Raw genomic sequence first — 72,089 nt, 5'->3', positions numbered from 1 at the left:
GAACTAATGCCCATATTTTCAAAAAGCTCAATAAGCATGTCATTCTGCATAATTGTACCATTTACCGTACTTTTAACACATATTTGACTTCAAATTACAGGCAAATGTTGTTTCCACCAATGTATGGACACAAATTCCCTTCAAAATCTATGTTAGTACAGAGAGCAAAGCCGACGATATTCTGATATTAGCTTTTTAGAGTATATATTTACAGAGAAATGGTTATTCGAAACAACCTTGGCAAAGAGCAGAAGAAAGCAATTGATTGTTCTTGTTCTTAAAGGAAATTTATTCAAGAATGCAGATAAATTCCTTTCTAAAGAAGGAATATACACGTACACTGCATTATCCATCAATGGAATTAAAAGCGTACTTTTTCGTTGGTAAGCTAGGGTTAAAAATAAAAAAATAAAATGAAAAGTCATGACATGTAAATTTGTATTAAAACGTGCAGTAATGAATTAATGCTATTAAGGAGAGAATGAGGGAAAATCTTAGAGGTCCTATCCGTTTTATCCAGGTTAACTTTGTAGTGTTGAGGTGGGTAGTTTAACCCTATAAAGCCCAAGGGGGGGGGGGCACATTGTGCCCCCTACCATATCTTCATTTGCCGCTCCTAAACCCTTTACCCGATTTCAACCAAATTTGGTGGCTTTTCCTAAAATCTTATTACAAACATTTTGATATATAATTTAGGTATGTCCGATATTCCTGTTTGCTATGGCAACCGTAAACTGACAACCATGTTAGTCAGATTTTGTATGATTTTCTGTTTCAATTTCAGTTAACAATATAATTATGGATGAAATTGGGGTTTTCTTGGCTATAGTTTGCTAAAGGAAAGAAATGTGAAGTAATTATGGTTGAGAATTACCCTGAAATGGTCTTCTTTTTATTTCCTTTATTTTCTATATAACATAGGCATCAAACAATAGATATAATAGAAATAATCGAAAATACAGCATTTTTCAAAGATTACCTTTTTATTTTGTGTTATCTTCACACAAGCTTTGCCTGGAATATCATTTGTTTATCATAATATCAATCTGTAAACTTAAAATTTCAGTATTTTGGAAATATGAAATGTGATACAAATATATGCACCCATTCCAAGCAATACGTAATAGGTTTCATATATTTCTTTATATTGTAATGAATTACGCCCCCACATGTTGACCTTGAGAAATTTCAACCATAACAAATAGTGAACGTTGACTTGCTCTTCCTTTGTAGTAAATATGAAAATGATTTATATAAAATAACAACATATTTACTGGGGATAAAGAAATAGAAAGAAAAAACATGATTTTAGCATATTTTCTATGTATTTTTTATATTTTGGGAAATAGTGCCCTCAGTGGGTAACCTTGAGAAATGTTGGGTCATGTAGAGCATGAGTTGCTCTACCCATGTGCCAAATATGACGGTCATACATCATATAATAAAGAAGTTATGTAGGGGGCACAATGTGCCGCCCCCCCCCCCCCCTTGGGCCTGAAAGGGGTCAAAATAGCTTGGGCTTTACAGGGTTAAGACCCGACCTACAATGGGTGATCATGAGCACGTAAGGCAAAATAAACAAACGTGTCTGGATTCCAGATATTTTTTTTCACTTTATCCTACTTTGTTGTGGCAAACTTATAAATGACTGTGGAAAATAGAAAGTTATCTGAGCCCGAAATGTCCTTAAAATACCCTGATCCACAAATAAAATTGTTGAACAAAAAAGTTACAAAACTTGTACTGTAATGTATAACAAAGTACTGAAAGTCAGTCACACTGTGAGCTCTAGTAACAGGCATAACAAGAAATTCATATCTAACAAAGAACTAACGATTCGAACTTGGTTATGAAATATCACCATAAGTTGTCCAAATAATGATACCCTATATCGACAGAATGAATCAAATTTCGTGCACTTACAGTCCACGAAAAGCACAAAAAATGTATCTACACTTTAGATATAGCCTATAACAAACAGAATGATTCAAATTTCGTGCACTTACAGTCCACGAAAAGCACGAAAAAGTATTTACACTCGAGATATTTTTTTTCCACTTTTATTGCACGCTGGTGTGGTATTAACATAAATGCTGATGGTATATTTGAGACAGAAAGTTGTCTGATTGTCTGAATTGTCTGACCCTGAGACGTCCTTAAAATACCCTGATTCACAAATACCTCGATCCACAAATAAACTTGTTGAAAATAAAGCTAAAATACTTGTATATATATATATATATATATATATACATATATATAACAAAGTACTGAAAGTCAATCCATCACACTGTGAGCTCTAGTAACAGGCTTAACAAGAAATGAAAAATTGAATTCATATTTAACAAAGAATTGGTAATTCGAACTTGATTATGAAATATCACCACAAGTTGTCCAAATATATATAGCTTACCAACGAAAAGTACGCTTTTAATTCCATTGATGGATAGCTTACCAACGAAAAGTACGCTTTTAATTCCATTGATGGATACCAGTGTACGTGTATATTCCTTCTTTAGAAAGGAATTTATCTGCATTCTTGAATGAATTTCCTTTAAGAACAAGAACAATCAATTGCTTTCTTCTGCTCTTTTCCAAGGTTGTTTCGAATAACCATTACTCTGTAAATATATACTCTAAAAAGCTAATATCAGAATATCGTCGGCTTTGCTCTCTGTATTAACATAGATTTTGAAGGGAATTTTGTGTCCATACATTGGTGGAAACAACATTTGCCTGTAATTTGAAGTCAAATATTTGTTAAAAGTACGGTAAATGGTACAATTATGCAGAATGACATGCTTATTGAGCTTTTTGAAAATATGGGCATTAGTTCTTAAGTATTGACAGCTGAATCCTGATTGGATATTACTGGTTGCCATGGCAACAGGAAAAAAACTTTTTTGAACAATAATCAATAGAAATTTTTGTTTTTAATTCACCTATCTACAAAAAAAAAACTGAACAAAAAATACCAAAGTTTGCAGCAGTTCGAGCATTTTTTGGATTATCAATCACCTGTATACATGTGGTTACCATGGTAACCATGCACAATATTTTAACTTACAATGTATCCCATTGTTTTGCTTACATCTCTAGCAACATATATATATATATATATATATGGTTTTACGGTGTTTTGAGGAATTATTCATGAAATAACTGCAAAAAACTGTGATTATGTTGTAATTTTCAGTGCCAGCCGTAACCGACCCCAGTCTAGTTTCTAGTCGTTTTTATTTCGTTTTCATCTCTCCGAGTTGCAGCTTGCGCATGTGTAGAAGCCCACTTTATTGTGCTAAGCCGAGCGAAGGCGCATACCAAGTGATTGCGACGCCCGAACGGTTTGGGGTCACAATCACTGGGTATGCAACCTCACTCGGCTTGCTGCAACTCGGAAAAAATATACACGAAATAAAAACGGCTAGAAACTAAACTACACTGACCTCAGCTAGTGAGTTTGCTGGCAAAAACCCTTGTTTGCCGAGGAAAAAGTCTGCGAGTGCTAGTGGTGCGTGTAGTAGTCTTGGCGTGCGCAGACTCTTTTTTGAACAATAAGGTCTTGTCGCAACTAAAATGGCCTGTAAAATTTTATTGATACCACAATTTCGAATCACATACTACCTAGGGGTGTTCCAGAGAGTCCAACCGACCACCCTATGCAGTCAAAACCTTTTCTGCGGGGTGGGTTGAACGAAGTCATTTTTTCTGGGTCCCTGCGCCTGGACTACAATGCTCATTAGCATCTTATGCTCTACAACGGAAGCGGAGTCTCGATCGGGCCAGCCTTTTGTCAAGGCCCTCTTGCTGTATGGTGAAGAAAGCCCAAATGCAGCTGAGTGGGGTTGCGCGCTGGCGCGGTCGGCTGAGCTCGCTTCGCTTGCCCATTACAGCGAGAGGGCCTTGACAAAAGGCTACGATCGGGCAAGAACAATAGGTGCAAAGCGCACCGTAAAGTCGATGGTTGGAAAAAAAAATTGTAACGGAAAGAAAATGTCTCAAAGCAACCGTGATTTGGGACACTTTTACTAATTTTTTCACACTGAAATTTTCTGAACAGATAAATAAAACACAAGGAATCATTATCCGTCATAAAATAACTTCCCTATTTGACCCGAGTAGTGCATCCCCTTCATCTCTGGCTCATTACAGGAAAACTCCACGTGCGACATAGTACTCATTTTGAGAGAGCGCCACACCGAATAGACGTCACCTAGTAGGTTGCAGCGTGAAAAGCTTAAACTTCTTTAGACGAGCATGGGGTCATTTTCTTTCTTTCTTTCTTTCTTTCTTTCTTTCTTTCTTTCTCTACATATGTAAAATAAAGAGAATATGTGCGGAATCAAACACAAAATCCTTACGTTTTGTTTTCCCGTTACCCGACTATTGCAATAATGTCGAAAGATAACTTTACAACGAGAAATGACAGTGTTTGAGACGGAAAAAACAACAACAACAAACGGGAAATAAAGATTTGTTGGATTTTTTTTCATCACTGGGTAATACTGTTCCGTAGAATCTTTGGTTAGAGTGATTTAGCATTGCGTGCCGGCCAACGCGGCTCTAGCTGAAAGTCGGGGGATCGCGGTGATCGAACAGCAATTACTCGTTTACCTTCCTGTATATCAAAACATCCTTTGAACTACTGCGTATTGAAAGTAACTTGTAAAGGATGGAGAAAAAGACAGTTTGTTTTGAACAAAACAAGCACAAGTGTGATGATGGCACAATACCAATATACACACTGTCTCGAATAAAGAGAAACAGGCGCTAGTGTAGGGCCTATTTTCAAACCCATGGGGACTTATCAAATTAAACAATGTACCAACTTGCACCAAAATGACGAGAACGCTAAATATAGAATTTCCGATCACCTTCGTAAATTTGAACCGAACCCGTTATCGCGAATTACGGCAAATTGCATGGCATCGGTCAAAACGACTCGTGACTAGCTGTTCGATCTGAAATTGAAATTAGCCTCCTACACTCTTAAAAAGAAAAGGGTAAATCAACATTTAAAGGGGCTGAGGAGTGACAGCGTTTTTAAAGGGAAGCAGTCCTGAGATTTTTACTGTACTGATAATTAAGAAGAGTAAAAAATATAAACTTTCACCAATTTATACGCTTGGACATCAAAAATTGTCTCCGTACGCGATTTTTGAAAAATAATTTCTGCAAGCGATCGTGAAAGAGCCGGCAAAAGATGCTACGTAGTGCATGCCCTACTCACCAAGTTGACAGCCGTGCCTCTAAAAACCAATTTAAGTGTTCAAATGATTAGTTGCAATTTTATCATATAATGTGAAAGTTTGTGGTTTTATAATTTCAAACAAAATATTTCAAGCTTAGATATATATAATTTACGAAAAATTAATATTGTAAACATAAATTTATATGTATTTTTAAACCAAATATACCATGAACTTGACATCAAATAGGCACGGTCGTTTTCTAGCTTCCGTCCGTGTTGCATACTTCTTAGCGTAGAAACCACTCTCGCGCGCAAATCCTTACCATACCAATACACAGTACACTCGACTCCGTCCAGTCGATTTTGGCATTCAAACCGAAGATAACCTGTGCATGAGAGAGTCGAATTCTTCAAAGAAAATATTGTTTGTATCTCAATATTTCTGTAAGTAGTCAGATAATCGCCTTTCCTCGAAAAAAAAAAATATGACGTGAGCCGGGAAGGGTAAACACAGGGGGTCGTAGGGATATGATTTCGCTCCACTTTGCCGTGCATGTCCAGTCGGCACTGGCAGCAGCTAGCTCAGTGGCACTGTACTGCAGTCCAACCCCGGCTGCAGGCCCACGGTAAATTAAACATAGCTAGCCACTTTCCTTACCTCGCTCCGCTTTTTTCCCTCGGTTCTCTTCGAAGTCGATGCTCGAGGTGTTTCTGTTTTATAACTCATGTGAGCAAATGGTCAGGATTGCATCTGGTTTCAGGATTTTTCTCGGTTTATAACCGAGGGCCACAGCCTGCCGGTCCACGTAAAAACATCGCTTCACAAACTGTCCACGCACAGGTAGGTCACAACACGATTTCGAGATTTTCTAGGCCCTAAGTTTCTTATGTTCGGCATCGTTGTACCGATATTTCCCAGCCATACAGCTCACCTTTCACGATACTTTTGTTGGTCTGGGACGGAAAAAAGGATTTTCCTGGGAAATTTTCTGCACGATTCGAGCAAAACTACTGATGTAAGATAGCCTGACCAGACGACGCTGAATGCGGTCGCCCCTGTAGTGTACTAGCAGGTCTGTGTAGAATCGTTTCTACCTACAAATATGTACACTCTGTACGTACTATAGAACATGCATACCAGCGAAATTGACATTTGAAAGTGTCGTGTAAATTTTGAGAGGAATCCTTGTCTAGTGCTGACCGTTGTGCTTTGAGAGTTTTCCCTGAATTGTCGATTGGGTTTCACGGCATTCATTATGAAGAGATATCTTTGCATTAACTAGAACTAAAATATACCACCGACAAATGTTTAGATTAACTTTGTTGTTTGATTAACCGAAGGAGATGTGCAGTACTTTAAAGGGATCATTCAGTTTGGTTGAGACCTAATTTCAGGTTTCTAACATTTTTTTAGGTGAGATAATGAGAAACCTCTTATATGAATTTATGAAAGAGCATGTAATTCTATGAGGAATTCAACGTTTATTTGATGAAAATTGGTTTTGAAATGGCTAAGATATCCAAAAAAGAGCGATTCTAATAAAGTGTGGGACCCACACTTTATTGCGATCGCTTTGTTTTACTTTGTTTTTGGATGTTTCAGTCATGCCAAACCCAATTTTCATCAAATAAACTTCGGATTCCTCTTGAAATGGTATGCTCTGTACAATATCATAAGTGTTTTCTTGGTATCTCGCAAAAAGTGAAAAGCCCAATTCTCATCTCCACCATCAATACTGTACCATCCCTTTAATATCCATCACGTCCGTATGTTGTGGATGTGATTCCTATAGTGGTTTAAGATGCAATGGTATGTTTGGCAATGACCATAAAAAAAAAAAACACACACACACAGTGGTCCATTTTAACCCAAGCCAATTATTACAGCTTCGCAAAGGTAAAAGTTACATGCAACATCATTACACTCGCGTTCAAACTTGTACAAGGAAATAAACACAGTCAGTGGACGGGTTAGGTTTGTAATTATGGAGGCGCTTCTCGAGAGGTAACTTTTATAGGGTCAACCACGTTACCATACACCTGTAAATTCCTCTAGAGGATGCCCACAAAAGCAAAACAGTTTTGATAGTCACTGATGCTGCACGCATCGTATGAATACGAAAACAAAACGGAATCATTCATTAAGATAAGATGCCACACTTTTTCCTCAACCCGTCGGTTGCTTCCTCTTTGGGGATAAAAAAGTGGCCCAAGTGGATTTAGGAAGATGGCGTCAACCGCCAGGTTATCGAGCATAATATTATTAAGAACGGATTCCTATCGGAGTGCATCTTTAAGTGATGCAGTAGCTACACCACTACGCTCCAACCCCCACCCCACATTCTCTCACCCCAGCTATTTTCCCGGTCGAATCTTGCTTGTATATAAACAGTAAACTGTTGATTGACCACGGTACGGAAGTGAGTTGATCCTTCGTGGACAGTCAGAAAAAGTCTGCTTTCTTGCTTCTTTTCCTTCTTCCTTCTTTCCTTCCTTCTTTCTTTCTTACCTTCTTCCATTCCTTGTCAGTACGACATTTTCTCTCTCATTGTTCTGCTTATGACCAATATGTGGGGGGTTTCCATGTTTTTTTAAACGTCTTCCATGTAGATGGTTGGGTTATTAATTTCTCTTCATCTCGTCGACAAACTCTTGCGATGAGACAGAAATTATGATTGTCTCCGCCCAATTTTGAATCACGAGAAACATGAAGACAGCTGGGCATGTGAAGCTGACATTAAAACAACATCTAAAGGATCAATTAACTGTACTAAACTAGCCGTGTGGGGAGAGACGTTGGGGAGAACTGAATTCATCAACATCGCCCATAGATGATTGTCAAAAAGATGGGTGCTCTAAAGTACTATCTCCGCCAGGCCTCCCCTCTCCCTCCTTCCCCTGTCTCCCTGCCTTCTCCACGTCCCCTTCCACCCCTCCCCTCCACCCCCTCTCTGCATTTAGGCAGCCATGCAACAAGTTGCATTTCCTGTGTCCCACATCACAGTTTCTGGTGTCCCCGATAATTCCATTTTTCCCCTCACATCCTCCCAAATTCTTCTGAGGCCAGTAATGTTAATATTATTAATATTTTTTTGTCCGCTCTCATGCTTCTGCTGCAAAAACAAAACATATGACCTCTCTTTCGCATTTACATCTCCTACTTGTATATCGGGTTTTACCAATGAAACGGAGACCAATTCAGATACTTCAACGTCCATTACTTTTAACATCCTAAAACACCTAAATACACCTCGCTCTCTATATACCTGTCTCTTTTTCTTCTCTCCTCTCTCGCGTTATCTCATCCCTCTCTCTCTCTCTCTCTCTCTCTCTCTCTCTCTCTCTCTATCTCTTTCTCTGTCCCTCCCTCTTTGTCTCTTGTAATATTATTAGACAAATATCAATAATACTAGCGCTCCTGTTACCACGGCGTCTTCTCGTCGACCCCATTCCACGGTACATTAGCAGATGGCTTCCCCATATCGTAAGGTGTATCCTCTTTCTCCTCATATAACCTCGATTCCTCCCAAACCGTCTTCCTCCTCCTCTTCTATATACCTCCTCCTCCTCCTCCTCCTCCTTATTCTCTTCCTCCTGCTGTTGTTGCTATCATCATTACTTTATTTCATCATCTGCCTCTTCCACCTCCTTGTCCTCGTCCGCCCTCCTCCTCCTCCTCCTCCTCCTCCTCCTCCTCTTCTTTGGTCTGGTAATAATAGCAGACGGTTTCCCCCCTATCGCAAATCTTGTATTCCAGGACTCAAATGTGTCTGCATCTGGCAGGTGACTCTCCCGTTTATTGCTCAAATGGAAAGTGCTCTGAGCCAAAAAAGTGCAGATGCATTATTCAGGAGTGGAGGGCCCTGCATCTCGAATGGACTCCGTTGCCATTGATTCTTTTTCCCCGTATCTTCTCTTTCCTTTTCGTGACACCAGAGAAGGGGATCGACCCTATACCCAACTATAGAGACTCACGCTGTCAGTCTGATTGGTGTTAACGAAACTCGTTGTTGCATCTATCAACGGGAATTAGAGTGCACTTTATAGACGCAACGGTCAACACGCAAACACGAGCGGTTTTTGTTCAATGTACTATTCTTGTCATGCCCTTGGTTTGTTTGTTTGTTTTTTCTCCGAGGTCAGTAACAACTTCAAGGGATAAAGGTTTGCTTCAAAATGAATCGATTTCTCAAGCAATTCGTGTGATGGTGCCGGAGTATTGGCATGACCCATACACCGTGCCAGCTTGATGTATCCTTTGAAAGCGGCAGTAACTCTATAGAGACATCAGTTTATTTACCCAGGAAGAATTTATCGTGATAGCTTCCGAACGTGAAAACCTGTGTGCTGTATGTCTTTACATTATGCTATTTTTGCGCAACCTATAAAAAGAATACCAGTCAAGGGTAACTTATATAAGATTATAATTGGAAGTACTTCACTGCTTGGTTTCTGGAGGTGAAGCGGAAGGGAATGCGAACAGAAAAAAAAATGCAGTACAGAACGAACAAGCTGCTACTTATAAAGTGGAGAAGAGAGGAGGGAAGAGAACGGGTGTGATATGACTAAACAGACAAATAAATGCATTTGTAAGCAGATACTGAAACTAATCAATGAAAGAAAATTTAAGGGATACACAATAATGAGTACAAATCGAGGAAAATAAGAAACAACTGCTTAACCGAGCAAACAGCAATAAGTTTGTTTTTTTTTTTTTTCATCTGCGTGCATTTTTTTAAGGACAAGAAGGTAATGATAGGACTTGCTTTGAAACTTGTTTTGGACACGAAGGCAAATTATCGTCTGGGTGGGGTCCAATTATTCTCACTCTTCCTCCTATAAAAGCATGTAAAGGCGTGGGTAAGTTTGTAACATGTTGGCAATCTAGTTCTGAGCAAGGTGCGCGCGCATGGTTGAAATGAAGCCGTCTCGCTTTCTTGTCTTAAACAAGGCGCTAAAACGAGTTGGAATAGGCCGTTTTCTCACACTTCTTCGTCTGAAACAAAGTACATGAAGTTTTAAATCACGATAAACTGCCTTCTTGTCCTGGAGGAAACGCCGAAACGATGTTGACAAGTTGCCTTCGCATCGAAAACCACATGACAGATCTTACCATCCTGTCAGTCTCAAACTGCGTTAGATATGGAAATGTGTCATGTTTCACTTTGTGAAAATCGAGATGAGATTGAATGATAAAAACAAAATAGATCGCCCGACAAGTCATGCAGTTACCTACCTTTCAGAAAGAAAGACGATCATCCTAAGAATTCATGCTTTTTTTTTTCTTTTTGGATTTGCTCTTTGTAGACATTCCTCAAGTTGTTGGCAGTCAAACATTGTGTTTCTTTGTTAACTTATTTTTTTTTACCATGTCATGATTAAACATTAATCTACCGTTGTAAACATAACAGTTCGATGATGAAGATGTTTTTATTTTTTCTTCTTTTTTCATCGTTTGCTTTCTTTCCCTTTTCCTGCAAATGTTCAGTCTCTCCTCTGGTGTTTGTGGTGTCTTGGGCGATCACGATGGCGTGCCACAGTTCGTCCGACTGTTGGGTCAATCCCCTGGAAGATCCTTACATCTGGATTCTCCGAGTCCCCACGATTGCGGCCATAGTGGTGAGTTATCACGGTTACAGCTCGTTATTCCGAAGGTTCGTTATTCCGAAGGCTCTTTAGTCCGAAGATTCGTTATTCCGAAGGTTTATTGTTCCGAATTTCATTTTCGGATTAACGAATCTTCGGAATTACGAACCTTCGGAATAACGCCACAAATGTTCGGATTATTTTAACGAACCCTTTTTCATTTTCGGATTAACGAATCTCTCGGTATAGGGAATTTGTGTGTTTCGGATTAACGACCCTTCGGAATAAAGAACCTTCGCAATAGCGAACCTTCGGAATAACGAACAGCACCCGTTATCACACCGGTTACCACAGCTACAGCTTTGGTTGAAAAATGAGGCTGTATTTTGATTTTTTTTTTCTGTATTTATCGTCGTTTATTGTTTTTACCATCAATGAGGTTAAATTCCCCATTTATCATTAGAAATCCGTGTCCACGATTTCATTTTTGTTTTTGTTTTGTTTTTCATGCCAGTGTTCATGCAGTTTGCAGAGAATAAACTGTAGTATTCTAAGCCCTGAATGATAAATTTGATGCATTCATTAACCACGCACGCATCATAATAGTATTACACTGTACACTATTTTTATTATACATTGTAGATTGTATGCACGGGCATGTACGTCATTGAGAAAGCACATTGCATCCGGGTTGTTGTTTGCACAGTTTCTGCCCGTTATTATCCAACCATGCTTATTACGAAAAGACATTAGTAGACATGAAATTCACAGCAATCGTGGGTCTGGCTTTAGAACAGAAACCACTTATACGTATCTTACTTTGAAATCCAAAACAATCACACATAATTCACATCATAAGGTATGGATTCGAATTTCAGGAAGAAACTGTTGTATGCGAAGATGTTTTGTACATTTTTCTTACAATTTGATTGTGTTCGTTTATATTTCAGTGCTAAAAAGAGACCTGAATGATTTTCAGACTTTCGCATTTGAACATCTATTTATTGTTTATACTGGGTACAGAGTTTTAGACTTTATAGTGATAAGGATAAGGAATAACAATGTTTTCAAAATAATTCATGATAAATCACAATGAACAGGGATAATGACACAGCAGCTTCACATAAGAATGTACGATTGGGGCTCATGGAAGCAGAACAAACGAAGAAAGCATGCATTAATTCTACGCAGGTGAACTTGTTAAGCAAGTGCTATCTTTTATTGGATTACACTGCTATACTGGAATATGTGAGCCCCCTATGCTATTATCCTTGTTCAGTGTATGTGTTGGGGTTTTTTCGCTTGTCTGCTCAGGGGTCATAATAAATTCCACAAATCTCTACATCTATACACAATCTATCAATAATTACTACATGATGTAAAATGATATAGGTTGTCTGTGATGTCCAAATCAAAACTACAGCTAAAATAGTAATTATACCGAAAGTTGTTGTTGTTTTTTTTGCCAATGTCACGCTGACAGGGATGGTATCTATTTTTTTTTTCATTTTCTATTCTTCTGTTGTTCTACTTCCTTCCCACTCAGCTAAACTCGTTATTCCTGATCAACATCATCAGGATTCTCATAACCAAGCTGCAAGCCAGCAACACTGTGGAGACGAATCAAATGAGGTAAGAATATCATTATCAGCTATACTCGTACACCTGTATACCTCTATATAATGATAATAATAATAATAATAATAATAATAATAATAATAATAATAATAATAATAATAATAACACTAATACTAATACTAAGATCTTATTTGCCCACGGTATAGCCTCTTCAGTGTTGCCACTGCTCTACCAGAGGGCCCTGTCATTATTATTATCCTATAGCTATGCCAGGTACCCATTTATACACCTGGGTCGAGAGGGACGTGGTGGGTAAAACATCTTGTCCAAGGACGTAAACACTTGGTGGGATTCGAACTCGGGTCCTCCGATCGGGAGTCGGGAGTCTTATCCACTATGCCACAGTGCCCCCAAATACAACGAAATAAAACTGCCAGTCCGAGGTCTTCCTTTAGCGGGAGTCCACTCTTTTTAACAAGAACATCATAATAATTGTCTTTACAGGAAAGCGGTGAAGGCGGTAGCTGTGCTGTTCCCCCTCCTTGGGCTAACCAACCTCGTGTTCTTCTGGAACGCACAGAGCGAGGAGAACTCGGACAAGGCTGTAGAGAAGGCATTCCTCGCCTCTAACGCTGTCCTACAGTCATTCCAGGTGAGATGACGTCATAATAAAGGTGAATTGCGAACCACCTAGAAAGATAGTCTGATATTAAAAAAAAAGAGAGTTGAATTTCAAAAAACAACACAAAAAAAAAATTCGATCAATATCGAATAAGATTAACGAAGTAAAGAAATCGTGCACCGAAGTCTCCCTTGTCGTACGCAAATTGTACATAAAACCATGCATTTTCCAGGTTGTTTCCTTAAATTTTGATCTGTCTGTTCAATGCGATTATGGCCTAGTTTCAAATCTCCATATATCATTATTGATACTGATCATTACTATTCCGCCAGGAAAAAAAAAACATTATGTTTGACATTTTCATATAAGATAAAAATGAATTTTCATTTTTTTACACAATAAATCTAAAATGATTGTGACGTGTTGGTAGTCATCAGCTCACTCAATTGCATATTCACATCGAATGCTCGAGAACTGTTTTGTAAAAAAAGGATAGCAACACTTCGCAATGTCGTAAACTTCCCTGACGTTTGATATTTTTACTGTTTTGGTTATACGTTTTGTATACTCTTCCTTTTCAGACTAACTTGTATCTGTCCGTAGTACCCCTTTAAGTTTTCACGTATACCCATAGGAATACTATGCTATTATTGGTGAGCTTTTCTATTGGCATCCCGTTCAGGTACTCAAACTTGACCTAATAATATCACTAAATTTTGACAGCCCACTCATGTTTTAAAAGCGGCACAGATCAACAGGAAGGACAAAAAGATTTTAAATGGATTTGGGGATTAAATAATCTCTTCTCATTGACACTTCCTAGTTTCCGTACATTAAGATTTGGCTAAGAAAGCACTCAAGCAGATATGCCCAAGAAGAAACCACAGTCAGGGGTGAAGCGATACACATAATATTATCATTGACAATTACACTTTATCTATTTTAGGTAATTTCATTAATCTTTCATTTTTATTTATGACGGTAATTGGAAGGAGCACTTTATTAAAAATACACACATTTTCGACAATATGAAAACGTGTAATTGCAGGGACGTTGTACTATAATCAGAAGGACAATAATCAGTTGGCATTTCCTTTATTAGAGAGAAACACCGCAGGCACATGCGTGCGTGCACACACCACTGCACACAAACGCACCCATCAGCACACTTGGAAATAAAGAGTCACTTCAATTATCTTTTTAATCAGCGATTGTTTCTTTCTTTCTTCTGTTTCTTTCTTCATTATTCTTGTTTCTCTCTCTTTCTTTCTTTAAAGACAGACTTAAACATTATGCAAGCTATAGAAAAAAAGGAACACAATTTGACAATATTGATCCCTATCTAATACGATATTATGGATAAAACTTACAAAACAATCAATATAAACTCATTGATTATAGTATAGTCTGTAGTGGAACAGTAATGGTATAAGATTATTCTATTCACGTCATTGTGGTATAGCGTGCGGAGGATCTGTACAATTCACATTATTTTTCCCGCTTTCGGAAGACGCATATCTCATCTTTATTCATGGAATAACAATGTATCAGCCGAAAGGAAAGGGAGATAGGTATATCATTGTAATTTTCTTCATGTCATGTTTTGCCTCATATTTTTCTTTTTTTAGGCATGTTCAGTTTAAAGCTGGATATATTCATCGCGAGTCCTCCCCCCCCCCCCTTTAAGAAGAAAATGCATATTTTCCAATGCCGAGACACTTTTATCTTCATCCCTTTCTTTCTTTCTTTCTTTCTTTTTTCCTGTTTGTTAATATTTTCCAGGGCGTTTTTGTGGCTGTGATCTACTGTTTTATGAATACCGAGGTAAGATATTTTATATATGCTTCCATCGAAGAAGTACTGCTTTTCATATCAGGGTATTTCCAAGGGTTTATTCGAAGCTTTGTTATTCCGAAGTTTTGTTAATCCGAAAATGGTTCGTTAGCATGTTCTTTGTTCTTTTTTTGTTTCGACCTCTTCAACGAGCCTTCGGAATAACGAACCTTATTTCATTTTTGGAATTACGGACCTTCAGAATAATGAACTTTCCGGATAACGCAACAAGGGCATTGTTCAGATTAACGAGCTCTTTTTTCTTTTCTTTTTTCATTTTCGGACTAACGAACATCTAAGTATACGGATTATTGTGTGTTTCGGAAAAATGAAAATTAGGAATGACGAATCTTATGTCATTTTCGAATTAAAATGAACCTTAAGAATAATGAACATCACTCCTTTCCAAGTGTGTTCGACCATGGTAACGTCACGGAATTATATCAATAAGCCAACACATGCGCACGCGCGCGCGCACGCGCGCACACACACACACACACACACACACACACACGCACTCACTTATGACAGCACAAGACGCATATAAACCCTCACCTAAGACACTCAGACAATGCGGCGGCTCTATTTTAGATATTGTCGCACATCGCTAACTGATTTGTACGATGATGATCAAATGCATGCCCCTAAAAAGACAGAAGAACTTCAGGTTTATCATACGTTAGTGTCTATGGGAATAGTAGTGAATGATAATGTATCCGGTTATGAACAGATTTTCACTGTTTGAAAGGTGACCATGTAGCTCAGATTTTTTTTCAAGGAAACATCAAGAGAACCTGTAAATCTAGATTCAAACGAGTAACATTTGTGCACTGATGGAGGGAGAAAAAAATGTTGACAGCTTCCCGTGTGGCTCTGTCTCTTGTGTGCTTCTTGCAGTACAGTCATTTCGTATACTTCTGTGCGTGTGTGCGATCGCTTACAAATACTGTGATGTAATCATTTTCATCCATGTATCCTATAAGATGTGTCTTCCACATGGGGTCATTGAAGGTGTCAAAAAGAAAACTCTATTTTAAGCTTGTTTCAAGCATCTTCTTTTCACTTTCTCAATGACACTATACGAGGCTAATTATGTATGTTAGTATGTCAAAGGCTTTAAACCTATCATACACAATACAGCATTAGAAAAAAACATGATTAGTCCCTACCTCATGATACGATATGAAACAAACTTAGCTGACAATAATGTATGTTTCAGTGTTAATAGTATGAACTATAATGTTTGTCAACTGGCAGGTGCGAAAGCTGGTTAAACGAAAGGTGCTGGCAAGTCTCGACGAACACGGGAAGCGGACGCCGCGCCGAAGCAACCACTTTCACACCACCAACGGCTCCTGCGGCGTGCCGACGACGTCCGAAGTGGTCATGGCCGTCTCGTATCGCCGAAGCACTCACGATCACTCCACGACCGTGGCCGATCAGTACACCGAGATGAAACCGTTTACGGCCGAGTGCGTCGAAAGCTGAGGTTCGTTCGCTACGAAGAAGGAAGAGAGGAAAAAAAAAACATTAAATAGAATAAGAGGTCGCCCGGGGATGAGAGTTCATCGAGAAATCTTGATATTAGCTGCAGCTCTCAGTGTTCTGTGCCAAAGTATGAAGAGACAATTATAAAAAAAAAAAAGGATATAGTTTGTGTCAGCATGTGCAGAATCTGAACAGTACGGATACTTCCTCTTTAAACGGGCGAGTCTTCACATCTTTCAGCTATGGATTTGCCTATGAAAAGGCTTTACGGAAAGGCGGGGCTCTCGCCCCTCTATGCTGAGTAACAGATAAAGATCTCTTTATTGGGTGTCAACGACTTCTTTGGGAGTGATTCCTTATGCTGGGATATGTACATACAAAAACAGAAATATTTATTGTCTACGACTTTATACGTGTTTGTGAACGTGTTTTCAAAGTGATGTCACGCTGTTTTTTAGGCATTCTTTGCTGAGAAAGTGGCACACAGTTCGTGAAAAAAAAAATGTATTCATAATACCAGGACCAAAGGTCTCATGCGAGTGCAGCATGTTAAATGGTTTCCGTAGTGTGTCGTAGTTTTTATCAGCTATCATCTTCATGCTGTCTGTTGATATTAATCCGTTTCTCAAAACGCGCCTTTAATCGTCGAGAGTTACTAAAATTGTCATTGACTATATCCCTTTGAGGACGATTCCCGAGTATACTCGGGCTTAGAACGAGATATTTACCTGGACCCGTAAGCTTGTCATCAGCTGATTTCCACACTTTTTCAACTGACATGAAAAAATGATAGAAAATAACGGGAACGAAAGAAAGTGAGAGATGCAATGAAGTAAATCTAACGGCGTAACAGCAAGCCTGAAGGTTCTTGAGTTTATTTTACATAATAGTGGGGTGGCTTAGTGACAAATATACTGATAATCGTGACACGCCGGACAAAAGTGTCATTTTTTCCTCAGACATTTGTATATATATGAGGATCAAAATTAGGGGGTGCTCCAAGAAATCCGCTAACAGAAAAGATGAGAAAATGCCCTTAATTTGTACATAACAATAGTGTCTGAATTCAAAGACTATACACAGGGCATTCGCCAGGTTTCTGTACAATGCAATGCAATGTACATGGTTGCTAGTCTTAAAATTCAGACCCATAATACGACATATTGTGTGCATGTTTACAGTAATACACCATTTTTACTGGTTTTCCTATGGTAACAGGTGGTTAGTCTGTGTTGCAGACCTGAGGGAGGTGTGTTGGAATAGTCCAGTTTTCTTAAGCACCTTTTCATTAAATAATTTCCTATAATTTCTGGTAAAGGATTTTTTTAGTACTGTCTACCTCCTGTAGAGAAATGGCAAAGAGTGACATGTGACTCTGGCTCAGATACTTTAAATCTTGGGCAATGACTGAGCCAGGTGTAGGACTATGTCACAGTTCATTTTTTCTCCCAGAACTACTAGTTTACCAGTAGAAGAGCTGCATATTCCATTGAGAACTTAAGGTTTTGGGTATTGACCTACATATTTCCTAACAAATTTAACCCGTTTCCTCCAAGATTGTGTGAATTCCATAGGTTTAGCGCAGGGATTACCTGGTTCCCGTAAGCAATTTTTATAGTCCGCACCTCCCCTCTTTATATGTTTCTTATTTCTTGTGGGGGTTATTCAAATGTTTAAAAAGGTTAAAAGTCTATTTTCATAGATGAAGTTGAATTTAGACAATTTGAATATTTTTAAAAATATATTGATATTTGTAATTTCACTCATAAAGACTTAAAGCGGTTTGAATATTTTTGGTCTGATAGCTATGTATAGACATGTTATTAAAAAGTAAAAGCAATGTTTGATTGGTTCACATTATCCAAAGAGGGTGGGATGTAGTTGGCTGGTGAACAAAGTCTATGGGGAAGTTTAAAAAGTTGATAGAAATAAAACAAAATCGGCATAGAGCAGAATCTAAATCACAATATGATATGACAAAATTCCCGACCCCAAAGGCGGTTGATTCTATGATGCTTTATGTCAAAATACATTCCACCCAAAATACATGTGATTGATAGGAGGAAAAAGTATAGTACATTAAAAACAATATAGTTCAACTAACCCCATTAGTCGAGCAGCATAATGAAATGATTGTTAAGTTTTATCGCCTTGTCAATTGAAGATGATGTTACATAATGACAATTATCAAAGTCAGCTAGATCTACGAGTATATCAAGAAACCAAAAAGAAGGGGTGGGGTGGGGTGGGGAGAGAAGAATGAAGTAAGTTATTAGTATTTGTAGTTTTGGTTTTCAGTATATTCATTTTAATTTCCTTAATTTCCGTTAGGTCATCATGGATTGGAGCATTTGTGTACTAGTAATCTGCCAGGAACAAACACAAGAAAAACTTAAAGGTCCTATATTATACACTTTTGGGAGAGTGACTTGAAAAAAAGAATGTTCAGGATATCACATTTTATGCATAATATGTGTAGGTCTGGGGGCATTTCATGAAGCATTTTGTCCGACAAGTTGTCGGACAAATTTGCTCTCTGCCAATCAGATGCAAGGATTTCTGTAGTTTGTAACAGTTTGTCAGAAAAATATCTGACCAAACTGCTTCATGAAATGCCCCCCTGGGGGGCATTTCATGAAGCATTTTTGTCCGACAACTTGTCGGACAAAAATGCTCTCAGCCAATCAGATGCAAGGATTTCAGTAGCTTTTAACATTTTGTCAGACGAAATATCTGACAAAACGCTTCATGAAATGCCCCCCAGTTGTATCACAAGACATCCTACCATATACAGTTTTTGCAATCAAAGCAAACATATAAAGAGATATCAGTATTTTTCTCATTAAAGCATAAATGCGGACGGTTTAGTCTGGAAACATGTTATCATAGAAATATTGTTCACATTTTGTGTTATTAACAATACTTAACATTGATTATACAGATTCATTTTTTACAGAGGTTCTTTGTATCCGTAACTTACACTTAAGAATAATTTTCAAGCACTAATTTTGGGTTTTTGCCTTTAATTATCCACAAAAAGGAGGACTCAGTGCATAAAAGGTGTATGCTTTATTTTTGGAAAATGTTGAGGAGATCAGGAAAATAATATATATTGATGTAGATTTTGGACCTGAAGGAGCAGTTGAAGCATTTTTAAGAAACAATGCCTTGTGGCATCGTTCTTATCATCAAAAATTAATAATGGCAAACTCAAATGAAAATTGGAGGGGGGAAGAAAAGATGAACATAATGACATGAGACAGCTTGGTAAAGATTAAACGCTAAAATAGACAATGCAGCCTCTTTTCTCAGTTCATACTTATCCAGAGTGTGTGCTTTCTTTCCAGTACCGGTATTATTATTTAGATAGGTTAGGGGAATCCCTTTGAATTGTGTGATACATCATTTTAAAGCTTACAGTCTGCTCTTTCAGAATCTGTCCTTAAAGGACAAGTCCACTTTCATGCGCACGTGGATTCAGTGAATACAACAATATTAGTAGGACACATCACAGAAAGCTTGGAAAAAATCGTACAATCCGTTCAAAAGTTATGATTTTTTAAGGTATCTGCACAGTCGCGGCTGGATGAAAAGACTACCACAGTGTATGATGTCACATGCACACATTCTAAGGAAAATGAAATGAGAATTTCACAAAACCATACTTTTTGAATAAAGTTCACATAGTTTCTTTGACTTGCTACTTACGTATGTCAAGGGTAAAATTATTCCCCCTGCCTTCTGAAAGAGAAGTCGAGTATCCTTTTGTAAGCGAAAATAATTTATGTTGAATTTTCTTTATTCATTCTTTATATCGTTGTACACATGTGACATTACAAGGTATAGTAGTCTTCTCATCCAGCCTCGACTGCATGAGCAGAAACTTCAAAAATTCATAACTTTAGAACGGATTGTCCAATTTTCCTCAAACTCTCACTGATGTGTTCTACTATTGTTGCTGCATTCACTCAACCCACATGCTATAAAGGTGACAAATCTTTGTCTGGCGACTTTTTTGTTGATCAATTATACCAACCCTGATGGAAATCTCTTCAAATTCATAAGTTCTGAAGTCTCCTTTAAGTTTAACCAAAATCTATATATGTAGTTGCCATGGCAACATACCACTTAACACTAATGAAAAGTATTTCAAACCTCTATACATCCCGTTGATCAGTTGTACCTATTCAAATGGAATCTCTTCCAAACTGGAAAATAGCCTCCTGTAACTAACTTCAATCAAAAACCCTCGTTTTGGGTTGCCATGGCAACGCACAAATCAACAATTATATTTGACCCCTGGTTTATACTCTTGGTACCTTCTATATAACGTTCATATCAAATTTTGTGAAAATTGAATCTTCCTACCTGGAGAAATAAACAAAAACATGATTTTTAGAAAAAGTTCATTGACCTTTGACCTTTGACCTTTGGAAAATTCACCCCAAATTCAATCAAAATATTTTACTTGTTCTCAATATTCTTCCTGCCAAGTTTTATCCAGATTGGATATTCCTGACCTGAGAAATAGCCAAAAAACCTATTTCACAAATAAAGGTCATTGACCTTTGACCTCCTTCCCAGCATCAATTTTCTTGGAGCACCCTATTTTTTGAGAAGGTACATCATGAAGTACCTTTGGTGAAAAAATCATGCTTTTGTCCGCCGTGTCACGATAATTTCACTAAGCCACCCCACTATAAGGGAAAACGAAGAAGCAAAGATGACATTGATGCTTGTTGGCGTCCACACGTATAAGAAATAACGCAGCCATCAAATGAGGTCTTCATAGGGTTAGCTCGTATACCAGTTTTGTTTCATCCATCGAAAAGATGCTTGGTGAATACTTTACTTTATTCATTTTCTGTCCATAACACCATACTTATATAAGCTCGAACTAGACGAAATAAAACGAATGCGCTACATGTATATTACATTAATTAGTCATGTCACTCTAACAGAGTGGTAAAAATGTATTTGCAAATACAATTTCGTACGCCCTTGTTGCATCAATACATGGTAAAACAGTTCAATTTTGGCCTAGCTAGATAAGCCAATAGTTGATATCAAACCTCCATTGTTGCATTATGTTGTTAAAAGCAATCACCTTGGAGAATGGCCAACTGAAGGCGGCTACTTTCAGAGTCCTGTATTCGTTCTGTGCAGATGGTAACCTACACTTTGATAATGATTTTTGTATGTTACTTGTTGTGCCACGGAACTACCGTTATCGTGAAGCAATTTTCATGAATAGTTGATGCCTAGTTCGTGTAAGCTCTGATTACTTAATGATGTTACACGTCTCAGGTGGAAGCCCATTATACTGTAAAACCTTTGCCGCTCGAATAGGCGTGAACTGAGTACTGCCTAACATGTATTCAATGTTGTAACATCTTGCAGGCTTTTAACGACACCCTGCGTGACTTTTAAGGGTTGCCTGAAAACACGGAAGGTGCGAAATCACAGAGCGCAAACGAATACGTTGTTCTCAATAGATGTCAGTGACGATTAGACCTACACAACAGATGCTGGATACCTACACGAGTTCATGTTTTGAATAGCTTGTTCTTATTAACACCAACACGGCGTAAATCGTTATCGTTATATTATACATGTAGTAGGCCTATTGTTTGTATTGTACGTTGACGTAATGATTTCAACTAGTGTATCGGGTTGTGAGCTCAGAGTGAAATGGGACAGTGGATGCGTGCGTATCGTTATAATGCCCACTTACTGAAAATCAAAATAAAACCGATCTGCCAGGATGCAAACTTGTCCACAGTGATGTGTGTGCGTGTCCTTCTGGCAACGCCCTCTATCGGCACGCACTCGTTAAATACGTGCTCGCAATTTAAAGCCAGCAGAGTACTGCTCTTTGTTTATCAACTTATGTGCACATTGTAACCAATGGCCTTTCTTTTTCTCATTTGGTTAGGTGCTTCACTTGCTCACAAAGCGACATAATGCAAAGGCTTGTCCGACGTAACAATCTAAGGAATTCATGTTCAAATAAAGAATAACTTGCGAATAGACCAGGTGACCAGAGTATTGACACTCCGGCATACATCGATTTCATTGTTTTGTATTGAATGCATTAACAACCTCTTTCTATTACTATTGCCAAACAACAGGCTCGCTGTCAGTTGTACGGGCTATAGCAAGCAACATTTATAAGCATTACATGCTTGGATAATTATTACATCACAGATGTTTATCTCACTAAATTTAAAACCCACCTTTTTTTCTGGTCATGCGCAAAGTAGAACTGCATGCAAACTTGCTTACTGTGGATAACACAGCTGCGAACTGAAATGTCTTGAGACGGATATTGCTATAATGCTGGTGCTTTGTGATTCGCGAGAACCGACTTCTATAAGCTAAGTTAAACAAAAGGTGACCCTTTATCGATGGTAGACCCGGACTGTCAGAATAGGTTACCCCCGACTTTTAGAATAGATTCATAGGCGCCAAGCATGACCTGCTGCGCACCATACTTGACTTGAAAATAATTCTGAAATTTCAAATGTTACGACCGTCTATAGGGTTCTAAAGATAACAATATACTAAATTCTGAGGTAAATCGTTTTACGACAAATTAGCTCAGGTTGTGAATATTAAAGATATCTAAAAGGCAAGGATAGAAAAGTTTCTACAAGTCAGAATAAAATGCTTTTTACAAAAGCAGATTATTGAATAAAACAGTACCTCATTCCGGGGCTGGCCAGGCCATTAAAAATGCGTATCATTTTACATCGTATCATTGAAAGACCAAGGCCTGGGATAAGTAACACTGCGTGATAAATGGTGTCAGCTTTTAGAGAGTGCGTGCAACATTGCGCACCATTCGATTTAAAGATGGCGATGGTTATGATTATACCTTGATTTGATGATGTAAATTTTCAAATGTTTAAGGTGTTTGTTTTGACATTGTTATTTCATTGTTCGTGACCATATATCTTTTTTTTTCGGACAATGGAAGAATGGTCGGATTTTTTTTTTCTTCGAGCGATTCCGTACTTTTTCTTTCCCATTCAAATAGACACAAAAGAAGCAGTTGAAACACAATTAAGTCAATGGCGTAATTTCGACCATAGTTTGTCCCATGAAACTTATTGTTCTGAACTGATTTAAAGAAGAAAAAAGTGGCAAGTTTTAACGGTCTTGTCTGAAAATCAGTAGACGTAATAATAATATTTTGTAATTATCGTCATTACACCTGTGACACAGGCGAAGGTGAAATAGTAAGAAATGTAAGCCTGCATTCATATTTAGGGGAAAAAAAGATATAACGTTACTGCATCAATCATGAAGGATATCCAATTTTCTTCCCATGATGATCTACTTTGGATGTAATGAATGTCGTTTTGTTTTTGTTTTTCAACAGAGCGTGAAGTTTTACTTGGATTTTTCTTGTACATACTTGTGAATCATATCTGTGTATTCTGTGATGATTATTTGTGTTTTTACGCAATGTGCCAATACTGAGAATGCGTAAGATATCCATGGCTAGTACTTACACTGCTGTTTTGATACACTGTACAAAGCTAAAGAGAGAGTTATTATAAAGGTTCTGTGTTTGTTCGTCTTTTTTACGTAGTTGGAATGCCTCTAATGTGCTAAATATAGACTGAAAACAATGTTACTTATTCCACGCCTTTTATCTCTGCCTGACAAGGCTATTGAGATGACATTGAGATGAATAACTGTGTAAATAGCGAGCAAAGAATAGAGCGAAATGGAATACCGAAGTGATGATTACACAATCTTTTGTTTTTAGCTTGGGTTGGAACCAGGTGCGCGCATTAACACTCGAGCCAATATGAGGTTGTGTAGAATCAGTTTCCATGACGACGAATAGCTAAAGTCATCACACTTCGGTGTTCTTACATAAAAGGCAACTCGTGCCGGGGCGTAAAAGATGTTCATGACGGAAATTATGTAGCTAGATTTGAATGCGTTGAAGAGTGTCACTTGTATTTATTTAAGAAAGATTCGAAGAGGCTGCGAGGAGAAACCTAATGCTGTCATCTGTTCTTTTAATTTGTTTGTAAGTTTGTTGAAGAGGGTTTTTTTCTCTTCTCTTCCTTTCTTGTTTGTAGTTACATCTGATGCAGTTCTCCTCTCACGCCCTATTTATGATCAAGCATTTTGAATAGAATGGTAAGATTATGTAAAACTGAGTTATGAATTTGTTAACTAAAGGGAAGTAGAGCGAAATAGATAGCGAGAGAGAGGGGGGGAGAGAGGTGGAGAGAGAGGAAGAGAGAGAGAAAGAAAAAAAACATCAATGATTCTATTCTAGAAATACTCTTCGAATACAAATGTGGCGATCCGACTCGGTTTGAATAATTCATCCATTTCGTGTTGTCATACGCATGAAAGCGTGGTGAAACGCGTCTTCTTAATCATTCCAGTCATGTAAATATCATCCCAACGTAGCTATGTACACTGGTTTAGACTTATTTATGTGTTCGTGTATAATAGTTTGCCCATGCAGCTGTATTTTTGACAATTGACGCTGCCGTTGTTATTGTTGTTGACGATGTTATTGTTACATTGATTGTAGTTGTATGGTGATTCTGATTTGTTTCTAGAATCTCAAAAAAACCTTACAATGAAAAAAGTAACACGAGACTTTATCCCCATTCTGCGATATATTATAGAACTAACATCAAATCATTCTGACAACTGAAGAGTGAATCAAAATAAATGAGCAACCTTTTAGACAATTATATCATGGAAACAGTTCTTTATTGTTTGCAACCAAACAGCTCGCTTTTTTTCTACGGAATAGGCCTTTAATCTTTACTATCTAAACCTATCTTCTTTTCTACAAAAGCTTTTCGAATTTTATTCAGTGTCATTCTTAGTTGACGACCAAAACTGGCATGATAATTAGCATTTCCAAATTTTGATTGCAACTGCCTTCCTGGTTTAGGGAACAGCACACAATGAAAATAGATCGCTAAGTAGCTTTAAAAAACACGAGAATGAAATATTGGTTTCCCTTTCAATCGCAACGCTTCGCTTTGAAAATATTCGTTTGAAATAAGAGTGAAACCATTAGGTGATAATATAAACGACGTTGTTACACAAAAAAAAACACGAATTGTACAATGACGTAATGGGATGGGCATTATTTAGCTATTTGGTTCAGGGTTTGTTCATACTCGAACTATGATATACTAGTCTCGCGTACTAGTGTGTGAAGGAGTGGTATTCAGAGATTACTCAAGGATATTCGTATCCAAGCCGTTATCCCCACTTTTTTTATTAGTACTAAGCTTGAGGTTGGCCTTGTTTTTATGTTTAATAAACATTGCTTGATTTGGAGACTGTTAGATCGCTAGCTAATAAAGTATTCGACTCCACGAATGATATGATATACATTTTAGACTGTATAATCAATCTACGAGAGAATTGGCTCGTGTATCTTATGTCTGCGACATTTTCAATACGGAAGTAAAAACACGATTAGACCGTATGAAAGAATGGAATACCAATCAATCGCACGCACGCAATTACGTTTATAATGTGGAATTAACGTACTGATGGGAAAATGTGAGCTGTTTGAAACAGCATTTTGAATAAGAGAGACAGATAAATAAACAGACAGAGAGAAGAGCAAGAGAGAGGGAAATTGTGTGTCAAATGTGTGTGTATGTGTGTTTTTTTAGGGGGTGGGTGGGTGAGAGTGTGAAGAGAGAGAGAGAGGGAAAGAGAAGAAGAGAGGGAAGACACAGACACGCGGATGGAGGAATTTCGAATAGTTCGGTCGGTGGGTTGTTCTGATTAGGAGCTTTCAAATAGACCCTTGTTTGGTGCGCACTAAGAACATGGACTGTGCATTGCCACTACATTTCCTAAAAGTTGACTTCGACAAAAATTTTGTCGAAGACAAATTATTTAATCGAAAACATCATTCAATGATGTTAAAGTTAAAAGAGTCTGATAATCCCTCACGAACATTAGACGTTAAATAAAATCGGCTTACAGGCACCTCGGTGTTTACTTATGCTTCCACCTTTTGTAATTTCTATAAAAGAGTGATATGATAACTCCCATTATTGGGTATTGAGGAAAAAAAAAGCAATAATATTAAAGAAACAAATATTCTGGTCCATAATTAAAGTTCCTTCAACCCACAGCACTTTGTTAATAAAAATCTTCTTTGCGAATGTTTTTTTTTTTTTTTTGAACACTGTAATAACTTACTGCATAGGATAGGCACTGATATCAAACTGGTAGTGATTTCTTATTAAACAAACAAACAAGCAAACAAACAAACAAACAAACAAACAAAAATCACCTAGATTGTTATGCAAGTGAATGGGAGATTAGTCCTGGAAGACTCCTGTCATCTTGTCTGACCTGGACACGATGGTGGTACATTTTGCTGAAGCAATGTGGAAATGTAACATCCCGCGGATTTCTTATTCATGTCCCATGTTATGTTACGCTTTCACTATTCTGCTTTTTATAACCCTGCTACAGTCAACTTGTAGTGACAATGCCCTTTTTACGTATGTTAAAACGTTTTGATAGATCTTCTCTGGGCAATATGCCATAAAAAATGGATACGAAAACTACCCTCTTGTAGACATTATACATAGGCCAGGGCTGCCAACATTGGAAACTAGACTCCCATAGGCCAATGCTATAATCTAGGAGTCAAAATGAGTGAGATCAATAGAAATGCATGCAAACGAAATAAAGTTTTAGAGTGGGAAAGGACCAAAATGAGTGAGTCTCACTCTCAATGAGTGAGAGCTGGCAGCCCTTCATAGGCAGAGATACACATTAACGCGGACACGCACACAATGTAGTATAGCATAATTATCATGTATGTATGTATGTATGTATATATATATATATAATATATATATGTGAAGACTTTGCTTCCAAAGGGCGCTAAATCCATTGAAAAGTGATGGATTTAGCGCCTTTTTGAAGAAAGCTCTTCATATATACACTATACAATTGAAACGCATGGTAAATAAACAAAACAGTTCACTCAGTCTTTGCAAAGATAACATGAGATTATATTTCTGGTGTCTGTATAGGCAATTTATCGCACTCATATCATCATTGCGTACAAAATGATTTCATCTCTTCTTGTTTTTGTTTTGTTTTTACAATTCATTGTACACCAATCAATAACATTTTGAACAATTGATATTACCAGATAATATGTCAAGTACTCAAAACATTTCTTCACAGGTTCAGAGGCAGGAGCCCTCCTTTGCAAATTTATTGAATAATCTCAGTTCCAATAGGACGCCATGCAAAGTTAGTGCAGCTGCTAAATGCTGTCCATTGAGCTCTAGCAGCAAAAATAACCGACAATATCAATGGGAGAAAAACAAGATGACAAAAAGAAACACACCAAATTCCAAAGATATTTTAGTGACTTTGTAAACAAAAAACAAAAAAAAAACAACAACAAACAAAAAATGGGCGCGGTCCACTCTCCATGGTGACCATAGGTCGATGAACTCAAACGCTGTGACATTCTTGTTTTGTGAGTCATCAACTTTTACCATTAATATTAGTAAGTCTCGTCCCCTAACTTCACGCGCGCGCACACACACACGCACACACACACACACACACACACAACACACGTACACACGTACACACGTACACACGCACACAGACGCCCGCATGCGCACACACAGACACACAGACAAACACAGACACACACACACAATATCAAATCTTCAGCAATGGTATGCAAAATAATGAAAACTACTCCCTATAAAGATCTATCAATAGCTCTCTAGCCAGTTAAGAATAGCTGCAAACATTGAAGCACGAACATCTATTTTAAGAGCAAGTTCTACCACAGTCGACAAGGAACGCATACAATTCCTATTGTCGAACGCACAAAAATGTCCAGTTTAATCCTAGATTTACAGATATTTAAACTATCAGACGCTTGTACCTAACGCTGAGATACTGTAGATGTCTGTCTGTCCCAATGAGGAGCTATTCCTTTTCTTCACTTTTTTTCAGTCTATTTTTCTTCTTTGTTTTCGTCATTTCTCTAAAATATTTCAGGAGCCAAAATTCGCCGTGTGTTTTGTGGCGTGTTGTCAGACGAGCTTTAGACCTTCAAGGCCAAACCTCAGGTTTATTATCAGGATATCAATGCATCAAGAAGTTCTTAAATATCGCACATGTGGAGTTACAAACAGTCATCAAATTCACAGGGAAGAAATAACATGCAATATATGAAAAGATACACATAATTAGTATTCCATACAAAATTTCCGTAGATACTCGTACCACGTCAGCAGCTGCTTGTTTCAAAGCGGTCACGGATGATGATTACGACATCGTTGAGGGCAGCATTTAACATTTCTCTTTGTGAAACTTAACTACAGTGACTGTCTCTGTACATACATTTTGAATTTAACGGTAGCGTTGACATTAAAATTACGACTTAAAACGCAAGTTAATTGTAAAAACATAATGGATTAAAGACAAATGCATGAAATGACAAAAATAGATCTAGAAATATCCTCACTATACTTATTTGTTTGTGGGATTTTATTTTATTCGTACTCGGTTTGAGATGGATTTGTTAAATTTGTTCTATTAATCAAAGACTAATTTTGCTCACTCCTAAGATAACAAAGCAATGAGGAGATCAATGAATATAAATATCATATCATAAACACTCGAGGGTCCTTGTGTCCGTTCTTTAATGCAACTACAATATACTATAATTGCCCGCAATTGACCAGCATATGAGGACTATTATAGCGTGTCTTGATCTCTTTATAAAGTTAGTATAGTTCAGAACAAGTTTAAAGCACACATTTCAAGGAGATAAACTTCCTCGTTTGCCGTCAGGTATTTTCCCAGACCCATATGTAAAGCATCCTCGCACCACTTCGTAGTAATGAGAATGCCCAAAATAAAGGCTGACAATAACTATGATGTATAAAAGCGCACATTTGTTTGTCAATCATTATAATCATTATAACAGTTGGCATAGTCTAACAAACTACTCGTGCTGCTACGTCTGAAAGTACCTTTTTGTGACATTATCAAAGTTTGACACAAAACCTTTCCAAGGCAGAATGAACCAACCGGTAAGGTAATTCAAAATGGGAAAGTCATTGTTTGTAAATACAACTTGTTTGTATGAGACCAAGGCTTTCCAACCACGTTTTACATATTATACAAATAATATAATCATGCCATTTTCATTCCGTTGCCCATCAACATAAAAAAAATGGCTTTGCGACATATCAAATTCAATGTCTCTCCAAAAAGAAACATGATTTTTCAGGAAACGAATTATCCATACCTAAAAGCACACAACTGACGACTCTTTTGGCACTGTTTTAGTATTCCCCCCTCCCCCCTCCCTTTCTGTTTCGGCTACATAGTACGCTATCTAGGCTAATGTAAGTAAAAACATGAAGTCAAGTTCTATATCCAAAAACAACAATTGGTAAATGACAAAATACTAGAATATCTTATTGACATTTGTATACTACTATTACTTCAGTTAGGAAGCAGTTTTCTGCTACTGAGCTTTTGAATATAAAATACTAAATATTAGGTTTTTTTTTCTTTCTATCTACCTCGACGCAGCACAGACAATGTATGAAACAGAAAAACACACATTTTGTCCATAGCAATGTGTATCAAAGGAAACACATGTGCCAGTTTGACATGTTTGAGTAATGGCTGATAACTGCACTACTCATTATGCAAGCTCTAATTGTTGATGTGGTGAATTTGTTTATTTGTGTTTATTTGTTTGATAATAAATCTATGCAATTCCTGCACCCTTTTTTCTGATTAATTTGTTTGCTGCCGGGTCTTTTGATCGTGACTTTTGCTATATTTATTGATCTCATTTAGCATATTTCATAGGGTAAAGTTAAAGAATCATCTTTCATTTGAACCCTGTGTTGTTCTTTCTTTCAAATTGATGTTTATTGTCGTATGTATAATTGATTCTTGGATTGGCAAGATGTTATCTAATATAAATAGAATGATTATTGAAGTTTATGGGGGTTTTTTTCCCAAAAAGTATTGCATTCTTATTTCAAATATCTGTTTGATTTTGTGCAGAGTTATAGAATTTTACCAATTTCTTCAATATTTCTTCATTTTTCAGATACAGTAAATTCAGAGGTGCCAGTTCAATGATGACAAGATACTGATTCATCTACACTAACATTCCACAAGGACTGTTGCGTAAATGCCATGAATTCATATGGAAAGAACACTCTGAACTCGTTGAATCCAATTAGGATTAATTTCGAGTTTCTGGTTAAAATTATAGGCCTCGGTGCTTCCAAAAGTATTACTCAATTCGGGGCTGCACCCCTCAGTGAATATTATTATTTTGGAGTCACCTCTGCTCAAAGTATTAATCAGAAGCTCTCAAGCCGAAGTATATTTTGCGTACTAATGACCTCTCATAAATGATAATATTACGCGTTAGGTAAATTAAATACTGGGTCAAGTGTACGCTCTCAACCAAACATTTGATTAGGATCTGCTTCATTATTGACATAAAGAGAAAAAAAAACACATAAACAACAATGCTTTAAAAAAAAATCGAGCATAAGTGACAAGGAAATGATTCCACAGTGCAGACTGTACGTATTGAGTGTCTGGGTCGAATAACTATAATTAATGATAATGATCGCCGACATTTTGTTTAAATAACAATGACATAAAAGAGTACTAGTTTACGAACGAACGAAAAATATTTCAAAATCCATCGCCATGACGAGCCGGCCAAATCACGAGTTGGACACTTGAAAATCAGGCATGCGTGACTATGTACAAACTATTCCAGAAAAGAAGGTTCCTCAAGAAAACTGGAATCAAAACAAACACATATTAAGCACGGCTGTCAAGCTCACAATCGATACAAAATACCACAGTTTTGCGTCGAACGAGCTGCTTCACTTATTATATTATAATAACTGATGACTCATTGCTATTGTTCTTGTTGATGTACACCTGTTATCGATTACCGATGACTGCTCAAATGTAGCAATTTCGGCTAGTCACTCTACTTGTAATAACATCCCACATGTTGAATTCCTCAGGACAATGGTTTCGCTAACTTTTCGCGTCCCATGACTCAGCACACGATTTCGCCTGCAACTTACATTGTAGCCCATTGCCAACAAGACTCTGAAGTCTGTATAGCAATTGTTCAGAACCTTGCCACATTCCCGTAGGCATAATTTGGTTGAATAGAACCTATAACGTGTGTCGAGAAGTACGTAACGTCTGACGGGCAACAGGTGACTTTGTTCGAGAAACTCGAACTTTCACTTTAGATATCATATCCAGGTCTTTGTTTTAATCTATTCTTCCCAGAAGAGATTTGTGAAGCTACGTTCACACTTCAGTCGTTCTCGTATTTAAATCGACACTTTCCATTAGGGGACTCCCAACGTCAGCGTTATCGTCGTCAAGAACAACGTGGTCGTTGACGATATCGCCGTTCGCCTTGTAAGTGTAGTTCTCGACTTTGACCTCGGGTATTTCCTCAATTTCTGGCGTCTTCGACAACGAACTCATGCAGCTGTTCGGCCTGTATTTCACCGAGAGGCTGCCGCCGCTGCTGCTACTGACGCTCACCCCGCTGCCCGCGCTGCCCCGTTGGCCGCCGCCCGGCGCCGACCCGTTGCCAATGAAGTTCGGCGACTTCTTCAAAAGCGGGCAGCCCTGATCTGTGCCGATCCTACCACCTGAGGGCGACGTCACTGTGCAGGCCTCGGTGATGGTGGTTGTGTTGGCGTACCTGCCCCGGAAGTCACTGTCTCGACGCCACCAGTGATGGGCCATCCACTTCCGCCGGATCTGCATTTTGACCTACATTGATCATGTGACAATACGGCAAACGTTGTTTACCCAGTCTATAACATGGAAAGGAATAGATCTAGTATAGCTTCGTATAAGAGCTGCTTCAAGGAATTACTGCATCAAGGCATCAAGGTAAGGTACAGAGAATGTTAGATAAAAGTTTGGCTCATGGTTAAAGGAAGAAATAAGAGGAACAATAATAAAAAGAATTATAGTAGGAAATGCTAAAGTCAGTTCTTTACAGGAAATTCTATTATGAGTATTAAAAGAATTTTTATACAACATTTTCATTCCTTTCTGAGGGCCATAGCATGATTCAGTTCTGGAACCAAGAGTAATTACGCCAATGCTTATCATGTAGGGGAAAGAAAGTTGATGAAATAATTATTATTTGCAATTATACAGATGGCAATAATATCATAAATAACAATACAAGTTTCAACCTAACTATACAACAAGACGCTAAGGGTCGCTGGTAAAACTAAAGTGGTCTGATAAGATTATTTTGTGGTTCCTAGGAATATTTGACATATTATAATGAGCGATGGAAAATTATGTTCAGGTGTCTGCTTATCACTACATACTGGTTTATAATATATACACAATATAAATATATGCAACATACTATGGCGGGTAAGGGACACAGAAACGAAAAAAAAAAGAAGAAGTGTTGAAGGAACATTGCGTGATAATAAAGCAGAAAATAGAGCAGATGGTACAGGAATGATAGCAAACATAAAAGTAAGAAATAGAAGATTCAAAGCAAAAGATAATATACCAATTTCCCTAACGTGTTGATTCAGCGTAGCAAAGTGCTTCGAACAGAATATAAACAAAGAAGAGAACGGAATAAAAACAAAAGCAAAATATGGCCAAAACCCCAACAAACTGTGAACTGAGATACCCAACGAAAACGAAAACAAGGACGAATACTAAAGACGCACACCTCTTGTTCACGGTCAGCTAGAAAAGAGTATTGTATAAAGGGGACAAGTTACTTGACTGACAGTTTTAAAGTTTGGCACGGAGAGACGTTTAGCACAAAATGCGGAACGTGGACTTAGACTGGTGTTTTATTGCGCAGTGCCAAGACACAACTTCCGCCCCGTGTTGATAAAGATTGATGACACATGACGTCACAACATCAATATTGGGGAAGCTCTGCTTTAGAAAAAAATAGAGAACATCATTTTACAATCGATTATATTAATTCACATACCTTTCTGTCTCCTATATGCCACTATCACATAGTCTTTTCAAAATAGGGTCTTATTACACGACGGTATGTTTTACATTAATGGTCAATGATTGGTTGCGCAGTCATATTAATGCTGGCTATGATACATCTAAAGTTATTTGACAAAGAAGTCTCAAGCAAACGCTATATGGCGTATTATTTAGGTACACGTAAATATAAACAAGCAGGGTGATATTAAAACAACTGTACTACCCAATGGGCAAAACATAATTATTTCGATTTGTCGAATTCGGTTAAATTCTAATGAAACTGATCTTCAAAAGAAAGAAATAACAAAATAAAAAATAAAAGTGAAAAGGCTACAAAGCCATGGAACATGGCTTCAAATGATAACTACAAGGCGTGGTACACCACAAACAATGTGAAAAAAAATGTTTTGATATCTATAGCACAAGATGAAATGTTCCGGAAATATTATGGTATAAAATTTCACTAGAGGACTGGTGTCATGCTTTGGAATGAAATGATATGGCAGATGAATGGCATGAAATCTACATGGTAAACACTTGAGGGGCCGGAGCTCGTTCGGTTATGATGAAACATGCCAGCATGCTTTCAAATTTCCATTAATACTTCCGATATCTAATTTTACCCGTTACATCGGTCACCGTATTTCGGTACATATCGACATCGATATTGTCACAAGGCCCCCACGACAACCGACCGGTTGTCTGTCACACCTTGCACATAATTGCTTTTCTCTTAAATTGTGCCCCTCGCTGATCCGATATCGGATTATCAGACGCTATTATGCGCATCAACCCTTCCTCTATGAAGGCAAACTATAATTATTCGTATGTCCGCAGAGTTAACACACAGCTGGTAATGAATGTAATCATAAGCCCTGCTTTATTAAACTGCAGAAACTGTTCATAGTCAAAAGGTAAATAAATGCCTCCATAAAAGAATTGATAACAGTTTAGGCGACTGCCACTGTTACGAAGTAATCGGGACTATCAGTTTTCTCTAGTTATATCGAAATTTCGTTATAGCCGAGCAGTAAAATATACAAAAATATTAATTATTATAGATGGTAGATTTAGGGAATTGATTTTACTTCCTTTTAACGAGAATTTCGTTATAACCGTGTCCGTTATCGGGAGTGTTCTTTAAACAATTGGTGTGTTGTGTGTATTTGTCTTATAGATATTTTTGCTTTGTTCTCTGTCCATTTTCTCTTTTCTTGTCGATTCTACTTCAATCTTTTGTTGTACCGTAACAAAATAATCTTCAGATGGTTCCGTATCGTCACTACATCGTATATAACTGATTGTTTTGGGCAGGTGAAATACACAAAACCTCTTAATGGAAGAAAAAAAAAGTGACCCGAGGAATTAAAATAATTTTCTGTCTCTGTTCGTTATTATTTCAATACTTACCTGAAGTGTTCCTGGGACAATACAAGTCACTGCGAATGCATCAACGATTCTCTACGTCCATTTTCAGAATGGTCGCTTTCGGGGAATCTGCAACATTGGCCATGGACGTAGACTTCGACGTCATTATTTTGTTTGTTTGTTTGTTTGTTGTTTGTTTGTTTGCTTGCTTGCTTGCTGTTATTTGGCATGCTGGAGAATGTTGCAGTGTTTGTTGTACTTATGAATCATCTAGAAACGCTCAGATAAATAGATCTATTTTTTTTTTTTTTTTTTTTTGGCAGGACGAGCTGAAATCCAGAAGTTTGCGTTGTAAGAAGATTGCTAATAAATCTTTGACACCATCGATGACAATTTTTGAGCGAACGATGTTTTTTTCTCTCTTTCGTATCTTTTTCCATTTTTTTCTCTTTATTGTTCTTTTTTCCTCAAAATAATATTTTGGGTGAAAAAAAAAAAAAAAACTCACTCTCCTCCCGAATTTGAAGTTGTCTCTATTTCTTTTCTTTTTTTTTTTTGTACAGAAGAGTTTGGAAACAATCAATGATGCTGATGAAATGCACACGTACAAAACTTGTACAGTGTACCATTCAACGGGTTATAACTCTTATAATATGCCTATAAAGCTCTTTTAACGGTAAGATTTGTCACCTAACTGTAGCAACATAAAGATTGCACCAGTGAAACCTTCCCTCACGCTGCGCCACCGTTACGTAGCGTTCGTGCATTGACGTTAACTCAACATAACAGGCTAGGCACACGTTACCACGAAAACATCTCTACAGCATGTACAAAAAAAAATGATTATAGTTAAAAATATGCAAAACAGGGAAAAGGGTGAAAACCAATCAAACAGGACGGAGGGCACTATGAGATGAAGTAACCATGGCAACGATGAAAAAAAAAAAGAAGTAGCTTCGGTAGGTGCGCTTATCAATTTACTTGTTTTTGCTGTCTTTTTTGTTGTAATTACCGGACCGTGAACTAACTTTGGTTTGTCGGGGAGGACTGGCTGCCGAACCGAGAGAAGAAGAGGTGTGTGTCAGGGCAAAATTAGTGATGCACCTAGACAGAGTTACCATTACCTCGCCGTTGAAGAAGCAGAAGATGCATGCCACAAAGAGACCCTGAAATGAATAAAAAAGATATAATAAAAGCAAAATAATAGTGGTGCTGCTATCTATTTGTACACTACTTCTACTTCTAATACTACTACTACTACTACTACTACTATCTAATACTACCACTATCACTACTGCTACTTTTAATACTACTTCTACTACTGCTACTACTCTACTACTACTGCTGCTGCTACTTCTACTACTTCTACTACTACAACTACTATTGAAACTACTACTACTACTTCTACTACTACTATTACTATTACGACTACTATTACTACTACTACTACTAACTATCCCTGAAATGGATAAATGATACTGATGCTGCTATTCATATATGTGTACACTACTTCTACTTCTACTACTACCACCATTACTACTACTTTTACTACTGCTTCTACTTCTACTTCTACCATAATTACTAATTTTACTACTACTTCTACTTCTACTACTACTACTACTTCTACTATTATTATTACTTCTACTACTAGTAGTATTACTACTACTTCTACTACTACACTCTAAGAAAAATTTCACTAAAAATTGAGTAAAACGGCCACATGGTCAGAATTGAGTAAAGTTTTAACCACTCCTAGTTGAGTAAAAGTTTGATCATATTTGAGCTCCTCTTTTACCCAATGAAGAGTAAAATTTGTTTTGCTTTATTATTGAGTAATTTTATTTTTACTCATTTTTGACCATGTGTCCATTTTGATCGGGGTTATGTGTAAATTTGATTTTAATCCCAGATGACTATTCTGATTTTTAACCATCTTTGGCCATGTGTCCATTTTGATCGGGGTTATGTGTAAGTTCAATTTTACTCCCAATTGACCATTCTGGAGAACACGAGGAAAGTGTAAATTCGTTTTTACTTTTGTGGCAAAACAATTTTGGTCGGCCTGCTTACGTATTTGCAATGTACAATTCATTTTAAAAGTACAGTATGATATACATGATATAACAAACACGTGAAATGTGACTTGCACATTCTCATGGTACATTTGAAGTTGACAAGGCAAGCTAGCAAGTGCATGCTACAGACCAAAATAGTTTGCGACATAAAACCCAAATAAGTAACACATGACAAAAAATATATATCGTTATTACCTTTATTGTGAAGGTAAACAATTTTTTTTTTTTGGAGCTGAACTATTTATCTTCTCAGAAATAAAACATAACAAACATACACGAAAAGCTGGTAGTATGTTATACTTTAAACTACATGAAATAAGGAAAACAACGTGGAATTGAGTTGTTACTTACAACTTCTTTTTCTCTGTAACATTGGAATAAACTTGCAACTTCTCTTTTTCTGGAACATTGGATTAGACTGTGCTTACATGCAGAGCATGTAACACGCATGCAGAACTTTACATGGTCATTGATGGTAGAAAAAATAAAGCTTGCGATCAACTTGTCACAACCTTTCTTTTCCATGTAAAACTAAAATAAACTGTGATTTATGTAAAGCATCTTGTGCTATACATCACTTCCTTTCCAGTCTCTGGTATAGGATTAAAGTTTGGAACCAAATGGAACGACACTCTGATTTTAGGTCTTCTCAAAGCTTCAGTCACAACATTTAAAACTCATTTCTCGATGTTGGTCCAATCTAAACATTTCTAAACACAAAAATCAAAACAAGGATACCGCACAAAGTACAAGTGTTTCTTTCCTAACATATGGTCAATATCCTTCCCATGTGAAGGCACAAGTATTTTAACAAGATTATAGCAAGGTCAATATTTTGGTTGCTCTACATTTATATTCCAGCAAAGTCTTACATCACATAAATTGTAAACCTTGGTTTTATAGAACACCCTTTGCAAAATATATGGCCATATGAAATAAACCACATGAAATTGAGTTGTTACTTCAAACTTCCTTTATACACTGAAATAGACTGTCTTTATGCATGCAGAGCTTGTACACATGTAAAACTTTACATGATAGGAAAATAAAGCATGCAGTGGAATGATGACACTTCAAGTCATAATTTTCTTAACCAGTAATGTAAACTAGCTGTAGACCTTCTCAAAGGACAAAATAATCAATAAGTTGGTACATGATGATTAATTCTTTACATAAAGGAACCAGAAACATGTCTTCAATGGGCACAGGCATAACAAGTATAAAGGTGCATTTATATCGTATCTGGCACGGTATCATGGCGCAGCATTAACGCGATATCTAAACCGTGATTGATTAACACTCTGCGCGCACTGACCAATCACAGACTAGATATCTTGTAAATGATGTGCCGTGATGCCATGTAAACGAGCCTTAACACTGAAAATTAACGAAAATTATAATGTGGAATAAGCACCTCCAGCAGAGGGCCTCAAAGATATATTTTTGTCTGTTTCAGATTTGAAGTAAATTTGCCATTTGGGGAAATACATCACCAGAGTATATTACACTTAGATATAGCATTCAGCTCATCCTAGCTCGAACTTGAACTTGAACTTGAACTCAACTTAAAAAACACAACATTCACATGTAAATACAGAGGTATAATGCTGACATACTATATAAGAACCTGAAATGGACTCCACGAATACACGATTATGATTTCTTTTACAACATACTGAGGTGTCTGCCCCTAACCATGAAGTTAATACCAGTCTTCAGCTGAACATTTTGTCTACTTCTTATCAAAATGGTAGTAGGCTCTGAAGGCCTTTACTGCCCCTGTTTCTTGGGCACCTGCTTCAACCCCGTAAACCACAGTGTCCAAGATCACCCACATGGCTCGAGCCTGTGCTGAATACTCCAGATCAAAGATCTGAAATTTCTTATAGCACAAGTCAACATCAGATACATGTATGAGACTAAGAGCTTCCGCTCAAACACTTTAATTTACAAGAATAATGAAACACTGGGCTACAAGCCAAATAATTCGGTGCCTTTTCTGCAGTTGGAAAAAAAAATCCTCTAGCAAAAGAAAACCAGAAAGACATAGGTGCTACATATTTTGCATTTCACTACTGTTTCAGATTTGATGTATCATAAACTTTCCCTTAAAAAATAAAGCTTACCACCTTGAAGGATTATTGATATGTATTCATTATTTCTGAGAAGATATATGTGTTTCACTGTTACTATTAAAGACAGGTCAATTTTTACTCTGCTAAAATTTGTATGCAAAAACAATGCTACTCAAAGAGATCATGTATGTGCTTGTAATTCAGAGTTTACGGTATTTGCCATATTGGAGAAATCTTTCACAAGAACGAGAACAAACTCATAAATGTAATGCAGCTCACCCTATTAAGCAAACTCCAAATAAAACAATATGAACATGTAAAATAAATTGGTATAAAAATGATGTAGCATATATGATCCTGAAATGGAACCCACTTAAAACATAATAATAATAATAATAATAATTTTTTTAAAACAACATACAGCTATTTGTCTTCCCCTTATCATTAAGTTAATTTTTACCTTTAAGTGAACGTTCTGCCTCTTATTAAACTGGTAGAAGGCTCTAAAGGCTTTTACTGCCCCTTTTTCATCGTACTTGCTTCCAAAAGATTTAAAATGACCCACAGGGCTCATGCCTGTGTGGGATACTATGAATTGAAAATCTAAAAGAGATTTTATATCACAGGTGAACAGCAGATACAAAACTCTTCTGCTAAAACGCTTGCTTCACAAGAATGACGAAACAGTGATTGTTTCAAAATTGATGTACCGTAAATTCTTGATTAGCAGCACATACTGACTTTAAGAATTGCATCTTTTATATTTCTTGGATTATGGATATGTATTCATACTAAGAAGATATATTTCTTTTTTGTTATCACAACAGTTCAATCAATCTTTACTCTGCTTAAATATTTTATGTAAGAGCATGCTCTCCAAAGACACCACAGTAGTACATGTATGTGCTTGTAATCGAGTGTTTACCATTTTGCCATTCTGGGGGAATCTATCACAAGAGAATTACAAGCAGAAAGACCATCCAGCTCACGCTAACTGAACTCCAGATGATACAGTGGGTAGGAAAGGTATGGGAATCCACTAACACATGATTAATATAATATTTTTTTCAACTTACAGATATGTCTTCCCCTAACCAAGAAGTTAATACCAGTCTTCAGCTGAACATTTTCTCTACTTCTTATTAAAATGGTAGTAGGCTCTGAAGGCCTTTACTGCCCCCGTTTCTTGGGCACCTGCTTCCACCCCATACACCACAGTGTCCAAGATCACCCACATGGCTCGAGCCTGTGCTGGATACTCCAGATCAAAGATCTGAAATATCTTATAGCACAGGTCAACAGCAGATACGAGGCTCTTTCTCTCAAACACTTGGCTCTCCAGAATGACGAAGCACTGGATTGGCTGGCAGACATTGTTCCCTACAGCCAGGACGAAAGGCTGGTTCCTCCCATGGTCTTTTCGGTAGGCCTCGAGACTGGTTCCTTCCTGCAAATGATAAATATTAAACTACAAAGGTCGCTATGGTGACTAGTATACCTCCGCCATAATGCATGATTCTCCTAATAGGTCTATAGTACATGTGGACAATGTGTGATTACATTTTCACAAAATTGGCAAAAATTAAAATGACGTTTGTCACAAATGTGTTGAATGTTCACCTTCCTTTAACCTAGGTTTGATTGGATGAATAGGAGAGCATGTATTTGGGGATTTAAGGACTTTAACTTGACTTTGACCCATTCATAAGTTTATGCATTAAGTAATTTTCAAGGTAGGGAGAAAAAGTGCAATTTCTGTATTGAACAGTAAATTGTTACCATTTTCATCTGGCCTTTGACCCTAAGATTCATACGATAATCACTGTCAGGCAGGACATGCATAAATATGTAGTAAGTTTCAAGATAACTCGAGCCACTTCCGAGATATGGAGGAAAAAGCTAATTCAGCACTTTCACTTGATCTTTGACCTTTGAGGCAAAAGAAAAAAAGCAAAAAAAAAAAGAAACTTTCCAGAGAATCTCTATTGGGTTATATTTGCATATACCAAGTGTTTAAAAAAAAAATAATCCTGCTGGCATTGCATAAATATGAGGGAAATAGTAAAATTTTGAAGTGTTGCCTTTGACCTTTGACCCGTGACCTTTGACCCCATGAACCCTAAATTCTCTAGATAATCACTGCCAGTCAGTACATGTAAATATACTATGTTCCATGAAGATACCTTGAACAATTTCCAAGGTACGGAGAAAAAAGTGAAGTTTTAATATTTTTACTTGACCTTTTGACCTTTGACCTCATGACCCCAAACTTTCACTAGAGAATCTAAATTGGGTAATACATGTATACACTAAGTTTCAAGAAAATATCTTCAGGCATTGCATAGATATGGTGGAAATAGAGAAATTTTACATATTTGACCTTGACCTTTTGACCTTTGACCTGGAGCATGTGCACCCAAAAGTTGATAGGCACAACTTCACCCCCTAATACACATACATGCCAAGTTTGATTAGGATACCTCAAGAGGTTTTTAAGTTACGCTGTCTACAAAATTCATTACGGACGGACGGAAGGACGGACGGACGGACAACCCGAAAACATAATGCCTCCAGCACCACTTCGTGGCAGAGGCATAAAAAGTACATCTTATCTTATGGCTCACAAAGTCTGAAAACGACGTTTGCTGTTTCCTCCACTATACTGGAAAGAAATAGTTTCAATCAAAGAATAAAAATCTGCAAGAAATGACTACCATCAATAGTGATATGAAACATTTCATTCCCGTGGTGATATTTTTAAATGACTGATTTCAGTCAATATTGCTTTAGGTTAAAACTCTGCAACACATCACACAAATCTTTGTGATTAATACTCTATGCATTTTCCTTCCCCTGTTAATCCTATATATAGTTTAAAATTAGGGCCAGCGAGTTCTGGTACGTGTAAAATTCAAATGGTTACATTTCTTACCATCATAAGCGCGATTCAAGTTCACATGCCAGGACCCTATTACATAAAACTTGACATCAGTAATACGTGAAATATAACTTTGACAACTAAGCTCTCAGGCAAACAGATGTAAACATTTTAGTAGCACATAACAGTTACTGGAACTTTTTATTCAATACACATTCCTTTTTGATGAAGCATCAAAGTGTTCATGTCTTGACTTGATACATGGAGTTGATCTTGCTGTATGGAGATGTGACCCATGCTAACACAAAATTTTTCAATTTTCTTCACTAATACTGCTTTTGCTACAAACATTTGACATACCTTTTGGCAGTCGATGAAACACTCCAATGACTCTTGGGAAGAGGCTCTTCCCCCTTTTGATGACTTCTTGCCCGGGAACAGATGTGACAGCATAAGAAAAGCCAGATTTGCCTTTTCCTCTGTTAGTGGAGTACACAAAAAGTCTTTATTAGAATATGAAAGATTTTACGCTACATATGTCTTCACACCATAAATCAATCCTGGCATATTTTCAATTCACATATCAGCTTTATATCTCTTCAAATTCAGGGCCTATTTTATAACCAGTGGGCGATTGGGGGCGAATAAGCCACTGCCACCCCTTATTTGGTTGATAACACATTTTTAGTCATCACACGCAAAAAAAAAAAAAATTCAACCACAGCCCCTCCCCCCTTTTTAAGCTGCTATTTTTTGTAGTAATCACAAGAAAATGCGGCAAAATTTTTGCCCGCCTCCCCCCCCCCCCCATCCCCTTTTAAGAATCCTGGATCGGCCAGTGATGACTTAAGATTATTATGCAGATTTGCAGACATGCACACTGCTCTTTTATGGAAGAATTGGTGGTGTGCTGTGTGCTGTGTATTTGGGGAAGGTGCCCAAATGTAGGTGGGGGCTACAACAAAGATTACAAAAAGGTTAATGTGATGAGCAACAATAGAAGCCACGAGCAGCAGTAGTTGGAAGTAGCTTGATTCCAGCACTTGCCTCGGTGTCAGATGTTGGAAAGGGCACAAACAACCCTTGGTGCTGTTTTTACTAAATACACCATTTGGAAGAATGCAATGGAGTAAAACACTTCTATAAATCCTATTACATCTACATTATGAGGGATGATGAAGTGTATATCACATCATTTTAAAATCAAATATAATGTGTTACCATGAACTAGGGGACGGGACAGTTGGGTGACTTTGGACAGGAATTGTTTTACTTACATTTTTTTTTTTGCTGTTGGTTTTTCTGCAAATATTTTTGTAGGTTATGAAAGGGGGATATGTGAATATTTGAATTACTGCACTTCTCTTGTATATTGCAAGCAGCAAAATAATGTAAGTGAAATTGTCTAAACTGTCCAAAGTCACCCGCCTGTCAAATGTCCCCTAAGTCTACAGTATCTATCAATAATTACACACCTTGAGTGAAGTCCTCATCACGTCTTTCTTGTACTCCGAATTTCACCTTCCACCCTGGAGAAATTCTATTCCCATAGTCCAGAATGCAAGATGATACTACTGGCCACTTTGTGAAGAGAAGGTCCCCCTTTCCATCAAATAGCTTGTTGTAATCCTGCTCAATCTGCAAAGAAACAAGAAACAACAACAACAAAACATGTTTTTGCAGTTATTTTGTTTTTGTCTGTTAATTTGCCTGTTAGATCTTGAATTCTCACCATCTTAGTCCATTGTGTATGTTCCCAACACACACTGTGCCTTAACCCTATGTATTCCAGAGGGGAGGGGGAGCTTAATTAGCCCCCCCCCCCCCTCCTAACATGGGGGAAAAAATTTATCTACAGCATGCAGTCAAATTGTCTCCTTACTCACACATCAGCAAGAGACCTTTAACCCCCATCAAATCTTACCGTAAGAAGCTACATGCATAATAAAGATGATGCACAAGAAACCTCATCTATACCCCATCCCCCCCCAAAAAAAAAAAAAAATAAATAAATAAATAAATTGCTTTTGAAGAGAAACAGAAATGGATATTCAGACAAGCATTGATGATATCAATATACATGTATATTTCATATTAGATGATTTCTTACATTAAAAAATATATATATATATTTCATACTATTCTATGGGTAGGAAGGCAAAACATACTTCATACAATGTTATCTATAGAATATGTACAGATTTATTTTTTTTTTTTTTAATTTTGCACGCTGTGATTTAACAACAAAAATCAGGCATTTGTGTGTACATGCAAATATGGCAAACACTGACTGCAATAATTTTGTTCATCTAGATTTTGGTAGATATTGGACATGATAATAAAACCCCTGTGACAGCTTACAATGAGGATATAACATGCACCTGCCATTCACAATGGGGACGTAACATGCACCTACCATTCCAGGAGAAAGAAGGTGTGGAAACTCAGCCAGCACTTCAGTCACACACGGCTTGTTCTTTGAACTTCTCGGCAGGTTGGAATGTACAAAGTCCCTTCTATAAGCTGCTGTCTGCTCCATCTTGGCCACAACGTCTTTGTGAGGGGTGTCATGACTCTTCAACCATTCGGTCGTAGCTTTCATGTCTGCCAAATCTGATACAAATTATGGAAACTCATAATAACAATCATTATTGAATCAAGCCTGAGAACAAATGCATAGCCTTAATGTTCATCCTAGCATTTTCTAGCTTTAACCCTGAAAAGGGGGGGGGGGGGGGATATAGCCATCCCACCCATCTCTGACCTATAAACCTCTGAAATAGCCCAATATTTTTGTGTTAGGCTGTATGCATTATCAGACATCATTAACAATATTGCTTGGGCTGCTAATTCTCCTAAAAGTAAACAAAGTATAAGAACAAGGCATATCATAATTATAGTGCATATAGAAATATTGCCACATTTTACCCAAGTCACGCTGATTTTTCTATAACTTGCACTTCCCCTTAGACCCAGTCAAAAATTACTCTTTAAATGGGTTTAAAAAGTTAGTACTAACATTCAATCAATACAAATTTATATTTAACCCCAAAATGCAATGAAGTCACTTTTTTCAAGCCTTGCTAACAGACCCAAGGTGGAAAAATTATGCAAATGAATAGATTGTTGTAGGTAAATCTACATTTAACTCAATTGTTTACTGCTTGATGCACAGAAACAAATTTTTTATACAGGGCAAGTATTTCTCAAGCCTGCTTCACTTTACTTTGGAGATAATTGGCTACATTTGTAAGCACATACCATAATTCATCTGCAATGATGAGGTTGAATCCTCATTGGAAGAACTTGAAGTGGTATCCTTAGGACTGCCAACCTTGGCTTTGTCTTGCTTCCTGTCTTGCTCTGCTGTTTTCCTTCTCAGGTACTTCAGCCGGTTTTCCAGCCTACCACCTGCTGGAAGTTTGGTACTCCCTTTCAAGTACCACTCCTCCTTTAAAAAAGAAATGAAATAATATTAATGAGCAAGAAGAATGTCACAATTAAAAGAGTTTATATGGTTATTTTCACAGTAAAGGGAGTAATTTTTTGTTCTGACAGGGTCAAAATTTCTGAATGTGTTTTGATATATATTTAGACTGAATTATAACTAAAAATGTCAAAGTTATGGATTTTTTGTTCCAGAGCTTGAACTACAAGCAAAACCTTGAAAAATATGAGTATGCAAAGTATGAAGAAGTACACTTGTAACTCATGTATCATAAAATTTATCTAAAATACCATGATACATGTGCATGATATATTGTTCAGCATGCATTACAGAGCTGTTTGAGAATGCACATGGGTTTCAAATTTACAGCTGTTTGAGTGTAATGATACTCAGATTGGTAAATACATTTGTAAATATTTGCAAGAATTCAATCTCCAAGGCAATCATTGTTGTAATACACATATTAACATTGTAAGATGAAATGGTCACGAACTTGACATAGGAAATTGGTTAGTAGTGTTTCAGAGACTTCAAACATGCTAACACAATACTGTATGTATTATCAACTAAAAAGACACAACACCAGGTTTAAAAGTACTGGGTAAGCATGGTAAGAGTGTACAAAGCTAAAAATGCAACAGTGCTATGTTGTGAGGTTAAAAGGTCATTGACACAGAATTCTCATGGTAAAGCATGGTAACAAGAATAGCATCATCAAAACCCAAATGCTGACAAAGCTTTTTCAGAATCAGTGACAGAAGGAAGCTAACTATTTATGGTAATGGTGCGAGATCGTTAATCATAACATCTCTAAATTCAGAATTCTTTTGACATTCTTTGTTTCTATTTTTGTTTATATCTCAACTAAGTCCATTTGGGTTATTTTCACTAATTGCTCTTCATAGAGAAACAAGTAAACTGATGTACAATTGATTCTTTCTCCTTGTAGTATAGTGCAAGGGAACACCTGTACCCAGTATCTTTTAATAACTAAACCCTGTTTTAGATGAAACATGAACCTTGAACCAATAAGCCACTTAATACTTTGCCCACAAACATGGTAAATTTTAGCAATTTATCATAATCCTGTAGTACCTGTACACATGCACTTATGGACAGATGTTGTTAAAATTGCTCCTAGCAAAGAATGAAATGTCTGCACTGTACATGCATGTACAGCTAGGCATCCACAAACATTTTCATTATATTTCTGAAGCCTGTAGTAAGATCAGCATTAAATTATATATATATATATATATATATATATATATATATATATTTATATACATATTTCTACATGTTATTCATTGATTTTATTCCAAAGATATCATTTGTCAATAGTTATCTGTCAACTTGGGTTGTGTCTTACGAAAAATCAAATGACTGCTAAGTCAGTAATTTTTAAACTGTCTACTCACGTCTCCATTGCCAGCTGGATCTTTAAGGAAGGGGAACTCTGCAATGATGGAGGAGGCCATTGCCCCCTTCATGTCAGGGCCAGGTCTGATGACAAAAAATATGAGAATTGTAGTGAAATGTACATAAATCATTGCAAATGCACATGTGATACAATTCCCACACAAAGCACTGTGGTGTAGTTGAGCATTCCCCCCTCCCCCATAAAGTATATCCTATTAAAGCTTGTACATCATCTGCATTAACAAAAAGAGGCTAGTTTTCTCAGCACCAGACCAGGAACCTACAGGGAATCCCTACAAGGGTATCAAAAACAGGAAAAATCTGGGGGAAAGGGTATCAAATTGAGATGAATGATTATGTAATCCTTGAATAAATTTACCACTTAAGGGTATTAAAAACCAGACATTAAACATGATTCTCTGTTCATGAAAATGGAAGAACAGATTGTATTCAAGCACTAGGAACAGTGGAGAACCTGCATATCCAATTATGGGTATAGGCCTAAATAAAAAAAAAAATTATGAGTCATAATGATACTATCCTTGGATAAAATGACTTTTAGGGTTATCAAAATATGGAAGATCTTACACATTTCCCAGTCTAGGGTATATAAATAATAAGATTCCTGAAGAGGGAGAAGAGGGTTTGGAAATGAATTGGACATGAGAAATTCACCTACGTGAAGATACAACTTTAGGTAAAAAAAAAAAGGTCTTGTAAAGTGAATGTGATTATTTGTTAGAAGAAATGAGAAGAGAAACAAAAAGAATAGGAATGCAAAATTAACACAGACAGAAGCAAGGTAATATTAGGATGCCATTGCAAATGGTAAAATGTCATTACCTGAGGCCATGCAAGTCTACTAGATGCTCTGTACACATATTGCAGATGACACGAGTGTTGTGTGGCGTGCAGACTTTCATTCGAGTTACTTCCTCTAACGTTTTCCTCCCTTCCAAAGATTTCTTCAGAATTTCACCCACATCCTGTAAAATATTCAAGATTGCATGAGTTTAAAAAATGGTGTGTGTGTGTGTGTGTGTAAACATCATGATACAGGAGGCAATTCATTTTTTCTGGCATATTTCAACTTCTTTCGAAATATTAGCTAGAAGAGAATCTAAAAATTATACAGTACATGTAATTTCAATTGGTTCTGCGTACAAGTACTATAATCAGTAGCATGATCAGGGCTCAAAATAATAAGTAATTAGCACCAAGAATGGGCTTCCCAGCAGTGAAGGACTATTTTCAAGAGACTTTGACAATAAAAAAAAAAAAAAAAAAAACAGAGTCAATATCATGACACCTCTGAATTCTGGTGTGATTTGAAATTCCAATGCTTATATATTCCTCCTCTACACACAACATAAGAAAGGCTGAATCTTAGAAAAATTTGCTCATATCTATACTGTGCATGATGACAAAAAAAAAAATTATTTTCACAAAGTACAGATGAGACACTATATACATGCACATACACTGTATGTAATAACATGAGTACATGTATATCAATATGACTGAATGAATTACATATGAAATGTGAACTTACGTATCTTACTGCTTTCTGACGTTTGAGTGGTGGCGGTGTGTCACTGCTGCTGTTCAGATCCTGAACTACAGCTGATGAGCATGATGGTTCTTCTACATCTACTGGGATAGTTGAAGCCTGGGAAAGGTCAAAAGTAACTGATTCCATATCTGACAGCATCAGATCATCAGAAACTTCAGATGACTCCCAGCCCATCTGCATGTCTTTGAGTACAGATTCTGCAGCATTATTTGCTTCGTCCTATAAGGATGAAAATACACCACTCAAACAGGGTTTAGCAATTCAACAGCAATGAGCTTATAATCATTCCTTTTTAATAAATCTTACTTGACATTAAAATTATTGGAATGAGTGTACAGTTGCCAGCACTGTATCCTCATGCACATTATTTTTACTGATACTTACACACTTTTGAGTTATAGTGCAAAATCAAATCAAGACAGTAATTTTTGGGTTGAATTACAGATTTGTGCATTGTGGAAAGTGATTCACAGAGAACTGTTTCCCCTCCATACTCATGATCATTTATCTGATAACAATGCCAATCCATTATGCAAAAATTTTGTACATGGTCACACACAAAAATGTTGTACACATTCCATGATTTCAGTATCATTAAAAAGGGAAATGAACTGACATTTTAAATGATGTAAACAATGCAATAAACAGAGAGATGTACAGCATGAAATCAAAACTGAAGTGCATAACTTGTATGCCTGGAAGAAGGGTGCAAGCCCTGCTCACAACCAAATGTTATGATCTTGGTGTCCTCTTAATAAGAAAAAAGATGTTCTTTCCAGCCAGCTTAATGAAAATAAATGCTAGTAAGTGAGAAATCATAAAAACTGAATTTATCTTCTGTTCCATTTCAATAGGTTTATCCTGTATAATGGTCATTAGTTTACAAACAAAAGAAAATAAAAAATTGTACCACGGTACTTACTTTCCTTTCATTTGATATACCAGTACATACATGTATAACTTTGTGTAGAAAGAAAGCACAGAAGTTTGAAATGGTTAAATTGAAAAATTGAAACTGAAGTGAGCATGTACCTGTAAGTTATTTTTGAAGTTTATTACTTTGGTCTAGTGATCTTTGTTGCAGTTATGACAGCATGTATCTGGTAGGAATGTACCACTGATGATCTGCACTATCATGACTCTTCACTGCATGGACAGGTCTGTGTTCAAACAGGTCTTCAGGATTAAGCAACTGTAGAGAATCCAACTCCTCTTCTGATGCAACAAAGGCTTGAAAGTGATCATGAAAGTACTTTGTTTTCCATGGCTGGATCATTAGATACAGTCCATCTTGCTTTCTCATAATATAATCAATCCTTGAGAAAGATGGTAGTTCACCACACCAGTCAGTCAGTAACATGACATTGGGTCTGTATGTGTATCCATAGAATGTTACTTTATCACACAATTCTAGTAAGGTATCAGGTTCACAGCTCAACAGCCGACATACTTCTACCTCGCTCTCAAGATCACAAACTTTGACAAATTCTGATGTGTGGATGTATACACATTCGCTGTTGATGTGTTCTTTCTTGAGCATTCTGAATGCCTGTGCTTCCTGGTGTTTACGTGCAACTGTCTTGGCGATGTTCTTGTAATTATTACAAGTTTTCGCCCACTTTTTCAAAGGCTTGTGCTTTCCTTCTTGCCTCATACAAGCATACTGTGACAAAGGGCCCAGCTGTCTGATTGCCTTGGGATAGTGGAGGAGGTTGTGATGCTTGGGGAGGAGATGGTTATCAGGAAACAGTTGCAAATATAACTGATGATGCTCATTAATCCTTGACTGCAAGTAGTAGGTGACAGCAGTACTAATGTTTGGTGCTAAGACCAGTTGGTATATCTCCAGAAGAACTGTGAACAACCTCCAGTACTCACATCCTTCTTCAACTTTATCTCCCACAATCAGGGGTAAGAACTCAGCAAGACAACTCATCTGTGAAGCCTTTTGACCACTTGGTCCAAATGGATTGCTAAGGTGACTTTGAAGGATGGGGCTGGGCTTGTTTGCTTTTTCTGTTATACCATAGCTGAATGACTGAATACGACAGTTCAGTTCATCAAGGCTAAATCTGCCCTGATTTATGAGTTCTGAAAGTACAAGTTTCATCTCGATTGGAAGTAACCCTTCTAGGAAATCATGCATCAGGTCAGGAGCATAGTTTTGCGACACATGGTAATAGCTCAGTGTATTGAGAGCACACGACCTCCGAAGTCCCGTTTGAGAAACATCATTTACACTGATATCATAATCAATGTTTTCTTCAGTACGGAGTAACCTTTGATCAACAGCTACCTGTTTTCTGCATATTGCCTTGAGTGCTTTGCAGAACCGGCAAAAATAGTTGGCACTAAAACTTCCAGCAAAGCCGAGCATGGTATTGAGAGCTAAGTTATCACCGACTGCCTGGAAGAGTCGGGGACGTACACGGCCAGTGAATCCATCTGGACTATTAATATGAAGACCTTCTGTGAAGAGAACTTCAAGGTCATCCGAAATACGCTGAAGAACAACATTTACACCGTATTTGGATACCAAAGAAGATTTTGCTAGAGCAACTAAAAGGACATTTTCCAGTTTAGCTTGGTATTTCTTGGGCAAAGAAGCAACAGTAACATAGATACCAAGAAGTTTGTGTTTCCCTTTCTTTGAACCTAGGGGGTTCGCTGTCTCAAAGTCATCATTATACAGCAACAATTCTATATCCACACAGTCTTGGTTTCCTTCACAAGCTTTGTAATATGATCCATCTCTGTAAGTCTGAAGCACATCTTTTTCGCCAGCAGTGTCTTTTTCCTGAATGATGACTGACATATAGCCTGGTTGTTCCAAGAATACTTTCAGATTTTCACCGACTGGCACGTACTGAAAAGTTTCTTCAACTTGTTTCTGCTCAGTCCTTCCAGTATGTGTATTCAGACATTCTTTGTATACATTGCCAAAAACAATTTCTTCTGGCTCAATAAGAACATTACAGTTGCGGGCAAATTGGTTTTGTTTATGCTGAGTAGATAAACTGAAATGCTCAAAAGGATCTTTCACCATGTCAAGGACTGACTGTAGAGTGTCAATTTTATCAACTGAGGGTTTGATATCCTGAGATACGTCCTCGATGATGGGGGCTGACACTTGTTGAACTGCTTCAATTACATTAGTGAGCAGCTCTTGGGTGTCACAAATTATAAGTATCAACAAACTACACTTTGCACTGTGGAGGATGGCAGGGATGAGCTTTTAAGTTTTGCTACATATTCAGAAACAGACTGTTTGATTGCTGATGAAATTTCCTCTGTGGGTTTTTCATTTGGAAGCACTTCTGACTGCTCTGATGCACTTTCATCACTAAAAACTGTGTTTCCAACAGAATCTCCATCACTGACATTTTCTACAATGGAATCATGATCTTGTTCCAAGTGCCGCTTGTAGCTATAACCATGATAGAATGTTTTAAAACATTCTTGCACATGACACACAAGTTTTGTTTTGGTCTTTGAGTTTATGTTGTGGATCTTTAGGTGGTTCCACAGGTCCACACTTCTTTCAAAGGATTTCACACATTTGCAACATGCAAACATTTTTGCAGGAATGATTTTTGAGATGTCCTTGGTCACACACTTGCCTGTTTCTTCCATTTTTCGAAATGGTGAACAAATTTAAGCCTTGGGCCCAATTGGGAGATCACATCCTTCACAAGACTTGCATCCAGCAGCTTGAATGCTGACAGGTCAATGCCACAATCTAAAACAAAAGAAAAAATATGGTAAATTCTATTTAGGAAAAAAAAGAGAAATGAATGATAAGTTGATTTGCGTGCTTTTATACAATCCATACTGTAGATTATCATAAACAGCAAAAAGCATTACTGTTCAAGTTTGTTACCATTAAAAATACTCAAAATTGCCTTTTTGACATCCTTGTCATTTCAAAAATCATATGAATTATGATGCTGTTTTTCAAAATTGATTTGTGGTCTCCCCCTGCCCCCCTCAAAATATTACATCAACAATTTTCTTGGTTGACATAACCTCATGAAATGTATCATGTATTTTTGTTTTTAATTGTCGAGGTAGGCCTACAATTTTGTACATTTTTTGGAGTAATGCATGATTTGAATAAAAAAATTGAAATGTCAAGGCACTGTAAAAGCACACATACCGTACACACTTAACACACAAAGAAACACACTTCAATGAAGACACTATACAGTACATACAATATGCAACTAGCCGCTTTCCCCTTCCTTTATAGCCATTTTATAGCTCTTTTAATCTGGATAGGAAAAACAAATTGTGTGCGATTAGATTTTCTTTAAAGGGATTTTTTAAGTGTTTAAAGTCTGGGCAGTTTGTATTTCTAGTGGAATTCAGGGTATCATGCAAGCCCAATTCCCCCCCCCCCCCCCACGTCAATGGTACAGTCAAGGACATGTCATGGATACAAGCACAGGCAAGAGTGGTGCCTTGACTCTGTAATTTTTATACAGGTCTGGCCAAATTTGCATAAATTTCTGAATATGCAATAATTTCAACTCCAATGAATAAAGTTCTCATGATTTATTTCAGGATAGATATGAATATTTGGTTGAAGAAAACACACTTTTTAAACTTTAAAACATAAAAAGATTAATTGGTACCAGATTTTTTTTTTTTTTAACCCTGTCTCCTAATAGCACATAACATCCTTTGAAAAGCTCCCTCTATCACGATTCTCAAAACTTAAAAATCTCAACAACAAAAAAGAGAGAAAGCAAACATGTGTATTCAAGGGGTAATACATAATAGCAATGTTTGACAATATACCCTTTACTTTTATGGATGGATTCAAGTTACATGTTGGTAAACCCCTACAGCTATCAACTGCTCATTAACTCACTGATCGTAATACATGTATGTAAGAGGATGTCAATCATGTAAGTCACGAAACTGCATAGTTGATGTCAAGTTCAACCTTGCTGTGTTCATATCTATTTCAGATCATGTATTAACATATTATTTGAGGAAAGTGAAGAACGATAAGGGTTTATGACCATAGTGTAACTCCAGTAACTTCTTCCAAAAAGAGAGTGGTAAATGAATGTATACATGTTGAACAGCCACCCATTTTTTTTTTGTTGTTGTTGTAAAGACTGATTAGGTAATTATCTTTGAAAATTATAAGCTGGATAAGACTTAAGTTGTTGCACAATAGTCTACTGAGTCTGAAGGAAAAGATAGCAGACAGCTAGACAATAGGGTCTACAGGATGTAACTTACTAGTACAATTGTAACTCTAAGTTAGAGTTATATTCTTGGTCTACATCATTACATGTATTTAGTTGGAAGGTTTCAAACTGTGTCTGTTCGGCAGATTTTTGACATTTTGGAAATGTGTCTTGAGGTAAATCTAGACAGATTCCCAAAATGTCAAATTCCACAGAACAGACACAGTTTGAAGCCTTTGAACTAATATGAAAATGATGTAGGCCTAGACTCTACTGCATTATTTCACCTCTTTGACATTGTTACAAAATGTTGTAATCTGACGTGCACCAGACCTCACACAAATCAAAGGCAAGCCAAGGCTTCAAGCAAACCAGAAGACAGTAGAAATACCATACTGTCAGTAGACAGTAGTATCTAGACTAGGCCTATAGCATAGACTATAGATTTCTATCAACTTGTCCTACTCTATACTTGACTATAGCCTATGAAGGCTTAGTCTGACAAAAGTAGATCTAACACAGGGCTGCACACTAACCCATTTTTTCTACTGGTCCGGCCTGTCCATCGGACCAGTAAGTACCCAGTCTTTCCATTTTTTACTGGTCCATTCCTGAAAAAGTTACTGGTCAGGGACCGTCGGACTAGTGCCAGTGTGCAGCCTTGTCTAACATTTAACAAGTAAACGTTAGGCCTATCAAAAACCCTAATCTAAAGTACGGTACTGTACCAAGTTCTTGCACACATGCTTATCACGATTATGCCGAGTATTGGACCTGTGTCAGTGACTAGGTCGAACATGGGCCAAGCGGCCGGCCTTTGAAGAGCCAGCCGCCGAGGGCCGGCGCCGGCCGCCGAGTACATACGCTTGAAGTGCAAAGCCAGCTGCTGTGCGGCGCAGGCAAGGTCAACTAGTCGTAGGTACCACTTCCGAACGGTACCATCAACTAACTTGAAGCATCTACATTATTGGAAACAAATATACTGGTAATTCATACTTACTTTTAAAGTTGGGGATTTGGTCAACAAGACCCCATTGACGCAGCAAAAAAGCAACTTCGCTGTCCGCCATGCTTCGTGCTCTGTCGATGTCGCGTCGAAGTACAGTACAGACTACTACTACTTTATATGTAGTTGGTATGCATGCACGTGCGCGCGCAAGTGTAAAAATGACCCACCAGTCATCCGCGTGTGTCCTTTTTACACCTAACATAGCAATATCGCGACTGGGCTCGCCTGGTACAGTGTAAACAGCGAGAGTGTAAAATGCAGTTTACTCCGAGTTGAGTAAGATAATGGAGCAAACCTTACTCACGAAGAAGAGCAAAATGAAAGTATGTAAATATTGAGTAAAGAGGAGTAAAAAGAACGAGTTTGCTCAATAAAGGCGAATTTACCGCTGTTAAATGTTCAATCTTGCTCAATATTGAGCACTCTTGAGTTTACTTTAGCAAAATCTTTACTCCATGGATTTAGAGTGTACTATTGCTACTACGACTACCACTACTACTACTATTACTACTACTATTACGACTACTATTACTACTACTTCTACTACTATTACTACTACTACTATCCCTGAAATGGATAAAAAGAGATAACAGCAAAATGATACCGATGCTGCTATTCATCTATTTGTACACTAGTTCTACTTCTACTACTTTTATTACAAGTTCTACTACTACTACTACTACTATTACTTCTATCCCTGAAATGGATAAAAAGGAATAACAGCAAAATGATACTGATGCTGCTATTCATATATTTGTACACTTAAAGTCTACTTCTACTATTACCACCATTACTACTACTTTTACTACTACTATTGCTACTCTACTTCTACTATACTACTACTACTACTACTACTACTACTACTACTACTACTTGGGCCCACTACCGCTACTACTATTACCATGACTACTAACGTACTACTGCTACTGCTTTTACTACTACTGTACTACCAAGCGTCTGCCATGACGTCATGAACTGCTGCTGTTGCTGCTACTCCCAATATAATATTACCATTAATACTGCTGCTGTTGCTACTACTACTACTACTACTACTACTACCTCTACTGAACTGCTACTGTTTCTGCTACTACTACTATTACTAACACAGTTGACTTCTAACAATGCTACCTATATTAACTACAACGAAAATATTATTACTGATTTTGCAAAAGACATCATGACTAGTAATATGAGTGTCAATATTTGCAGAGTATTACGCAATGATAAACTCAACAAAATCAATGATATCAATGACGATGCTAAATGATAACAACAATAACAATAGTAGTAATGATAACGGTGATAATGTTGGTAGTAATGGTCTTATTTATCCAGGATAGATCTCTTAAGACCTGCCTAGGGATGAGGAAGGACAGTATAGTCAATTCAATTCAAATGTCGCTTCATTTTTCGACAAACGCATAATATACACGTCACTTTGTTTGGTAACAGAGAATAAGGTAAGCAAAAATAAATGAAAAATAGTACACAATAATTGTGAAACCTTATTAATAGTTAAAATTAAAACATTTTGTTGAAGGAATCTTAGTTTTCAAGATGGCTAGAGGGACACACGGATGTTACATCTGTCGCTATGCAACGGGGGTGCTCATGTCTATCAACCAGCTCCATCTCAGCATGAAGGGATGATTTACCTGAAATGATAACATTCCCGCCATGACGTACTCAAAGATGTCTTCCGCGATGGTATTTGGTGGGGGCACAACGGGGAGGATGATGTAATGGAGACCGAGTAGGGGCAGCAGGATGAGTGTCGCACGGACGGCTCGCCTGGAACATAAACCGACAAACAAACAAACAAACAAGCGAGAAGTACTCTGAGTTATTAGAAACAGTATTCAAGTGTAAAATCACATAATAGCTACAGGTTCGTTTATGTCGATCAGTGAGTCCATTTTACATTGTACAGATACATTGTACTACAGTGCACTCCCGTTAAGATTATAGCGAACACAGTTATAACGAAATTCTCGTTACAACGAAGTAAATAATCAGGTCCCACAATTATACTCTATAATAATAGAGTATCGCTACACGCTTCACTGTTTGGCTTATAAGGAAATTTCGATATAACAAAGGAACTGCCAGTCCCGAGGACTTCGTTATAACCGGGGTGCACTGTCATGCGTTCGTTCCCTCTGATGAAATCTCACATTTGGATTCCAAGAACTTCAAAGGGACATTGAAAGAGATTTCAACTTCCAGTGACATCACATGAAGCGAATTTAGAATAGATACTTTTACAACGATTGTTTGTGTTGTTTGTTTGCTTGTTGTTTTGTATGTTATTATACTTGTGTCAAACATTGGCAAAATAAGCAGAAGAGAATCATATCCGCTATTTGTGACCAGTCCCCACGAGAGCTTTATAAAGTCTCTGAAAGTACAATTCATATTCAACTCGCGCAAAGCTTTTTTTCCAATGTTATGCAATCAAGTTCTGTCTTCGCAGAAAAAAAAAATAAGAAGAAATACTTTAAATGTAAGAAATCGGGTGGCCACATATTCATAATTTTTAGACAATCGACTTTTGAAATTTGGACGCAGTCAGGCCAGTTGAAGTTAAGGCATCAAACCTCCATGTGTTGAATCGAAACGCTATATTAGCAAGTTTCAACAAAAAAATTATCCCACCCCCAGCCGACAATATCAAAACATTCAGACACGTTGAAATGAAGGAAACATCAAACTGAAATGAGCAATTATCCACTTCATCATTATTTTTTTTTTCAGTCGAATCGCAGTTCCTCCTTTACTGTTATGCCTGCGACAATTTGATGACGGGTCACAAACATTTGGCAAACATATGAAAAGGAATAGTATTTGTATTTCATATTTAAAAAAAAAAAACAACTAGATCGAAGCTCTGCACAGTAACCAAGTGATCTGCCTCCTGCGAGTATTTGACGTAAGTATTTGGCGTGAGTATTTGGAAGTAACAAAATGTCAAACTTACGTGTAATTCTTCGATCCAGCAATGGGTGTCGCTCTAAGCTTGGTCACCAGGACTCTGACAATATTGAGTAGTAATATCAGATTCACCTGTGACAAAAAAGAAAGATTAATTGTAAAAAGGGCATTATTAAAACGATCGGATCCGGCTACTCTGAGACTTAATCTGCTTTTGAAAGATAGTGAAGTTGTCATTCTATTTATTTTTTACGGAGGAGAGGAAAAGATGATGGTAACTCAACATGTAACATGTATCACCACTGACACCAAAGAGATGAACACCATACCAGACTTTCTTAAGATAACGACATCAAAATTGTATTCCTCTCCTCGAGCGCCATAGTCCCATGTCTCTGGAATCTTCCTCTGCCCCACGTTGGCTGAACAAGTTATATTTACTTTACATAAATACATAATTCATGACGTTATGTATATTCTATATTCAGCGCTTCATATAAATGCCATGAAAGTTATGATGTCCGGTGACGGTTGACAATCTCTTTTGAGAAATGACTAGATTAAACGGAACTTATCAATCTAAACTAACCTAACTCTCTAAACCTTTCTCAGCTAAACTAAGATAAACTAAGCCAACGTATACACATAATCTTATCAAACGGAACCAAACTAACTAGACTGAACTCAATCTAACTACCTCACTTCAACTATACTCAACTCCATTCATCTCAACTTAACTCAACTCAATTCAACTCAACCTCAACTCAACTAATTTTAATGATATTCTGTGGTCTCTAACTTCATTTCCTCAATATTGTGTTCGCGTAGCTCTGTGTTAGGTGTGAAGCAAGCAACTAATTGACTCACGGCAAGGACGAAGATGATGAATCCAGCGATCAACCACTCAAAGGGTGTTCCACCGACCCAGCAGCTGGACGCAGAACACGAACAGAGAAAGAGATTGAGCAAAGAAAACAGATAGGCATTCGTCATTAGTCAAGAAACACAATCATTGTGTTGTAGCTAGGTATACGGATACACGGAATATGTGCAAACGTGATTAATACTAATAATACCTGACGATTCTCGAATTATTTGTGACTCTAGCGGTCTCTAGATGGAAATGAAAATAAAAGTGAATCTACTCAGATTTATAGATAACGCCAAAGATTCGTTCGGTCTGCCACCATTTTTGTCCTTCAAGCAATTTGAAGGCAAAGCATTCCACAACACCTGAATAGTTCCAATGATGTATTGAAAAAAAAAAAACAACGTAAAAGCAATCATTCAAAATATTCCTCTGTCTTTGTGTTTAGTATATAGACGAATCATAGGCGAATCCTTCCCCCATGGAAAGACATAATGTATAAAAAGAACATAGTTGTTTCACATCCTATAATTCTCACGGTAAACGGAAAACAAAAATTAATGTACAAAGATGATAGAGCTACTCAACTGTCGATCTGGTCTGTTTTTTTTTTTTTTTGGTTTATCTGCTGTCGGTCCACAGTAAATTCCACAAATCTATACAAGGCACGCGTTATTCAAGTACTGCATGATGCTAGATATAGGACTATGTACGAGTACTCTGGAATGCCCCTTTAAACTGTTCCCTTTAAATGATCAAAACGAGATCTGGGACTGTTTGAGACGGCCGGGTGGGACAGGAGGGCAGACCAACAAGGAAACCGAATGAAACAAACAAACAAACAAACAAACAAACAAACAAACAAACAAACCTCTGTACCGTTTGGGTGGGAGGTGGGAGCATAAAGACATGATAATAGATAATGTCATTCTCTGAGTAAACTACTGTAGGAATCGAATAGTGGACCTTCATACGGATCGATAGGGGGAGGATGTAATGGGAAAAACGAGAAATGGCTTGTGCACTTACGGGCCAGGAGGTTTCAACGCCAAGAAGGTCCCAAAAAGAGCAGCGGGGATAACAGGTATAACTGCAATTTCGAAGGAGAGAAAGAGATGGAGAGAGATGTTGAAAGAAGGTATAGAGAGAAGAAATTTAAAAAAGACACATTCTGGCAAATACTTCGGATCATGGTTACTATCATTATCAATTATTGCTAAAAATCGTTGTCTACAGAAACGTCATGTTATTACCCTTACAAATAATCTGGAATAATCGGTGTTTACCAATCAAAATCATTGCAATGATTATCATACTCTTATGCGCCTTCGGCAACATATATTCAGTGTTATGAAATAAAATTAAGTGTACAGCACTAAAACGGACTCCTACCCCATCCTATGATGTAATACGGTAGGAGCACGTGATTTTCCGAGAACACAGCCACGACGATGACGGTATGGAGATAGAGTCCCTCGCTCAGCATCCAGAAGTAATTACAGACGGTGAAATAATGCTTCATGATATTGTGTACCCGGCAATACACCTGCACCGCGCGTGAGAGAGGGAGAAAATATAGAATGCGGGGGTGATGAAAGTGGTCAGTACGATGTCTGCAAAGCGGCATTGCAAGTCAAGAATCACAGATCATGGTTTGGTTATTACATTTTGGGGGAAGTTTCCCCAAAATATATACATGTGGATTGAGTGGATACAGTAATATTTTGTGGCACAAATCAGTGAATTTGAGAAAATTCGTACAATTCGTTCGAAAGTTTTGACTGCCATTGCTGTTGTTACGTTACTGCAGAAAACGATATCGAGGAAATAACCATACTGACATTTTTTTTAAGCGTAATGTTATCCCGCATCCTTTGTTGTTGTTGTTACCACAAATATGAACTTGAACTTGTTGTTGTTGTTGTTGTTGAAAGGATTAATTAAAATGCCTTTTCATTATTAAAACTCATTTGCAGAATTATATTTATGTTAAAGATAATTCTTGATACATGCATCACTTCCTTTATGTCGTAGCGGCGTCTGCCATGACGTCACGAACTCCCAGGCATAGTGCCAGGTGACTCCTGCAGCCTTCTCATCTAGCGATGGCGGCACTTAAACTTTAAATATTCATAACTTTTGAATGGATTGTTCAATTTTCCTCAAGCCTCGCTGGTATGTTCTAATTGTATTTTTACATTCACTTAACATGTATATTTGGGGAATTTAACATTCCCTTTAAATAAATTTACATGACATAAGGGTGTCGACCATCGAACCGCCTGTCAATTTCATAAGCACTCGACACAAAACGCTTTCAGACAGATTTGCCGTCAGAAAATGATACTTCACTTGCATGTACTTTCTTCTTTTTCTGCTCATATTTTTTTTCTCTTATCGTTTTGAGTGCATAGATATGGCTGTTTCTCTTATGTGGCCAAGATTTCTGAACATCACACATTGCAAAACGCATGGTCATTTAGAAATTGTATGTGACCCGCCACAAGATTATCTGAGAAATAGGCGTGGTCCATTCTATGAAATTGACACGATAGTTCTTCTGCTTTAATTCATTAAACCTATAAACCATGCCTTGTAAATATACGCAAATTAAACAACTGATGAGAATATGATGAAAATATCTCAAACGCTATACGTTTTAAGTCATGTAATGTGCAATGCAAGCAGTGGTAATTTCAGTCTCTATCCGTCGCATTTAATTTTAGCGTTGGCACCATGTGTTTGTTTAATCATAATTTGTCCTAGTCTGCACGTACAATGTAGTTTTTTTTTTTTCACACGCACTCTAGAAATGTAACTTGGTGTTCATGAAATTACAAAGCAAAAAAGACAAAAAATAAATGAAACAACCAACCAAACAAACAAACAAACAAAAAAACACATCGGGAAGCAAGTGTTTAAAAAGTGCCAAAATTATTCAGCAGTGTACAATAGCGAAGGTCAACATACCCCGTCCTGGCGAATGACGGTTTGGTTACCGACCACAAAAACAAAAAATGTGATCTGGAAAAGGGCGTCCAAAATAAAGGAGAAGAATAGATTCTTGTGGATCGTCACGCGTGGACAGCTTAGACTCCTAAAAGAAGAAAACAAATGAAATGATAGAAAACATTGCATCTGAATTGAAAATCACCAATCAATTTTGTAGGATCACCGAGGTGTGATATGAAGAAGGTGTTAGTCTGTTGAAAACGTGTTAACACATTACAATTATTCAAATAACTTGCATGCTTTGATCACATTAACAACCACATAAAATTGCCGAAGGCTTGTCATACTTAGCAACAACTGACGAATGCTAAGTGAGTTTCTGACTAACAAACTTAATTAAAATATTTTATTTCGTTTATTATTAGGCTGCAGTAAAATAAATATTCACCAATTGTGATACATTAGAAAAAGAAATAAAAAATAAGTAAAAATAATAATCATGATCACCTCACTATTCAGGCGAAGATAACAACAGGGCCCTCTTGAAATATATTTATCTATCTATCTACAGATGATCTACATGATATGTATAAACTGAGGAGCACAAAATAAGACCATGACATCATGAGTATATCTATTAAGGAATGTTATAAGAGTATATGAATATAAGAACGACCCAAGTCCAATTTTTGGCCAAATTTAGTTTGACATGGGAAATTGTAGCTTATGCATGGACTCATCTTGTGTGTAAATGATAAATCCTAATTACCCCCGGAAGTGCCTGAAATGAATGAGTTAAATCTTATATTAATGTAAGAATGAAGGACTTGGGTCATTCTTACATTCATATAATAGCGCCCTCTCTCATCCTTCTCCCATCTCTATAGCAGAATATCATGTATATGAATCAAAGAACGACCCAAGTCCATATGAATCAAAGAACGACCCAAGTCCACCACACAAAATGGCCTCTCCACAATTAATGTAAATGTTAATTGTCACAATAATACATGTTCTAATTTGAATATACAATGTAGCCTTCCCATCACAGTTAAATAGAATAATTATTATTGGACAAATAAAAAAGATATGAAGTTTTTTTTAGTTTACTCGAAATGATCTTCCATGGACTTGGGTCGTTCTTATATTCATATACTCAATTATTGTTCTTGACATGCTGGGGAGAAAATAATTGTTATCAAGCTATTTGGCTGTCCTCGTGTCCTTATGTTGTAAGAGCGGCAGATAGTGAACTTTATTATTATGTTAAGCTAATTAAGATAAAACGACGTTTGGAATAAAAATACTGAAGTTAAATACAATGAAAATATCTCGAAAAAGGACAAGTGACCATTCTTTACTATTTCAATAATGTTCTACAACAGTCGACTTGATCTCTCAAAATAGAAAGACTTTCCATACACTTATCTTCCCTTTGAGAATCGAAACCTTATACGTAAATTTCGTTTGAGTGGTATAAGAAACACCTAGTATTTATCCAGAGGGCAATATTGTTATTCAAAAAAATATAGAAGTAGAAACATACTTACCTGAAGTAGAAGAATATAAAGAGGGCAATACTCAAAGCAATGATCGATGATCCGTAGCCAACGTAGAACACTATGAGGACTTGACTCTGTGGAAGAAAAACACAAATAATCGGAAAAACACGCAGGCAGAAAGATAGAGCAGAGAAAAAGATGGATTATGAGAAATGACAGAAACGAAATGTCGTTTAGGGGGAAATAAGGGAAGGCAAAATATGAATAACGTTTTAAGTTTGGCGAGGAAAAATGCACATTCTTTATTTCCTATCAAAGTCTTTCATTTGAACATAATTATCCATCTTTAATCAAGAAATTACTTGCGTTGCCATGGAAACGTTCATCACTGCTGTGTTCGCTACTCCGCGTTTCTTTGATTGTTTGATTGCCCGAATTCTAAAGGAGGTGACCCGTACAGGGTGTTAATGATGATGATGATAATAATTGTGATCGCTCAATGGAAAGAAAAAAAACAAACAATCAATACGTACCTTGCCAGTCATGTAAACCACTCCCAAAAATCAGTGTAAGTCAAGGAATTTGGAGAACTTAAGTAATAACAAAGCAGCATTCATAGTGTCCAGTAACACCAGTGGATACTAGATCATGCAAATGTACGCACAACATGCTATGGAGGTAAAACAAGCAAATCGCTCAGACCCTTACCCTTCTTGGCGGTGTATAGCAGGCGGAGTAATTTGTCCACGTTTGGTTGGAGATGGGGCTGACAAACCACGTTCCGTCTTCATTGCACTTCTTCGTTGCATTTTCTGTCATGTAGGGAACAGGAAGAAGCAGTTAAACGCGTCTATTAATTGCATGGTTGTGGAACGAAATGGCCAAGACTAATATCAACATAACAATGTTTTAAGTTCCCTCGTTGTAAACGGAACCCAAACAGTGGTTGAATGGCTAGACCTGTTATAGAACTACCCATTCAAAGACTGTTGGGTTCCGTTTACAACGAGGGAGCTCAACATGACGTGGGCGGGGGGGGGGGGGGGGGGGGAGCATGTAAGATGTAGCAAATTTACTCATGCTGACGCATTACAATTACAGCATTTATAACGAGGAGAAATTAATTAACTACGAGAATCGGGTGTGTCATGAACGATCTGTATGTAGATTTTAAAGGGATTCAATATCTCAGGACCGACGTACAACATCACATTACCACTGGATGATACGGGTAAGTTTCTCCTTTCATGGCGGACTTTTAAAGCTACATAGAAGCGAGATTCAAGAGGGCACTGTTGTGTGGACCCATGCCGTGCCGTATATGCGGCACTGGATCTAATAAATTGGTTGAACGCATTATTGCCATGTTCCGAACATCCTCGTAAAGCCGATTCGTGCGGTGAAAAGGTCGAAATAATGGCAATCTCGGTTAGTCCGCCAACTACAATGTAGCTACGAATTCTTCAAAGAGAAAGTTTGTTTGCTAACTAGTCGCGGAAATTTGCGTGCAAGTACGACATCTAATATCGACTGACAGTTAACAAGCTTTACATTGTCGATCTTCGTCATGAAGATGGCAGCGATCACCATGCCATCTAAGAGCGTTTCTTCAATCTCAGGTCAGTGTTCTGTTAATATTGTCGGAATTTCTCTGCTTGGGTTTATCTCATAACAATAAAAAGACAGGCCAATAGGAGACGAAATTACTTTCTCTGCGGCGATAATTATAATCCTTACAAACGTGGTGATTAACGAGTACATTATGTTAATACGGTGTTATCTGTGTGAAACAATGCGGATAAAAGGTAAAGGCGTGTGGATGTGTTAAAAAAAAGGAAACGGTAGAGTGTATTATATTTGTGTGTGTGGACTGTGTGTGTGAGGGTGTGTGTGTGAGGGTGTGTGTGTGTTTGTGTGCGTGCGTGTGCGTATGTGTGTGCGTACGTGCGTAAGTGAGAGATGGTGCTTGACTCACTAGCGGGTTAAAGGGGAAAGAAAAAGAGGAGCAACTCGACACGACTCGATTCGTTACCTTCTCACGGAGGGGAGGGCGCTGTGGCATAGTGGATAAGACTCCCGACTCCCGAACGGAGGACCGCGAGTTCGAATCCCGCCCAGTGCTTACATCCTTGGACAAGATGTTTTTACCCACAATGTCCCTCTCGACCCAGGTGTACAAATGGGTACCTGGCAACGCTAGGGTAATAATAAATAGCAGGGCCCTCTGGTAGAGCAGTGGCAACACTGAAGAGGCTACCCTGGGTAAATAAGACCTTATTATTATTATTATTATTACGGAGTGGTAGTATTCGCTTGTGCTCATTGAGACTTGCGAAACAAAGCGAGGTATAGAGGGAACAAGAAAACAAACAAGCAAAATCAGTCTACTCACTTTCAGGGTTCGACGACACAATCCACCATGGACAAGGTTGAACAGCGACCTCTCCTGCCCGAGTGTAGTTCCAGCAGTCCCACAGGTCAAAGGTCAGATTGCAATACAACCCTGTGAAGGTATTTTCAGTCAGGAACAAAACATAGTCAATCACATAAAATCATTCAGCGCATGATGTCCCTGGAAATACAACGATCGACAGCTATCAAAGACAACATTATTCGTGGTGCCATATCGAAATTAGCGTGACTATTATACGCAACATACATGACATAGAGGGGAGTGTGTACTTTCTCAACTTCTGAATAAATTATCCCTGTAAAGTCCCGAGCCAAACACCCTGATTGAGACGGTCGCTAATTCAATTTAGTTTTAAGTAATGGCCCTTATTAATATCATCCTTGCCACGTCGTCCAAGTATGTATCATACAATCTATCACTTGATAATGTGGTATATTTGATAAAGCATGCACGTATGCTCGTTACGGGGTCTCGCCATGTCAGGGACGGAAACGACTCCCGCAAGTAAGATAGTAAAAATTCAATCTTTCTAACTAATGCATTATTTTTTTTTCTCTCTCTCTCTTTTGCGTTTGCTATCTTTTACGCTTGGTTAGCGAACATGGCTATTACAAGAAGATAATATTATACAGAGGTTTCACCCTCGCGCCTAAATTGATCAGTGCAAGTATCTACTTGAATACAAAAAAAAAAATATATATATATACAGCAATACATCATTCAGTAGCAATATCCTTCACACGACGAACATGTGAAATTAAGCAAAGTAACTTGTACATATTAAAAAGAAAGAGAAAAAAAATGCATTCAGGCAGCAGAAAATCCAAGCAATGGATTGGCTCCTTTTTTTTTTTTTTTGCGGGAGGATTTGACAATATGAGGGTGTCCTGGAATGGTCGTAGGTCCGCTCGCCACATGCGCAGATTTTCTCCTTTCCTTTTATCCGGGATATCGTAACAGAGTAGGACTGATAAAATATTTGATTACTGAGTTGCAGGAAAACTAGACTTGCAGTCAACATTTGAATAGGACATGAAAGTAATTCAAGTAAGTCTTTTTTCTTTTGTTTTGTTTTTCTTTGCATATTTCTGAATGATACTCATTACTCATAATTAATTTCATAAAGTAATTATGGGTGCAGAGCTTTAACCTGTACGTGCGTATGAGCACAGAATTGTTTAAGGTGATAGTCATGGTGAATGCTATATCCCATTGTACTTAGATGTCCCAATTTTACTGATATCTTAAGACAAATTCATACTTTTCTTTGTAAACTCGGAGAAAGTCGAAATCGAAAGATTTGGAAACAATGACGCAGGGGAGGAAGATAGAAACAAAAATAAGAGAGAGAGAGGAGGACTTGAAAAAGCAGGTGGTAGGACAGAAAAGGGAATAAGAATATTTCGATTAGAATAAATACAACATCATCTCCGTTTAAAGGGATCGTATAGTTTTGGTTGAGACCTAATTACAGGTTTCTAACATTTTTGGTGAGATAATGAGAAACCTCTTATGAAATATGAAAGAGCATGTGATTCCATGAGGAATTCAACGTTTATTTGATGAAAATTGGTTTTGAAATGGCTGAGATATCCAAAACAGAGCGATTCTAATAAAGCATGGGACCCACACTATTATCACGATTGCTTTGTTTTACTCTGGTTTTTTTTTTTTTTTTTTTTTTTTTTTTTGGTGTTTCAGTCATTCATAACCCGATTTTCATCAAGTAAACTTTGAATTCCTCTTAAAAGGGTATGCTCTGTACTATTTCATACGTGTTTTGTTGTTATCTTACAAAAACTTAAAAGCCCAATTCTCATCTCCACCAATACTGTACTATCCCTTTAAAAGAAGAAATCTACATTGCATTACTGATGGTTCACGGTAATTTTAAGAATACAACATGACTGACATCAAAACAATTCGCATTTAATTTAGATTGGGATGAGCTCCCTGGGACTCTTAAATTTCAGACCATAAAATGTCACGCTCAAAGCAAAGGTCAAAGCGAAAAGTCAGCACTGAATACCAATGCTTGCTAGTCTATTATAGCAGCCTTAACAATAATTCTCGTCTGTACTCTTCCCCTCAGTAGGCATACTATGTATGGCGGGGAAACTAAAGTACCAACGGGACATATGTTTGGGATGTATGGCTACGCATTAATGTGACTTTGACATTTAGTCGGGGATGTACAGTCTGCAAGGCTTACAATGTTACAGTTCTTGCCCACCCTCCCTCCCACCCCCTCAAAAAATAGAACATAATAAAATACAGTGCGTATCAAAAAAAAAAAACGCAACAAGATTTAATTTCAAATTTGTGAAGATTCTGTTAAATTTACACTAAAGTGAGTAGCAACATCTTAAAGCCAAATATCTCCTCTTTCTAATGATATCTTATTCATTCTTACACGGTCATGGATGGCTGAGTAATCATTCTTTTTGGACAATGGGTCAAATTGGACTTTGGACCAAGTTTCAGTAAGTAAGACCAGCATAAATCCTTTTCAATTCTCTTTTTTTTTTCTTCTTCTTCTTTTTTTGGAAAGCTGAATGTCTGGGCTGGACTTTGTGGAAACAGTTTGCTCCTAGGGCCCTTCTTCTTTAGAAACAACATGAACGGAAATGGATACTTACTTGTACAATAATTTTAAATGAACATGTGATTCCTGAATTTATGGAAAATTTTCCTGTGCAACAAAGGGGTGCGTTGAGACGCCTATGGTGGGCACAGGATGGCGCACCAGCCCACAGATTGGCTGAGGTATTTGGAAATCGGGTGATTGCCTTGTATCATGTTGTGGAGTGGCCACCACGATCTCCGGATCTGACTTGTCGTGACTTTTTTCGATGGGGTTATCTCAACCAGAGCAAAGTGTTCATTAGCCCTCCACCTGGCATTGCAACTCTGAGACAAAGAATCACTGATGAGTTTGAAGCTCTACGCCTCCAAGCCTCAATGATTCCCAGGGCTGGGTGTGAGATGGAGAAAAGAGCTAATCTCTGTGTGGAAATGAATGGTGGCCATAATGAGGGGCATGGGATGTAATGTTAAAAAGAGATAAAAAAGAAGACAATCTTAAGTTGCGATTATTAATTTCATTGCTCCATTTGTAAAGTCAATTTCTAATAAGGTGCATTGATTCTTGCAGTGTCTAAACTTGGTCCCAAGTCCAATTTGACCCATTGTCCAAAGAGAATGATTACTCAGCCATCCATAACCGTGTATGGATAAATAAGATATCATTGGAAAGAGGAGATATGTGGTTTAAAGATGTTGCTACTCACTTTGGTGTAAAGTTAACACAATCTTCACAAATTTGAAATCAAATCTTGTTGCGTTTTTTTTTATACGCACTGTATATATATATATATATATATATATATATATATATATATATATATATACACATACACACACACACACACACACACACACACACACACATATGTGACCGTGCACCTCAAAACGAACATAAAGTCGCACACACTGATTTTGCGTGAGGACTGAAAATAAGTGAAATGGATCAACCTAGCCGAACTTGACTTTTTTATATTTTCTGAAAGAGCGGGTCTTCTTTTACATTATGCTAAAATTTGGTATCATAAAACGGCCAGGAAAGTGCCTTTTTTAGCAGACTATCTCGAACATTTTTGGTAGAATAGTGTGATTAGGTGTGTCTTTAGAATTCCTTTTTCATTTCTGAAAAACCTTGTCCACACTCTTCACTTTCAACTCTAATAACTTTTGAAAGGATAGTGCTACTGCTTTGAAAGTTGGCATTGATTATGGACAGAATGTGTTAATGAGGCATGCTTAATTTCAATTTAATCTAATAATCCCTTCATTGTTGTTACTCTGGTGGTTTACTTCCTGTTTTTGCCCCATTCATGGCACAGCCAGCACGGTTTGGTAAAGATTAAGCGCTTGAATAGACACTGTACTTCAGAGCCTCTTTTCTCAGTTCACACTTTTCCTGAGTTTGTGCTTTCTTTCCAATATTTAGATAGGTTAGAAGGGTCCATTTGATTTGAGTTTTACATCATTTTAAAGCTTAAAGTCTGCTCTTTCAGAATATAGTCTTAACTAAAAATTCATGTCTGGCGACTTTTTGTTTGTTTTGAGGTGCAGGGTCACATATATATATATATATATATATATATATATATATCTTTTATTTCTGATGATATAGCCCTTTTGTTTTATAAATCAATTATTCAAAGTAAATTAGATTACTGTGATGTTGTGTGGAGGAATATAAAGAAATCTCATATTCAAAGACTCCAAATTCTTCAAAATAGATCACTGCGTGCAGTACTGAACGTACAAGCTAGGTTCCCCACTGATTTATTATACACAGCACTCCCCATCGATAAACTGGATAAGAGGCGACATAAACATACTCTACAAATTATGTATAAAATTGCACACAAGTTTTGTCCGAAATATTTGCTTGATATAATTCAACTTAAAGTTTTCAGCTATAACGTAAGGAATTCATCGTTAAATTTTGTGTTACCTTTGATTAAGACTTGTTTCAAACATAAAAGTTTGACATATTCTGGATCAATGCATTGGAATAAGTTACCATTGGAATTGAAACAAAAACCAACGTTTGTAAGCTTTAAAATCGCACTTGACCGAAACTGTTGACAACTTTTTCAGTTTCCCCCTTTGTATGTGCTTCTCTCTCCCTATCTCTCCTCTCTCTCTCTCCCTCTCTCTCTCTCTCTCTGTTTCTCTTTCTGTCTGTCTCCCTCATTCTCTCTCTCTCCTGAACTCTCAATTTTTTAGTCTCTTTCATTTTAAACTACGGCGATCATTTGTATAATTGTACATGGTTATCTTTGATTGATCATGTTTGTTTCTGTCGAAATGTGTGCCGCAGTTTCATCAACATGTTATTGTGTTTTTTTTTTCTATATGTTTTTTTCGGTTTTTAAGTATGAGTTTTGTTTTTGTTTGTTTGGTTTCTTTGATCATTTCTGTATAAAATGTATATCTATGTTGTATTTTTTATCCGCACGGACCTGCGGAAGAACAGCCTACGGGCTGAAGTATGTGCCGTGCATAAATAAATGAATGAAATGAAATGAAATGAAATGAAATATATATATATATATATATATATATATATATATATATATATATATATGTATATAACACGACCTTCCAGCAGCACATCACATACATTTTGTTTTACATGATTTCGCATGGTTTTCATAAAAAAAGTAATAATCTTAAGTCAATAAACCTTTTCGACTTCAATAATGCCACACAAGACTTCCACAAACGCCAGGTACACCCCCTACCAGGGAACCTTATTCTGATTTTACTTTTATCTGATGAACAGATTGCCTTACATCGATTGGTGAATTTAAAGAATTTTAATGAATAATGAATTCTAATAAATACCTTTTATTTGTTCTTCTGTTATTTAGTAGCATATTTTTCTTCTTTATACCTTGTGGACTGGAAAATTATCTCATTGTGCGGTTCCCGGGTTACAGTACTGTTGATAGTTATGATCAATACTGACTGTAATCTTACCGCCGTCGTTCGGGTAAGGCTCGGTCATTATCCGCATGTTGCATTCCAGCAACTTTTGAATGTGAGCTTCCCGCTCCTCGGGGAACTTTTGGTCTCCGGAGATGTCCGGAAGGAGGGCGTAGTCCCCACCCTGACCCTCTTCGGCCGTCATCATGTCGTCCATGGCAACCGTCTGACCATTGACCATGTGCTGGGATAGAAACAAAGACAGGAAGAAGATGGGAACGACGACTGAAAGTGTTAACAATAAACACTTTTAATAGCTAAAACCCTTACAATACAGGTATACACCCTTGCACCATTGGCTTATTTTGAAGGTCATATTGAACAGACCCAACGAAGGGCTTGCCGACTCATGCTCGGGCCGCTGTATGGTAATTGCACACATACTATGGAAACTATGTGTCTCGTATCCCTAGATGTATGGCAGACGTGAAAGCCTGACAATCAAAGTTGGTGGAGGATTGACGCAAACACAGACATCCCTTCACCATTTGCTTCCTTCTACTCGAATTGCCATCTTGGCGTTAACTTCCAAGCCTACTCAGAAGTCTGCTGCAAAAACGGAAAAATACAGGAATAGAGCTCTTCCTTCATGTCCTTACACCCGTAAAAGGCTACTAAATACTACAACGCCGTATGAAGATATGAACCAGGGCCCTGTTTCATAAAGCTGTTCGTACAGTTACGAACAACTTACGAGCGACTGGTAATCAGTTCTTGTGCTGAATTATTGAAATTCTGATAGGTATAGCACAACAGAACTGATCACCAGTCGCTCGAAAGTTGTTCGTAACCTTACGAACAGCTTTATGAAGCAGGGCCCAGGCCGGGTATAGGTTGTATGATAAGCTCTTCTTCTATTTAAATCTTGTTTGTTCCGTTTCTTGTTATTAGCACACCCATATTTAACGACTTAATCCACCGATGTCGTCTTTTCATTCTAGCAACATTTCATAGCAACCAAAGAACGAACGGCGACGAAACATGCGATTTTGCAATATTCGCCACCTCCTCCACGCACACACATGCACACACACATTCACCCACACACATCATAGAATTATAATACAACCGTAAAACAGAATAAAACTGAATACGTGTCTAGGGGGGCGTTGATAGAAAGTCGATTTGCAATTAATCGAAAATAATTGCAACTTTGCGATTGATAGATCAATTGCAAGTTTTCATTGCTAGAAGGGGGCTTGCAATAAATTGCGAATTGCAATCGATTTGCAATCAATCGCATCTTTCTTGCAAAAACAGGAACGATTGTAACTTGCAATTGTGACCGTGCACCTCAAAACGAACATAAAGTCGCACACACTGATTTTGTGTGAGGACTGAAAATAAGTGAAATGGGTCAACCTAGCCGACCTTGATTTTTTCATATTTTCTGAAAGAGCGGGTCTTCTTTTACATTATGCTAAAATTTGGTATCATGAAA

General features: G+C 37.4%; 3 protein-coding genes and 1 pseudogene across 3 annotated transcripts; 1 reads left to right on the top strand and 3 right to left on the bottom strand.

Annotated features, from left to right (window-relative positions):
- Window positions 1-10,679: 10,679 nt before the first annotated feature.
- Window positions 10,680-16,298, top strand: LOC139738002 (corticotropin-releasing factor receptor 1-like; the record flags this gene model as incomplete). Its single annotated transcript, XM_071648668.1, has 5 exons — window positions 10,680-10,810; window positions 12,324-12,409; window positions 12,860-13,007; window positions 14,760-14,801; window positions 16,068-16,298. Coding segments are annotated over 5 exons (638 nt in total), but the record flags the coding sequence as incomplete, so codon positions are not given.
- Window positions 16,299-31,341: 15,043 nt separating this feature from the next.
- LOC139738012 (calcitonin gene-related peptide type 1 receptor-like) lies at window positions 31,342-70,771 on the bottom strand. The gene is made up of 12 exons (XM_071648677.1): window positions 70,643-70,771; window positions 65,069-65,179; window positions 63,385-63,488; window positions 62,725-62,810; window positions 61,193-61,319; window positions 59,615-59,768; window positions 59,252-59,312; window positions 58,222-58,285; window positions 57,401-57,486; window positions 56,079-56,214; window positions 35,774-35,911; window positions 31,342-32,159 (listed from the first exon to the last, which is right to left on the bottom strand). The coding sequence occupies exons 1-12, from the start codon at window positions 70,677-70,679 to the stop codon at window positions 31,683-31,685; spliced, it is 1,581 nt and encodes a 526-aa protein (XP_071504778.1). The 5' UTR covers window positions 70,680-70,771; the 3' UTR covers window positions 31,342-31,682.
- Window positions 40,028-48,396, bottom strand: LOC139738004 (uncharacterized). Its single transcript, XM_071648670.1, has 8 exons — window positions 48,193-48,396; window positions 47,484-47,626; window positions 46,640-46,724; window positions 45,035-45,224; window positions 44,190-44,386; window positions 43,249-43,411; window positions 42,134-42,252; window positions 40,028-40,342 (listed from the first exon to the last, which is right to left on the bottom strand). The coding sequence occupies exons 1-8, from the start codon at window positions 48,391-48,393 to the stop codon at window positions 40,028-40,030; spliced, it is 1,413 nt and encodes a 470-aa protein (XP_071504771.1). The 5' UTR covers window positions 48,394-48,396.
- Window positions 49,251-52,043, bottom strand: LOC139738003 (uncharacterized; annotated as a pseudogene).
- Window positions 70,772-72,089: the final 1,318 nt, after the last annotated feature.

Source organism: Diadema antillarum, unplaced genomic scaffold (genome assembly GCF_040938485.1).
Source record: "Diadema antillarum isolate AM-2024a unplaced genomic scaffold, OU_Dant_1.0 seq00000718_RagTag, whole genome shotgun sequence".
Taxonomy (NCBI): Eukaryota; Metazoa; Echinodermata; class Echinoidea; order Diadematoida; family Diadematidae; genus Diadema; species Diadema antillarum.
The sequence above is the reverse complement of the archived record's forward strand: the minus strand, read 5'-3'. Positions and strand labels throughout refer to the sequence as shown.

Coding starts and splice junctions, on each gene's coding strand:
- LOC139738004 (XM_071648670.1), bottom strand. CDS start 48,393: ATGCAGATGGGCTGGGAGTCATCTGAAGTTTCTGATGATCTGATGCTG. Junction 47,627..48,192: donor GTCAGAAAGCAGTAAGATAC/GTAAGTTCACAT, acceptor AATATTTTACAG/GATGTGGGTGAAATTCTGAA. Junction 43,412..44,189: donor ACCTTCTTTCTCCTGGAATG/GTAGGTGCATGT, acceptor GTTTCTTTGCAG/ATTGAGCAGGATTACAACAA.
- LOC139738012 (XM_071648677.1), bottom strand. CDS start 70,679: ATGCGGATAATGACCGAGCCTTACCCGAACGACGGCG. Junction 63,489..65,068: donor TGTGTCGTCGAACCCTGAAA/GTGAGTAGACTG, acceptor CCTACATGACAG/AAAATGCAACGAAGAAGTGC. Junction 58,286..59,251: donor GCGTTGAAACCTCCTGGCCC/GTAAGTGCACAA, acceptor TTCTGCGTCCAG/CTGCTGGGTCGGTGGAACAC.